This window comes from Gossypium raimondii, chromosome 7 (assembly GCF_025698545.1).
Source record: "Gossypium raimondii isolate GPD5lz chromosome 7, ASM2569854v1, whole genome shotgun sequence".
In the NCBI taxonomy this organism is placed as follows: domain Eukaryota; kingdom Viridiplantae; phylum Streptophyta; class Magnoliopsida; order Malvales; family Malvaceae; genus Gossypium; species Gossypium raimondii.
Window position 1 is genome coordinate 48,040,999 of NC_068571.1, and position 72,089 is coordinate 48,113,087.

Consider the following 72,089-nt stretch of genomic DNA (forward strand, 5'->3'; position numbering starts at 1 on the left):
AGAATTAACTCACTTGGTGCAAAATTATGAAAACCAGCTTGAAGAAACCCTTAGGACATTTTTTGGCTGATGAGAGTGCAGAAAAATAAAGAGAAATCTAGATAATTCCACTTTAGTCCTAACTTTTAAAGCAAATTTTGTAATATTTCAATTTTACCCTTATTTCTTCAATTCTCCTGATTTTTCTCAGCGTATGCCGCTCAAAATATCTCCTTTTGGGTTTATTTTCAATTTATATCCCTCCTTATTTCACAATTGAGCTATTTAATCCCTCTAGTAACTTTTACACCTTTTTCAATTTAGTCCTTTTACTTAATTGACTACCCAAACATTAAAATTTTCTAACGAAATTTTAATAGCATATTACTAACACTTCATAAATATTTATAAAAATATTTTTGACTCGGTTTTACGAGATCGAAGTCTTGATATCTTATTTTACCTAATTTCTTCAATAATTTCTTTTTCTAACTAACCGCTTAATCAAGTAAAATTTTTCTATCGATATTTTCATACGATTTTTCCTATCATATCAATATTCATGCAAAAATATTAAAATAAATTTCTCTTAAAATTGGATTTGTGGTTACTGAAACCACTATTCGATAATTTTGAATTTGGGCCATTACACATTTAGATTATCTACAAAAAAAGTAAGTTGTCTTTCTCACAATATAAACTTTATTACAGTGCCACTTATCATCAATTTTAACTTAGACAATTAATGAGCTAATATTTACTTGTCACAATTTCATATTCATACAAAATATGAAAGACAAAAATACAAAATACATAATAGTGAAATATGAAATTAACTTTATTTAAATATTTATTGTTCAAATAAATAGAAAACAATTATATGTTTACTACATTATGGACACATTTTCCAACATGAAAAGATGATCAGTAAGTAATGGACTAAAGAATATGGTTATGGTGTTTTAAAGAAGTAGAGAATAAGGACATGTCTAGATAATTTGTAAGTCAACTTGTTAGTTGAAAGAATTGGTATGAGTAAAAGTGTACTAATCGTCAACAAGCTAGCAGGGTGGCGAATTATGCTACCATAGTGCACTAAAATAGTTAACATGTATACCTTACTCACCTTTTTGAATTCGTCAGTTTTGGGGTGTGACATACCGTTCCAAAATCAATGAATATACATTCATTATTCCTAATTAGTATAATATATTTGATATGCAAAATTAGGAAAATTACATTTTCATCCATAATTCATTTATAAACACAAGAATCATTAATACTTTAAAACCAGATGTTTGGATCGGTTGATCAAACCTTAAGTTTAATGGGAGAGATACTTGCCTAAGTTTATATCAGCAAATTGCAAACTTTATGTTCTTGGTCTTTCAATGTATAATTGCTAGGTGACAATCAATCCTAGGATCAATGACGCCATCCCAAAGAAAAAAAAAGAAGAGATTTAAGGTTGATATACTTTTTAAAGAGCTTCCTCTTTTAGTTGTACTATTATTTAAGCTATGCTTGAGTTGGTGTCATGGGTCAACCGAGTATAAACTCAATTTAAGAAATTACAAAAATATCTTTCATAATCAAAATAAGTTATAATATTTGAGGGTACTTTAGTTTTTTTTATTTAAAAAAACTAATAAAAAATTGCATGCGATTTGAGCTTGTACCATTTGCATTAATAAAACCTTTATTTTACCAGTTAACAAAACCCTTAATTTGATTTGTTTTACATATTTTAATTTTATTATGCATACTTTATTACCCATATCAATTGTATGTAATGATAAAATTGTAACTAAGATTAATGGCCACACTAGGATAAACAATTGTAGTACATTTAATATTATTAATTTAATGTATTCACGTGTTTAAATTTTGTTTTACTCATTATTTTAATATCGTAATATTTTACATGTCATTATTAATTAGTTTCAAACCATAATTTAATTATTTATTATGTGTTATTTTAAACATATATATGTATTATAAGTATGTAATATTCCCACCTATACACATGTGATAGAATTTTTAGTTAAGGATAAAAAGTATGAGGTAAGTTTATGTTTTGGTTACTTAACTTCAAAAAAATTACAAAACGATAAATGAACTATTCAAAGTTTTCATTTAAGTCACAGAGCTACTAAAATCACTGCTGTATGACATTTTCTATTCTCACCACGTGCACCAATTGAAAGATCTTATTCCCTTTCACATTTATAGTTTAATTTTATCTCGACATTGAGTGTTAGATAAACTTGGATCTAATATATGTTTTTCTACTTATCAACATGTATTTATCCACTGTATCGATTATTAAATCATCGCTTGAAGTTTACTAGTTAGACTTAAAAGAAAACTAAATAGATAAATGATTTAAATAAAAAACTTTTGAAAACTCCAACGATAATTTTATAACTTTTTAAAGTTGAGAGATCAAAATATAAACTTAGCATTAATATTTAACTATGGGCTCACAAATGAATGAAACTCAATGCGGTAACGTTTTAAGTTTCAGGTTTTGATTTTTGCTGAAAAAAAAAGGGGAAATCAAAATCCCGCTCAGTCCCAAAAAATGATTTTTGGTTACCCGCTCGTTACTCCCTCTTCTTCCCATCTCCGTCGCGCGCCCTAAATCCCCCAAATAAAACTTTGTACTTAATTCTTTTTCCCTTTTAATCTCAAAATTTGACCCCAGATTTCCCATTTCCAACAACACCAAGTCAATACACCTACACCAATCGCACTTCTTTTTCCTTTTCATTTCACTGCACTGAATTCACTCACCATAGCTACTCCTTTTCTCTCGATCTGTTAGGGTTTCTTTTAATTTTAGGCTTTCAAGGGAACGTACAGTTTCCTTTTAATTTTACTGGTGATTTCAATGGCGACGGAAACCCTAGATGACAAGAAACCGGAGGAAGAGGAGGTGAAAGATAAAGAAAACGAAGAGGGAAGTAAGGAGGTTTTGGAGAAACAAATGGAAGTTGAGGAGAAGGAGAACGAGGAAGAAGAAGAAGAAGAAGAAGAAGAAGAAGATGAGGAAGAGAAGAGGGAGGAGGAAGAAGAAGAGAGTGAAGATGAAGGGACTAAAAAGGTCAAAGGTAGTAGTCGAAAGGGGAGTTCTAGGAAATCTGGTCGAGATTCGGCTGAGAAGAAAGAGCCAGTGACGCCTAGTAGTGACAGGCCTACAAGGGAAAGGAAAGTCGTAGAAAGGTATTCAGCTCCTTCTGTTGCAAGGTCTTCCTCGTCTAAAACTCTGTCAATTGAAAAGGTATGCTTTCTTTTCTGGGGTTAAGGATCTGGTTTCATTCAAGTCATTTTCTTTGTGTTATGATTGTTTTTTGAACTTTGATTTGCTTTTCAGGGTAGGGGTACTCAGCTTAAAGATATTCCCAATGGTATGCGTCTGTTCTCTTGCTTATTTGTTTTTTCCCCTAAGGTTCTACTGTATGTTTTCTTTGAATTTCATGGGATTGGATTGATTGTGATTCTATTTGTATTCAATTCTGGGTCCTTTGAAGTAATGTAGTCTACGTGATAAATTGAGTACTTTCTATTTGTACTCAATTTAGTAATATTTAGTACTTAATAATATTTGAAGCTCATTCTATTTGTTGGTGTTTTAAATGATATGAGTGTTGGTTATTAGTTATGCATTCACTTTTTAGAAAGCAGAACAATTAGTCTCCATAATACCTGTCAATAAAGATGTGAGTAAAGACATCTGAACCAATGCAAATTTGAGGTTAAACTGTTTGGTATGTTGAGTTTGCCTTTCAATAAAGATGTTGAGTTTGAATAAGTGTGATGATAAATACTTGAAATGGTATTGTCCCTGAGTTAAACTATAAAAGCTTATATGTTTTAGTTAAAATAGATAAATGCGAAGACTCTTGAACCCTAGCCTAATCAAAACTTGCTCTCATGAGTTCATATCAATAGTTCATTCTGGATTGTCATGCTTGGTAGGAATTTTATAGGCACTTGATTGGTTGGGAATTTGTAGATGAGATCTATTTGACTACTTTCTAGATTGCCTCTTGAAGTTTTCATCTGATATTTGACTCTCAAGATTCTCTTGGATGATAGACAGATTCGTGTGAAACTTTTTCTTTGAAATAGTATTGTTCATGGTCATTGAACTTTGTTGTTAATGCATGGCCTGCACTATTTATTTCTGATGCCGTAACTTGTTTCAGTGGCTTTCAAGTTGTCAAAGAGAAAAGCTGATGATAATCTGCAGATGCTTCATATAATTCTCTTTGGAAAGAAAGCAAAGGTGATTGAGGGTTATATTGTCTTGTTGTTTCATGATGTGGATTTTATGTACTTACTGTATTTTTCCATTTACAGCCTCACAGTTTGAAGAGAAACATTGGTCAATTTTCAGGCTATGTTTGGGTTGAGAATGAGGTATTTTCTTTGATCTTCTGGAAGTCCCCCCTCTTTTCCCCTGTTGTCTGCCTGCATGGTTCTCTTGTTGCATTTCCATGAAGTAGGCTTTATTGAAGATACATTGCCCATGCTTTACTGCGTATAAGCTGTTTTTCATCAAGTGGAAATTTCTTAATGACCATTGTATTGTCTTTTCAGCAGGAAAAACAAAAAGCAAAAGTAAGGGAAAAAATTGACAAATGTGTTAAAGAAAAATTGGTTGATTTCTGTGATTTGCTGAATATTCCATTTATGAGGACCAGTGTAAGAAAGGTAAGTAAGAAATGTATAAAATGTACCATTTTTTATGCAATAATATTTCTTGCTTCTTTGGGTTTAAGTCATTTCTATTTTTGAAGGAGGAAGTCACTGCCAAATTATTGGAATTTTTGGAATCCCCTCATGCCACTACAGACATTCTTCTTGCTGACAAGGAACAGGTGTAAATGTTATTTCAAAATATTTTGTATGTTATGAAGTTTTTGACATGATTAACTGTCAGTTTTGGGCCAAATGAGATTCTTTTTCTTCTTGTTTCAGAAGGGTAAAAAGCGTAAGGCTACACTAAGCAAAAACATTGGTTCTGCAGAGGCATTGGATACATCAGCCAAGGTTTGTCTTGTTTGGTTTTGGTTCATTTTTAGATATGTATATGTTATCTATTTTATGCATCTATGATAGTTGGATAATGCTTGTATTGCTGTGCCATTTTGTATTTTTTAATTCATTGATTCCATTTTATTTCTGTTCAAGTTTGTTTTTGTTGTGTATAATTTTTACGTCCTTGTCTGTGCCAAGTTTTAAAATTGTTGTGATCAGAGTGATGTTAATTTTTGGCCTTCATTAGCCTAAGAACAAATGATATATGTTTTGGTGCTGAAGTTTTTTTTATTATTTCTAAGGTTCTTTATACTATGTTGGTTGAATGTGTTATAATTTGACTTATCATTCATTAATGATATCTTTAAAATTGATAAATTTTTTGCCAATAAGAATAGGGTTTTAGAATTGTCAATTTGTTTTTTTTTTTTGTAAGGGTTAGTAATTAGTCTTGGCTGATCTAAGTTTATGTTCTCAAGACATCCTTGCATCTCCATTTAATTGGTTTTGTCAAACCTTACTCAATGGCCGCTGTGTTTGTATTGTCTGTTTTTAGATTTCTTTGATTTGTATTGTTAATATAGATATTACCTCATTGTTATTTGTTCATTCAAGTTTCTCAAAATATTTGGTGTGGTTTTTCTCATTCCTTATTGGTCCTTCTATAGTCTTTTTTAGTTGGTTTAGAAATATATTTGGTTTGATTACAGATTTAAGTGATATTACTGATGAATATTTCTGGATTCAGAATAAATTATGTTTCACTTGCCTAGTAATGAATTATCTTACATGGATTGTTGCTTCTTTGTGTTTATGGTGGTACATGACATCCATTATCTTTGTTTTTGGTTATTATTAATTTCTCTGCACCTTTTTGTTTTCCTGAATCTTGTGATTTGTTCATTATCATCTTTGTCATGGTTCATGACTTCATGGTGAGCTTTTCACTTTGATAAGGTTAGCTATGTTGATTGCACTTGCATGAGTTTTTGTGCTTGTATGTTTATTAGACAAGAATGCTTAATTTTTTTTTTCTTTTATATGGAGGGTTTAAACATTGTATCTGTGTGACTATGTTCATAGGTTTTGATGTGTCTAACATTGGTACGTTAGGAAAGCTGATCATCATTTTGATGATTTTCCTCTATCCTAATTACCTTTTTAATCAATTTGGTTTTAGTAATTTTAGTTTGCTAGATTTTCTCTCTTGAAGGAACCAAAGTTTATACATGTTTTTGTTTAGGTAAAGCTGGGCTTGTCGGTTCACATATTTTCTTTCTAAATCTCAAATAAGGATGTGCTGCAGGAATCTAGCTGGGAATTGCTGCTGGAGAATGATAACTTTTCTCTGATTATATATTTTTGCTTGTCTCTGCCCTATTTTTAATCCCCGGCATTTGTTGGTGGCCAAGAGTGCTTGATGCTTGCTATTTTGTTTTCAATTTCTCTCTACAGAAGCGACAAAAAACACCCCAAGGTGGAGAAAAGCGCAAGCGTTCATCCAAAGCTGAGGAGGAGGAGGAGGAAGATGATGATAAAGTTGAATCCCCTGTTACTAGAGATGATTCTCATGAAGATGATGCTGACACTGCACCAAAAGAAGTGAATGATGATGAGGAGACTAAATCAGAGGAGGAAGAAGAACCCAAGAAGTCAAGAAAAAAGGGCACTTCAAAAAAGGTTGCAACAGAGAGTCTGGAGTCAAAAAGCAAAGATAAATCCGAATCTGGAAAGAATCTCACCCCTGCAAAATCTAGCAAAAACTCTTCTGGATCAACTTCAAAACAAGATGCTAGTGATGGTGGTGGGACTTCTGGCTCTAAATCAAAGGGTTCTGCATCAAAGAAGCCTAAGGTTGAAAAGGAAAACTCTAAGGATGGATCCACCAAAGAGAAGCTTGCAGTCAAGAAGCAAACAAATAAGTCATCAGCAAAGGTTTCTGCTAAATCACAAGGTAGATTTCACTAGCTATACTGTTTCTGTTATGCTGGTGTATGGAGTTTTTTTCTGCGGGGGTATTCTTAAAAGAAAAAGGAATATTTGAAGTGGTTTTTGAGTTTATTGATTTTTTTGTTCGACATCCATTGTGTTTATGTTGTGACAGGTAAAAGCAAAAGTGGCAAGAAACCTAAACCTGAGCCTAGTAGGGAAGAGATTCATGAAGTTGTCGTAGATATTCTAAAAAAAGTGGACTTCAACACTGTAAGTGTTATCTTTATCTGTTTAATTCTTAGATGAAATGATTAAATTCAGGATATTAGTGCTAAAGTTTTCTTGTCTGATGCAGGCAACATTATCTGATATCCTTAGGCAACTAGGTATGTTTTACCTTTAGTCATTAAAAGTATTTAAGTTACAATATTGATACTTAGACTCTTAACTAATTATAAGATTTTGATAATCTCAGGTACACACTTTGACCTGGATTTGATGCACAGAAAAGCCGAGGTGAAGGATATCATTACAGATGTGATAAATAACATGTCTGATGAGGATGAGGAAGGGGATGAAAGTGAGGAGAATGCCGATACAGGTGGGGGTGCTGATAAAGATGGTGATGGAGATGATGATGCCTAGTTCTCACTCGAGGAAATTATATGACCGGTAATTTATCTCTCCCTCTAGGGATTTGATTTGCAATTCTCAATAGAATTATAAAATTGTAGTCATTTTAGATGTTCAATAGGTGGGATTGTAACATATGAGGTAGTTACTCTTTTGTAGTAACTTATTGTAGTATGCTTGTAGCTGAAGTTTCTCATAGTGAACATCATGTTGTTTATTCGGCAGAAGTTTCAAAGATTTGAGTTTTAGAAGAAAGAATGTACTGTAGTCAAAGATGATTATGTTAACATTTTGATCAAACATTATGAAAAGTTCTCTTGTTAATGTTTTTGAACTCAAAAACAATTTAAAATTTGTTTCCATTGATAGGACATTTAAATTTAGTATGATCATTTAAGGTAAGAATGTAAATGAGATGATTAAAAAAGAAGTTGAATTTGACATGGTCATTTTAAAGTTGGAAGAAATTAATATTTGAGTTGAGTAGTTTGTGAGTTTAAGCTTGAAATTACTGCATAACTTTTCATTATTCAAGCTTGGGTCTGATCACAACTTCAATCGAAGATAATTCAAATATAAAATGAGTTCTATTACGTAAGTAATTGAGTTGAGTTTGAATACTTTAGCTTCTACAATCGTACATCAACTTCTCATGGTTTGATCGACTTGATTACAACGGATAAAGACTGGCATAAACCTCTGTTTCTTGCAAGGGTTAATTTGTGTTTTGCCTTCCAATTTCTCCGTTTGTCGGTTTTTATTTTTATTTTTAAAACTTGGTTTGTGCCTTGAACTTGTATTCCTTTGATTAGATTAGTATTATTTTTTCTTTGATACTATTAGTTTGTTTTGTGTTGACATGGTATTATTAGTCAATTTGATGATGTTATGTAGTAGGCTTTTAATATGTCACGTCATAAAAATAAAAATATTTAAAGATATATAAATTAGTAAAAGAAGTATACTTTTTTCACATCAAGAAAGTATTTTTTAAAAAAATTTAAGAATGAACTCAAATAGATGTTTTGGGCAAATTGTTTAGGCTTTTTAGTTCTTTTGTGGAATTTTACAAAGTTCTAATTATTTTATATATTTTGTAAATTTATATTATAATATTTTATATATTTTTCAAAGTATTATATGCTTTTATATATTTTAAATATATATATTTCAAAATAATAATAGCATAAATTGTGAAAAATAGAATTTTTATTAAATTATATTTTTATTTATGTTTGTCTTACAACATATTGAGAAGTTATCATGTGATATCATTAGATTGATTAGTAATGTTATGTTAGTACAAACTAATGGTGTTAATGTAGAGACATTAATACAAATTTAGATACCAATTAAGTTAAAAAATTTAAAATCAACTAGTTAAGAGTGAATAACTTCAAAGGGCAAAATGTATGCAGAGGAAAAAAAAGTTAAACGATGTTGGAAGAAGACTTATTTAAAAGTTAAATTGCTTGTACGTAGTTTTGATTGAAATTTGAAAGAGGTTGAAGAAACATATTAATTTAATGAGTTTGAATAAAAATACAAGTTTATTTTTTAATTGGGTTGATCCGAATTAATTTGATGTAAATAATAATACAAATTTAATGTTTATATTTTATAGGTTAAAGCTAGGCAGTCTCCAAATAAAGAAAAGAAAAGAGGAAAGTTTGGGACTAGGGCCTAAATGTGGTGGTAGGTAAGAGTTAACGATCTTGTTGAGTTTAAGTGTGAAGAAAAGGATTTGTGTAGGGTTTTAAAGTTGGGTAAGCTAAAATCTTAATTGGCATAACGGGTTAAATGGAATTAGAGGGTAAAAGTATTTCTTTACTAACCAACTTGATTCATAGAAATTTTTAAATTATGTTAATATATTTTTTGAGCATAAGAGCAACTAACTCTAGGTTGATTAATTGAAATTTCTTTCTAATTAAAATCCTTATTATCGTATTAACTCATGTTATAAATTTCCTATTAGATTTGACTTTAATTCGGTAGATTTATGTTGTTCATTTTTAGGATTGTATGCAATTCCACCCAATTACGTAAGATTTAATCTTAAAAGGGTTTATTTAATCATCGATTTAAGCATATCAAACATGGATTAATACTTTAGAAATACCAAATAAAAATTAAGCACACATAATTGAGAACAATAAATTAAATATTTATTACGTAAAATAGAAATCAATGACATAATTCATTGTAGGATTCTCTCTCTTTGGTATTTAGAAAATTAGTTCATGCTCGAGAAGAGAAAATTAAAGATACAATATAACTGAAAGAATAAAAGAAACTCATGATAATTTCCTAATAAATCAATTGAGAATATTTAATTTTAATGAAAATTTGTTTCAAAGTCGGCTTTAATGGTATTTTTCGAGTTGTTTCATGAGTATTCTCTGACGATCCTCTCTTATCTTCTTATTTTTGTCGTATGTACGTCTTAGAATGCCCGAAAAATTTATAAATCGTGATTTTTTGTTGTTCAATATGCAATCCCATGAAATCGACACAACCTACCACATGCACTAATATGGCTACACACGGCCTAGACATACTCCCGTGTCCCTACCCCTGTGGCCCTAAATTGATAAACAGTGAGTTACAGGACCAACCACATGGCCTACAACACAACCATGTGGCTCATACGGCCTGGACACACGCCCGTGTGCTTGGCCGTGTGTCATCCACAGCCACAATTTTCGATGACCAAAACTTGTAAAATTTAAGGTTTTCATGATACAAAAATTTAATTATTGCAGATTTTCACGATAAATTCTTAAAATTTCGGGTTGTTACAACTCTATCCCCCTAAAAGACATTTTGACCTCGAAATTTACTTGACTCAAACATATACAGATACTACCATCGGATTGATTCCTCAGGTTCCCATGTGGCTTCCTCAATACCGTGGTTCTGCCATAAAACTTTTACCAGAGGACCTGTTTTCTTCCTCAGTACTTTAACATCACGTTCCGAGATCTAGACTAGTTCCTCCTCAAATGTTAGATTTGGTTGTAACTCTATTTCGTCGATAGGGACAATATGCGATGGATCAGATTGATATCGTCTCAACATTGAGACATGAAACACATCGTGAATTTGTTTTAATTTTTACGATAATTCCTATTGATACACAACAGGTCTGACACGCTTCATAATACCGTAAGGTCTAATAAACCTCGGGCTCAGCTTACCCTTACGTCCAAATCGGATAACCTTTTTCCAAGTTGTTACCTTTATGAACACTTGATCACCTACCAAAAACTTAATATCCTTCCTTTTTAAATCCGCATAAGACTTCTGTTGATCAGAGGCTGCTTTCAGGTGATCACGAATCACTTTCACAGTGCTCTCAGTTTCAGAAACTAGCTTAGGACCCAATATTCGGCGTTCACTTATTTTTGTCCAGCATAATGGAGTACGAAACTTACGACCATACAAAGCCTCGTAGGGTGCCATTTGAATACTAGACTAAAATGTGTTATTGTATGCAAACTTCGTTAACGGTAGATACTCCTCCTAACTACCCCTGAAGCCTATCACACAACCCCGAAGCATATATTTTAGGATCTGAATAAACCACTTCGACTGTCCATTGGTTTGAGGGTGGTACGCAGTACTGAAATTAAGTCAGGTACCTAAGGCATCATGGAGTTTCTTACAGAACTGAGACGTAAATTGCGAATCTCTGTCAGAGATGATCGAGACCGGAATTCCGTATAGTCTCACAATTTCGGCGATATACAGTTTAACTAACTTCTGTAAGGAGTAATCTATTCGGATAGGAATGAAGTGAGTTGATTTGGTCAACTGATCAACGATGGCCCAAACTGGATCCTTCTTAGTGGGGGTTAAAGGCAACCTTGTAACGAAATCCATTGTTACTCGCTCTCATTTCCACTATGAAATTTTAACTAGCTGAAGCAATCCGGAGGGCAACTGGTGTTTGGCCTTAACTTTTTGACACATCAGACAGTGAGACATAAAAATAATTACCTTCGGTTTCAGTCCAGGCCACTAATAGAGCTCTCGGAGATCCTGATACATGTTGTTTCCACTAGGATGCATAGCATAGGGACTACTATGTGCCTCATGAAGGATCGAACGCCTCAACTCTTTATCATTAGGTATACAAATCCGACCATTGAAGCACAACACATTATCACTGTTCAAGCTAAAATCGGTAGTCTCATTCGAATCAAGCATGTTGCAGACGCTGAACTAAGGACTCATCGCTCAACTGTTTAGCTCGAATCGCTCCACCTAAATCGGTTTAACCTATAATTCTGCCAACAATCCTCTATCTTCAACCAAACTCAGACGAGCTAACATTGCTCTCAGATCGGTCATTGCTCTATGGCTAAGGGCATCACCTACCACATTAGTCTTACCCGGGTGGTACTTTATCATGCAATCATAATCTTTAAGTAATTCTACCCATCCGCGCTGCCGAAGATTTATCTCTTTTTGGGTTAACAAATATTTGAGACTCTTGTGATCGGTGTAAATAATACATCTTTCATCATACAAATAATGTCTTCAGATCTTTAGAGCAAACACAACTGCAGCCAGCTCGAGATCGTGAGTAGGGTAGTTACCCTCGTGTGTCTTAAGCTGTCGCGACATGTAAGCGACCACCTTACCGACTTGCATAAGCACACATCCTAACTCGACATGTGAAACATCACTGTATACCATAAATTCCCGACCCAATTTTGGTTGAACTAAAATAGAAGCCTGTGTCAAAATGAACTTGAACTTATCGAAACTAGACTGCTGTGCCTCATACCACACAAACGGAGCACTCTTGCGTAACAGCTTTGTTAAAGGTGAAGCTATCAGGGAAAATCCTTTAACGAACCCTCGGTAATAACCCGCTAAACTTAGAAAACTACGAAGCTCAGCCACATTTTTCGATTGTTTCCACTGAATTATAACTTCTATTTTCTTGGGTTTGACTTGGATCCCTTCCACAATTACCATATGACCCAAAAAGAAACTTTTTGCAACCAAAACTCGCACTTACTAAACTTGGCATACAACTATTTTTCTTGGAGTACTTGAAGTACAATACGAAGGTGATTATTGTGTTCAGTATTAGTTTTAGAGTAGATCAGGATATCATTAATAAAAACCACTACAAATTGATCTAAGTACGCTTGGAGCACCCGATTCATTAAATCCATAAACGCTGTTAGAATATTTGTTAAACCGAAAGGCATTACCAGGAACTCGTAATGTTCGTAACGAGTCATGAAGGTAGTTTTGTACACATCAGTCTCTTTGACCTTGAGCTGATGGTAACCAGAGCGTAGATCGATTTTAGAGAAGACGAATGCTCCTAGAAATTGATCGAACAAGTCATCAATCTTCGGTAACGGGTAGTTATTCTTGGTTGTCAACTTGTTGAACTGTCTATAATCTATGCACATTCTAATCGACCCGTCTTTCTTCTTAATAAATAGCATTGGTGCCCCTTACGGAGACACACTCGGTTGAATAATCCCTTATCAAGGAGTTCTTGAAGTTACGCTTTTAGCTCGATCAGCTCTTTCGGTTCCATACAGTAGGGCGCGATGGACATCGGAGCGATACCTGGTAACAGATCAATTCTAAACTCCACATCTCTATCTAGAAGTACTCCGGGCAATTCCTCGGGAAAGACATTTAAAAACTTCCTTACGTGCAGATATCTCCCACCGAAAGTTTTACGGAAACAGATTCAGATACGTAAGCAAGGTATGCCTTGTACCCCTTTCTAGCTAGCATTTCTACTACCAGAGCGGAGATTACATTAGAGAGGTAATCCTGACGCTCACCAACCATGACCACATCGTCATTATCATTCGATATCAGACTAACTCTCTTGGTTGCACAATCTAGACTGACCCAATATTCAACGAGCCAATCCATTCCCAGAATCAAGTCAAACTCATTAAAGGGTAATTCCATTAAATCAGCTGGAAATACTATACCCTGAAGCTCTAGGGGTATCCGCATGTATACTCTATCAACTCAAATATACTGACCCAAAGGACTAATCACAGAAAACTCTCTAGCAGTATTTTCAGCGGTTAAACCCAAATTTACAGAAACAACACTATCTATGTACGAGTGAGTAGAACTAATATCAATAAGGTCATAATACGAAACAGAATGAATAAAAAAGGTACCTGCAATGACATCAGCATCATCGCTTTCCTCGCGGTATTTCTCTGCATAAATTAGTGTCGGTTGAGGAGCCTCAGTCTGACCTATACCTCTACTCGGTGCTCTCTGTCCTCTCCTAGATCCATTACCACCTCAACTAGTACTATGACATCTGAATGGTTGTTGAACCTCTTTCAGAGGCCGAACAAAATTTGGAGCTGGAGCTTGTGCCATAGCTGGCGCTGGATCTGGTCAACGGGGGCAATCCCTAACTCGATGCTCCACCGACCCACAACGGAAGAACGCTCCTAACTTTCTCCAGCACTTGCCCAGATAACGCTTCCCACAACCATTGCACAGCTGAATCTCAGTCACTACAGCTGGAGTTTTCGCCCTCGGGAGCCTATCAAATCTCACCCGTTTTTTAGGACGCTGACCAAAACCAGAGAGACCCGAATCCCACTTAGTTTTATTCTGATCCTTCTCACGAGCACGCTACTCGTGTTCAGTACGCTTCGCTTCTTCTATTATCTTTGCTTTATCAACTAGGACCACAGAAACCCGCTTCCTCTAAGGAGCTATCAGAACCCGCAGATTATATCTTAGTCCTTTTTCGAACCTCACTCACTTGTCATAGTCAAACGCTACCAAAGTCCATGCATACCTACTCAGTAGTAGAAGCTCGGCTTCATACTTAGCCACAGATTGATTGCCCTGAACTAGGCTCGTAAACTCGCGTCGGTGAGTCTCAACATAACTCGCCCCCCACATGCTTACCGTGGAAGGCATTCTTGAAACAGTTCCAATTCACTTGTTCAGGCTGAGCACATTGTTCAACTGTCAATCACCATTGATAAGCTTCGTCCAGGAGTAGAGACACAACACCCCTCAAGTTTTTGAGTGGGAGTACAGTCAAGGTCTGTCATAATACCCTCGGTAGCCTAGAGCCAATATTTAACACCATTAGACTGGAGTCATTCAGTAACTAACCTTCGGTTTCTTGATCCCGAATGGGTCCCTACGACCCTTTCTAGCGCTCGAATCATGATTTGAAACAGCGCGTCGTCCCCAACCATTGGAGTCTAGGACTCTATCTCAGTAGTGGGAATACCAATAGTCTCACTGGTATCCAGATTGGGCATGCTACCCATAGAGGATGACTCTGCTTGAGCTCCTCCTCGACACCTCTGAATACTACGTCCACGACTACCGCGTGAACTTATTATGACAATCTAGCTATAATGTCAGAGTACACAAATTAGTTTAGACATCCAGCATGACGATTTCACCAGTTCACATCAAAATATTTTACCAACAACAGTTTAGATATCACAATCTTTATAACAGAACAGAAATACTTATAGGGTCAGCGTCAGAGGCTCAACCATCACTAAAGTTTCAGTGTTTCTATATTAATTCAGATACTAAATTATCACTAATTATTTTTCTCATACATTATGAGCCCAAACACAGTCCGAGTGTCGACAAACCTGGCTCTAATACCAGTAAATGTAACACCCTAACCCTGGCCTACACGTTTGGGCCAAGTCTAGAAGGTTACATCAAGAACAGTAAAAACCAAACATGTATAACGCAGTCATAAGGAACCATTCATTACTTAAGATGCATACAACAACCAACTAAGCATGAAGTCTTTCAAAATATCACAATACCACAGACTACCGAAATCCCTGCAAATAGTAATATAAAGAAGGATGAAGGCTTGACCGAGCTCCCGCGGCGTCGACCCGTTTAAGACTGAGAACCACCTGAAATCCAATCAATAAAATAATGAGTTGTGAACTCAGTGCATATAAGAAGTTTGTTCCACTAATGCTTATTTATGAAATAATTAAGAAGTCCAGGTTTCGATTCGATACAAAAGTAATTTCAGTTCAAATTCAGAGCAGATTAGTTACATATATATATAAGTAATTTTAGTTTTGTTTACGATACAGATCAGATTCAGATGCACTATCCCTACCCCATATAGTACACATCGTCTTTAGCTATCTCAACTATCTGTTAAGGATATTCAATGCCCAACCAACTGTGCACACCTTAGAGTGTCCGTCTGAAACTTTTACAGAGGCGCAGCTTAGCTGCTAGATTAAAATGCGACAAAGCGTCAGAATTAGATTTATATGTATTGTAGCTTAGCCACAAATTTAGAACAGATTACTTCCTTCTTCACAATATCCCAACCCATGCAAGTGCAAAGCTCAAGCATCCATATCATGTATTCAGTCATTCTAATTGTTTCACAAATAGATAAGACAGTTCAAGATCAGAATAAGTATCACAGTATACATACACTATGTTATTCACACAACAGTCTCAGAGTATCAGATAGTTCTCATATGATCAAATTCAATCATTCATACATTGATGAGACCAGTATTAGTGTTAAGCAACATTCACGGCCTCAAAAATAGGTTTTGGGCCCCAATAACATGCCACACAGCCTGGTCACACGCTTATGTGCTTTGCTCGTGTGGTTCCGAAGCATAAACAGTGAGTTACACGGCCTGGAAACACGCCCGTGTCCCTACTCGTGTGACTTACACGTCCTAGCTACACACCAGTATCCTTGCACCTGTGACTCACACGGCCTGGTACACACCCGTGTCCCTGGCCGTGTGGTTTTATACCACAAACAGTGAGTTACACAGCCAAAACACACGCCCGTGGCCTTGGCCGTGTGGTCTTACACCACAAATAATAAGTTGCACGACCTAGACATATGCTCGTGTCCGTTGCCTATGTGAACCCTGCACTAATTTGGCCACACACGGCCTAGACACATGCCTGTGTCCTTACCCGTATTGCCCCAAATTAATAAATAGTGAGTTACATGGCCAATCACACGGCTTGGACACACGCCCGTGTGCCTGGCCGTGTGGCGTCGACAGTCACCATTTTCGGTGACCGAAACTTGTAAAATTTAATATTTTCGGTATGCACCTAGAGAGATTTCGAAGTAACAACAACGCAAAAGGTCTTCGAAGCCTAAAATAATCATTCAATAACATAATTAAGCCATTTAATTAGAAAAATTTCCCGACTACGCACTTAATGCCTATGTCGAAAGTTTTACACGAAACCTTCAACAAACTCAAACTCACTGAAACTTCAGCAACAATCACAGAAATTGTCGAGTTGTTGTTCCTTATTACTAATGTTCTTGCCTATTAGGAAACAAATGATCGTTTATCAGAAATTCCCGAAACTCACAAAAAAAGACCCAATTCAACATAAGTCACGAACACGAAAAAAAATCGCGGAACGCTCGCATTGACAATTACTTACCTGATAGCCTTCTGACTAGTGACTAACAATAAGATTTTCATTAATCTCGTATCCCCCATGATTCTGATTAGCAAAATAAAATAAAATAAAACAAAACGAAAGAGAACGAAGAAGAAGATAGAAGCGACGAAGAAGAAAAAAATAAAATTAAAGAAGAAAGAAAACTAACGTTAATTAAATTCCTAACTTCCAAGCATATTTCTAGTATTTGAGAAAAATTTTCCCCTTCTGGACTCGAACACGAGACCTAACAGAATACAAAAAGATGCTTAACTAGTGAATCAACAAGCTCATTCTTGGCACAATTTTACACTGAATTGGAGTTAACCAGATAATACATGATTAATGGTTGATTTTAAAATAACAAAACTTTTAATAATGCAACTTGAACTCCAGACCTTGAGCACAAAAGCAGAGCACAAAACCATAGATATAGAAATCTAATTATTGCAAATTCTCACGATAAATTCTTAAAATTTCTTGGCGTTACAGAAGTATACTAAAATGTCATGTGAACTGTCACGTCAATGGCATTAAAATTTAACAATTCAATCAGTTTTTCCGTAAAAAAACAATTTGACTAAATTTTAAAAATTAAAGATCAAAATGACAAAATGAATAAACGTTAGGGGTTAAATTTATCTTTATACCTTTATTTTTTAGATCCAACTATTACAAATTTGACTAATAGAGTTATCATCCGATGTAAATTTATAATGAAATTAAATATTAATTATTAGATATCCATTATGGCAAACTACTTTATTCTTATTTCGGATTTTACATTTATTCTTTTTACCTCTTATAAATGAAAATATATGTTAATTTTTTATATATGTTAATTGATGGGTTAATAATATCAAAATTTTTGGCGTGTTTTCTCTTTTGAAAAATTATCATTTTTAACTTGATTAATGTGATATACATACATAGATGACATGTTAACATTTAATTAAATTTTAAAATTAATTAGATACGGATATATAAAATTTAATCAAGAATGTGATATATCCGTATTTAATTAATTTTAAAATTTAATTAAATGTTAACATGTCATCTATGTGACGGTATATCACATTAATCAAGTTAAAAATGATAATTTTTTCAAAAGAGAAAACACGCCAAAAATTTTGATATTATTAACCCATCAATTAACATATATAAAAAAATTAGGGTAAACTACATCCATGGTCACTTTTGTTTACCTTAGGATATATTTCAGTCACTTAGGTTTGAAATGTTATATTTTAGTCACTTACGTTATTGTGTTGTAACATTTTAGTCACTGAGCCGTTAATTGTCGTTAATGGTGTAATGGTAAGCTGACGTGGCACGTTAAATCATTATTTCAAACAAAATCTTTAGGTTAAACGTTTTGAGCAATTTAATTTTTTTTATGTTCTTTTAACTTTCTTTTTTTTTTCTTTTTTTTTTCCATTCTCTTCTACTTCTCCCTCTGTTTTTCTACTTTCTTTATTTCTTTTAACATACCAGGAAGTCGAATTGGTAGTGAAAAAAGAAGCATGGTATGGGTTTATGGGTTTTGGTTATAGGCAAATGATGACAGTCGACTTCCTACTTCTTTTTTCATTGCCAATTCGACTTCCTAATATGTTAAAAGAAATGAGAAATGTATGAAAATAGAGGGAGAAACAAAAGAGAATGGAAAAAAAGAGGAAAGTTTAAAGAACATAAAAGAAAAAAAATTAAATTACTTAAAACAATCAATTGTATAATTTAACCTAAAATTTTGTTTGAAATGATGATTTAACGTGCCACGTCAGCTTACCGTTACACCATTAACGACAATTAATGGCTTAGTGACTAAAATGCTACAACATGATAACGTAAATGATTAAAACGTAACATTTCAAACATAAGTGACTAAAACGTAACCTAAGGTAAACAAAAGTGACCATAGGTGTAGTTTACCCAAAAAATTAACATATATTTTCATTTGTAAGAGCAAAACCATTGGCTTCTTTATAAACATGAACAAACACAACATTGTTAATCAATGTAATATACCCAGAAAATTTCACATATAGTCTCCCATTCTTTAACCTTCCTAGGCATTACCCATGTTAATCCCTACCATTGGAAAATCCATGCATAGTATGCGAGCAGTCCTCATCAGCTTGTTTACACTAGACACAAACACTACCAGCATGGTGAACCGGAATCCCTCAGGAAACATTTTGAAGGAATACTATCCTACCCTCAGTGGCATACATATACCCCACAATTTTAATGGCCATCCTTCAATACAAGGCACCTCACCTCTTTCATTAGCACTGTGGTTTGTGGAACATTTTTACATAAATCATCAAACAGCTCCTGCGTCTAAAAAATCTTTGATTCCCGTTAATATCACCCAACACCTTAACACTAGCATCTTTATTCAACGCAAGGGAGAAAAGCCTCTTTGAGGGAAGAGCTACCACACCAAATATCCTTCCAAAATTTAACATATTTTCCCACCACTCTTACCATCCCCTCAAATGAAGAAACATGCAAGATGCCTCATTTAGAGCCTTAGTGTTAGGAATCCACTCGACCTACCCCTTCCTATACTTCTCCTCAATCAGCCTATGCCAAAGTGAATCATGATCAATTCCAAACCTCCACCACCGTTTTCCGAGAAGGGCAACATTCTTAAGAACAAGCTTAGAAATCCCGAGCCTTTGGCTTACACACTGTATTCCAACTAACCTCGGCCATCTTTTTTCTATCGCACAAGAAGTTCCTCCTAATCTGTTCAAGCTTGCCAATAACTCCTTTAGGGGCTTTGAAAACCAAAAAATAATATAAAGACAATGAATTAAGAACTGATTTTATCAAAGCCGCACGACCACCAAATTAAAGATATTTCCTTTGCCACATTATTAAGAATTGATTCCCACATACACATTCTTCTCGGATTGACCCCCAACGGAATCCCCAAGGGAGATCCATCATCGCACAACCAATAATGCTGGCAACCTTCGCTGCTAACAGCTTATCAACCGCAACTGGAAACACCAACTTGAAACATACAAGAAATAACACCCTCTTCTTCAGAAGCTTCAAAAAACACAACAGTATCATCTGCAAATTGCAGATGAGAGATAACCAAGACAGATTCAGCAACCGTAATGCCTCTAAAACCGAAATTCTCCTCCAAACGCCTAAGCATCACATGGAACGATTCGGTAGCAAGTATGAAAAGCAACGGAGATAGCGGATCTCCTTGTCTCAAACCGTTTTGCATTCGAAATTCTTTCGTAGGTCACCTATTAACTAACACCGAAACATAAGCTGTCGAAATACATTCCATTTCTTCCCCAAACCCATCTCCTCCAAAATATTTAAAAGAAAGTTCCACTGAAGCCATTCATACGCCTTCCCAAAATCGATTTTCAACGCGCAACCACCAGGATTCCACTTCGCTTCCTTCATGCTATGCACAACTTCATTTGCCACACAACCCCATCTAAAATATGATAACAATTTGTACGATAACATTAAAAATGTATAAAAATGTCAAAATAAAGTTGAATTAGTAAGAAAATAATATAAATGCTAGTAGCACTGGTTTTAATTTCAATATTTATAATTTTTTATTGTTTTTTAAATGAAAAAACCAAAAATACCTCCTTATAACTCATTTAAAATATGTAAAACTATTTTGATAATTTTTAATTGAATTTATATTGAGTTGACTTGATATATCAACTTAATTATACAAATAATAATATAATTGACCAATGATGCTTTTCATAAAAAAAATTAATGATACATCTGATCATGTCTTAAGGCTGCTCAAATAAATGACTACTGTTGAAACCATTTTTTTTACAAAAGGGGTTGACTTTTTATTTAAAAACGAAAATGAAGTTGCCACCAATCCTTTTTATTTAGGTGTGATCGGATCACCTCATAATTTGATCATTTTAATAAAAATTTAATTTACTAAAACGAAAATTTTTTTGGTCTACAAAATCCAGAAAATGGGTTCTGGAGTCGGTTACGCACGAGGAAGGATTAGCACTCTCAATATGCCCAAAATTGGTACCTAGTTGATTAATTAGTGTCTCAGTGTCGAAAATTGGAAGTTTTGAAGAGATTTAAAATACGATCCTTTGTTAAAATATTGAAAATTTTCGGGAAAAGGGCATATTTCAAATGAATCGAGAACGAGAATTACGTCCCGTAAGTTAAGATACAATGTCTTGAATTCCCAATACGAGAATAAATGCCAAAAAAAATTACTTATTTGAAAGATATTTGATTATCTCGATTTTAGAAAAGACCATATTCCGTAAGTTAGAACACGATCTTTATTAATTCCCGAGATTATTAAAATTTTATGCTTAAAAAAAAGGTTCGTGTATTTAGATTTGTCGAGAAAATCGAAACCCCATGAGTTAGGGTACGACCTTTTCGAATCTCAAAATACGAAGTGTTACTTATTTTCTAATTTTTATATTTTTTACAAATTTGGGTAAAAATGTGTAGTATTTAAATAATACGCGAATGAAATGTCGCATTAATAAATAACAATTATAAAAATAATAAAGACAAGTTACAATAGTCACATAATATATTACTTTTGACCTTAATAAGAATAATCAAAAGATAAATAAAAATAAATAATGCACATAAAAGGACAATACCAACTAAAACAAAACAAACAAACAAAATAAATAAATAAATAAATATATATATATATATATATAATGTAAGAGAAAATGATTTATGAAAATATTGAAAATAAAAGAACCAAATTAAAATACAAACGAAAATTAAAGACATAAGTTGGAATAAAATATGTAAATAAATAAATAATGAAAATCATATAATAATAGTAATAATAATGTACGTCAAGAATAAAATAAACAAAATAAAATAAAAGCATCATTAAATATAAAATACAATAAGAAATAGTAAACTAATAAATTAAATAAATAAAACACAATAAAATTAAAAATTAAATCCTAAGCGTAGATAAAGGGGATTAAAGTGACATTGAAATAAAATTAGGAGTCTAAATCCTAATAAAATAAGCTTTTAAATAAAAAGGGGACTGAAATTATAAATATATAAGTGCAAAAGGACTAAATTGAAATTTAATAAAAAAATCGGAGTAAAAATTGAAAGTAAAAATAAGAGAGAGGGCCCAATTGAAAGGCGCAAATAACTCAGAGGGGGCAAATGAGGAAATATCCCCACCCACTGAAACGCGCTGTTTGCTAGGACCAAATTGAAAGTGAAATAAAATTAGAAGTATAAATTAGAAAATAAAAAAGGACTGGATTAAAACAACTGAAAAGTGCGAAAGGGCTAAATGCGCAAATTGCCCATTAATAGAAAACACGCGGGGTCGGTTCAACGCGCAGGTTGGTGGGTTGTAGAGACCAAAACGACGTCATTTTGGCCTCTAAACCTAAAACTCAAAGCGGCGCCTTTTTGATAAGGGTATTTAAGCCCAATTTTTTTTTATAAACCTCATTTCATCCCCTTTTTACAAAAAAAAAAAAAAAACAAACTCAAAAACAGTCTCCCCTTTTCTCAAAATTTCGAGAAATCGGCCAAGCCTCCAGCACCGAACCACCGTGGCGATCACCGATTGCCGGCGATGTTGCCGCCGTTCGCGGTGGCCGAAAAATCGAAAAGACCTATTTTTTGGGTTTTTCGACTCCAAGACCAAAAAACGCCGATTTTCATCGGAATCGATGGACCTCGGCCTCATGATGGCGCAAAAAAGGTACCTTTTATTCTCTTTCCCTTTTTATTTTCTGCTTTTTCTTCTAAAAACAAATGAGAATGAAAGAAAAAAAAGAAAAAAACAATAAATCCGAATGAAAAAAATGAAGCTACCTTTGAAAATGTATTTGTGTTTGAATTTCTTTGATTTTTTTTTTTTGTATTCAATCTCCTTCTTTTTGTATTCAGAACTAGTGTGCATGTAAAAAAATACAAAGATGAAATTCAGGCTTTTATAGCCGGATTACAAAACTCCTAATTTTTTTTTTGTCGTCTTGCTATTGTCTCGATTGTCGTTTGCGTGTTTATCTTTCTTTGCAGGAGATGGCAGAGGAGCGTCAGACGCATGGGGAAGCGACGGCGGCAGCAAAGTCAGAAGACCTAGGTGCGCGCACCTATGATTAGGGGAATTAGGGTTTTCTGATAATTTTAGGGTATTGGGCTTAGATTTAATTTGGGATATATTTTTTATTTAGTTTTGGGCCCAAGAAAAAATGAGCTATTACAACTACCACTTACTCTTTCAAAACTTTGAACTCAAATGGATTCTATTGAGGTACAACCTTCACCATAAAATCATTTAAAGAAATTGAAATCTTCATCTTATTTTTTATATTCTCTAAATTCTTAACATTCATTTCAAAATTCGTAGCTACTTTTCTACATAAAATTTCAACCTAACATTAATCTTGATTAGCAAAAATCAGCTAACTAATATAATTTCCCATATAGAACTTAACGTAGACTTCAAGTATAAGTTAATTACTATATGCATTAAATTATGAAAATCAATGCACACCACTTTTTCAATTACATTGATGTATGTGAATGCTTGATCATCTTCACATATCCATTCCCCATAAAAGAAAAATCAAATCGTATAATCATTAAGTTTAATAACTATTCAATTTAATCATCGGAGATGAACAAAGAGCCTTATACGAGCCATATCCTTTATTCGTACTTCTTGAACTTAAACGATGACGAGAAGGACTGCACCCAAAGCTACAAACGAAACGAGTACTCATTTCTCCATCATCACCATTATCATCCATCTCTGCCAATACTTTATAAAACAAATCAACATCACAAGGAAGAAGAAGAGGACCTTCACTATTGAACCCATATTCAAGCTCAGCATCTTCAAGCAACATCTTGAACAATGGATGGTTAACCAATTCGGTCTTGATGACGAATCTTTGCCTTTCAGATCCAACGTATACCGAAAAACACCCTTCCGGAGGCACCTTGTTTTTCTTTTTATGATCTTCCATGGATGAGGAAGGAATATGACATGATTTGCTCTTCTTCATCAATGGATTCACCGATGAGTTCTTGCCACTATTGCCAAGAGATTTGCATCTGTCCCAGGCCTTAGCCAACATGTTTTTCTTCAGTTTCAACTTTTCAGCATCCATTCAAGACAAACCCAGATTTTGTTTTTTGATTTTTTGGCTTCTTTTGGGGGGTTGTTTGGCAATATATATATGTAGATATGATTTAGTGGATAATCATCATAAAGCTTGGAAAGTCAGCTCTATTATATATATATACACACACACACACATAACAACGCTGGTAGATTTTGAATATTTAAGAAAGGAGGGCTATGTGAACGACAAAGAAAGGCCACTTCTTTATGCCTTCAACGCCATTGTCTCTTAGTGGAGAAATAAGATAAAATAAATTAATTCAAAACAAGAACTAATAAATAAGAAATAATGAAAAAAAAAAAAGGAAAAAAGGAAAGATGTGTTGGGGGACTTAGTATAGAGAAAAGACAAAAGAGAGTTGTTTGAGGGATGAGTCTTGTTGTTGGTATTGGGTGGTATATATGATGTTGGTTTATAGTTAACACTTGGAGAAGACATTGTATAGTGGGGGTAGGTTAGGTGAATTTTCTTGGAAGTCTTCATTTCACCTTTTGTTTTTGATCTTTTACAATTTGCCCCTCGTTTTCCTTGTTAGGGGAGTGTTTAGAATGGAAATAAAAGAGAAGGATGAATTTGCAACACTATGGTGGCTATAAGATTAGCTGTTTTGAAATTTGGGATTAGATTTAGTTTACTAGTGTACAGTTATTAAGTATATTGTTAGTGAAATGAAAAGTTTAGCAGACTTATTTCGAATATTTGGCATCTTGTCATCCTCTTTTCTTTCTCCCAATCATACAGAAAAGTTTCATAAGTAAGGTTAAAAAGCTAGTATATATTTTTCTTTTGAGAAAATATAACATAGGGACATAACATAATCAAGTCAAGGATGAAATCTAGATGAAGTCTTCTCAACGATATCAATTTTAAAATTCGATTTTGTGTACATAAAAGACCAAAAGTAAAAAGTAAAGATATTGGATGAATATGTTTTTTCCATCACCTAATCATGATGTTGTCCCTATGAAGTGGATTGTTTATATTGACACGTTCTTCTTTGATTCAATAGGAAATTAAACAGTTCCTTAAAAAATTTAAATTTGACTCAATAATTAATATATTGTAAATAAAATATTTTAAAAATAATATTTGATGTATTATCATTGCATAAGTCTCATAACAGATAAAAATATTAAAAGATAATAACTCTATTTTAAAAATAAACATTAAACATAAATTAATATACAAAATTATAATTTTAAATATAAAATAAATTCGGTATTTTTATTTCACACCAATAATAATGTATTGTAATCCAATATTTTAATTTTACAATCAAACTCTATTTTTTTAAATTTTAACTTTAAACATTTTAAATTCTAGTTGTGACTATCAATTAAATACTAATGTAGTTCATACCAGTCTAGATATGTATCGAAATTACAGATAAAACATTTAAAACAATTGAATTCTGTACGTTTTACTATTTCAATATTTATCATACCAATCCATTTACAGATGAAACCTTCACCATGTAACAACATTTCAAGCAATATAAAGTTGACAAAGTGGAAAAGGAAACGCAATTTGATGGAGCAATAATAAATAAATTACACTCAATAACTTTAAAAAGTTATAAACTAATCATCGAATTATTCTTTACTTTTTATTTAAGTCATCAAGTTGTTAAGTTTTTTTCAAAATAAAAATAGTTTAGCTAGTGAGCTCCAAGCAATAATTCAATGATCGTTACGGTGGATTAGTACTCATCGGCAAGTAGAAAAATATACCTATCGGTTTGACGGTCAATGTTGGAGGTTAAAGAAAAAAACTATTTAGATTTTGGTTCGTAAATTCGTGATGTTCAAAGTTGATTCATGAAAAAAACTGAATTATAGATGAGAAGGGAAAATAGAGCTTATGATTGATGTAGGCGGTAAGAACAGAGAAGACCATATAATAACGATTTTAACAACTTAATGATTTAAATATAAATTTTTAAATAATTCAAAGATCATTTTATAATATTTTGAAGTTAAGTAACTATAACGTAAATATGGGTATAGCTTATTAATGGCTGCGCAAAGATTGCATGAAGGGAGCATGACATTCCCCATCAGTTGAACTAATAACAAAGTTAAACGTGTTTGAATCAAACTCCTTTGGGGCGTCACCTTAATCCCAGACCACTCACGAACATGACGTTATAGTTGTCACTTCATGATTTGTCTGCAAATTTTTTCCCATTTCCTTGACTTTTCTTTTTAGTATGAATTAAACCTTAATATCTCCAACTATACTTCAAACAAGGGTTATTTGACGAAAATAACTCAAAAAAATAATTAATTACAAAAATGATCTAAATTAAAAAATAATCATCCAAATAATTTGAAATAAACAGTAAATTAGGGTGAAAGACCTAAATGGCTGGCAGCACCTATATTTTTGTACCAATCATCACCTGATAATTTTCTCAAGTGTTAAAAAAAATATTTTTGGGGCTGGGGGACCTAAATGGCCCGACCATCGTATTTTTTTCCCACCCGTATCATACTGGTATATATTACACAAGTATTAGAAAATATTTTTGGGTTGGGGGACACTGATGGCCACCACCGAATTTACTAATTTAAAGTTTTTTTTGGGTGCTGGCCAACTGATGGCCGACATCTAATTTTTCAGAATTTTTTTTGTGGGTTGGGGGTACTAGATGGTGACTTTAGCTTTCTCGGGGACCGAAATTTTTTTTTCATGTGTTGGGACACTGATGGCTAGCATTCTTGTACCAGATTTGAGGAAAAAAATTTGGTGCTGGGACACCGGTGGCCAGCACCCTTATACCAGATTTAAAAAAAAAATTTGAGTGTTGGGACATTGATGGCCGGTACCCACTTAGTTTATATGTATGGAAGGCCTTGGGGGTGTAATATTGTAGTTGGTTGGAAAAAAAATTGTTGAGCGTACCACAAAATGGGAGTGTCTGGGAGTGTACTATCAAATGCTGATATTGATTTTTGTAGTGTATCATCAAATGAGTGTGACATAGTGGGTTGCATATGGGAGTGTTCTGGAGTATACAACCGAATTTCTAGGTTGAATTATTTACTGTCATTTTTCAATGGAGTTGAATTATATACTGTCACGTGAACCGCAAAGTTTATGCCATTAAAGATCGGGTGACTTCTTCAACCTATATGGTGAATTGTGTAGACCGGTTACGGTTAAAGAATATGGCAGGCGAACAAGGCTTGATTCAAGCAAAATACAACTAACTGTGGATAAACTATTATTCAAAATGTTCGTATTATTTTTGTATCCGTAAATCAATTTTGGTTCGTATTATTTGTTGGTTGAATTTTATATTTTTGTATAAAAATTGTTCTAAAATGTTTGTTTTTATTTTGGGATGTTGTCAAAATGCTTTAATATGTATTTGTTGGTCGGATTTTATATTTTCGTATATAAATTTTATATTTTAATATATAAATTATAAATATTTTCGTAAATTAGTTTTGAAGAATGTTCGTGTTTTCTTATATTATTATTTGCGTAATATTTATTTGTTGGAATCATATATTTTTGACTTAATATTTTGTACTATGTCAACTTGATAATTACGAAAAAAATTCTAAATATTTCGTGTTTGTAAAAAAATTAAAGAATAAATATTTAGAAAAAATCAAAACTGCGTAGATCCCGGCGACGTCCCAAGCGCTGGCGTATAACATTCGGAGTGCCTCCTTCGGTGAGGTCGTGCAGCTTGTTGAGGCATTTGATAGTTGCTTGGGCCGACCTCTAGTGTATTGAAGAAAGATGTATAATCGTATACCCAAGCATCGGGGGTGCTGGGGTATTGCAATACTAGAGGTGCCGAGGAAAAAATATCCTCAATGTTAGGTGTAAGTGATTGTCGATGGAACTCTGGGTGGTATGTGGATGATCCGGAGTGTGTCGAATCTTGAGGCTCGAGGTCTTTGCCAAATATATCTTCGAACGAAGGAGGATTTAGATTGGGGGTATACGAGGTTTCCTTGAATGCTTCATAGTCAGGCTCGGGATCGCTGTTGGAGACAGAATTCGTGTTTCTAAATGGTGGAACTCAGTTACGATGCGGTTGTGTTCCGGTCCTACGCCATCGAGTAGATTCTGGTAGCCCATGTTCCAGAATCAACATGTATTGACCCTGGTAAATGTAAGGCAACATGTTTTCGAAGTACCATTTTGCGTACTCGTGTCAAGGAATGAACTCGGTGTCCGAGAAAAACAAGGTTGGTCGCCTCTCATGTCAGGCGTTCCACAGAAAAATATACGACGCGTGTTGGTTCGCCCAATTTATGTGGTCCCTCCTCTTTTTATCAATCCCGTGTATTTCTCCTAATATATGTGGAGGGTCCTGGATGGGTTGTATGCAATCGAACTGTCTTAATACCCGATCCGCGGCATGCCACTCAACCATATGAAAATTAACTAATGGCACGTTTGTTACAAACAGAGTTTGTAGATCGTGTACCCATGATGGTATGAGTGTTGTAAATTTTAGGTCCGAATATGACATCCATAGAAACTGCACATTATAGAATAAACAATATTTTAGCTAAGTATTTGGTTCATTGACAACTTTTTATTTATTTATTTCACAAGCATCTTTAAAAATTTGCCATGTGTCTCTTTTTTTAAATATGTATTTTTTAAAATATTTTATTATACTTCTATAGGACACTTGTCAACCCCTTGACTTTGCTTATGGAGTCTAAAAACTCCACTTGTAGTGTACCAAATATTTTTCCTTTTTTAAATTATTTTTTTATTATTTCATTGCACCCTAAAAACAAATGGCATCACTTGAAATTTGCTTATGGAGTTATTTTTACTCCAACGACAGTGTATAGGATACTAATTCATAAATGTAGCATTTTTCACATTCTCAATTTATTTGTGGAGTCTAAAAACTCCACAGTTGATGTATCAAATAATTATCCCCAATAATATATAAAAAAATTATTTTTAAAAAAATTGAAATCATCTTTGATACTGTATAAACAAGATTAGTGAGTTTCAAAAATAAAAATAAAAAAACAAGGAGAATGTGTAAGCCATCTTTGCTTGGTACAAATATTTCAAAAATGTGTGCTTGAACTGGAAGTCGATGATGACGAAAGAGTTGAGAAAATGCAAATAATTGGACCATATAGACATTGTTATTGGATGCTTGAATTGTCCTAAACGATGGGTGAAGAAATTTTCAAGTCTTTTCCTTTGAGCAAAAAAGGTGGCACTACCATCCATAACACATAGCCAATTTTTTCCACATGTGTGGACTCACCTTTAACAACATTATCATATGTGGATTTAATAAAATACTATGTTAGATTTATTCAATTATATGCTAATTCATTTGCTTGACTTAATTTATTGTATCCATTTGATTTAAGGTATAATGATATCTATGAACGGTTCTATATGTTTGGAGAATCTTGAACGAATGAAAACATTATTGTTTATTTCAGTATACTTTTATGATGTTATTGATATTGTATTGAAAATGGTTAAAGATTGACTTGTATATTTATATTTTTCGAGCTCCAACTTGAGCTTATGATTCGAGTTTGAAAGAATGATGAAATATAATATTCGAACGATTGATGAATTTATATGAGCTTTTGATAGATGGAAAATACGGATACTTAATCCATAGGTATTAAAATTTACAAATGATAAAATGTATGAAGGAGAACTTATAATAGTATTCACAAATATTTGATTATAATTATAATTATAATTTTTCTAAGCAAATTGTAAATAAAAACTTTTATGATCCAATGAATTAAATAGAGCAGATCAAATTATTGGGTAAGGTGCATGTATGTCTAACCAATTTTTTCTTAATAAAAACTAACTAATCACACGATTTCAAGTAGTAAAATATATAATTGTTGTCTTGAAAGGAAAAAAGAGAGCATGAATGTGTAATAGACAAGGTTAATGTAGTCAAACGACACGTGATTAATAGGTTAATTTAATTTAAAATAATGAAAACCAATTACGCGTGTCAAGTTTGAATATATAACTCATCAAATTTCCTCATCTATCCCTCGAAGATTGAGATTATGCTCAATTTGTTACTTAAATTCGAGTTTTTTTTTTGCGAATATGTTAATATTTATTGAAAAAAATTAAAGTATAAAAAGTTCTTAAAAATAAAAAATTAATTAAGTCCTTTAATTTAGTTTGTACCCATATTGAGTTATTGTCATTAATTAAAAAATCAATTAAATTCCTCCATTAACAGTTTTTATCTTTGATAATGTAATCATTGAAATTAGCTGACAGACCAATTAGATATAAGGGTGAGCAATAGATCGGTTCGGTTGAAAAAGCTAACAATCAACTTTCATTTTTTTTAAAAATCAAAACAGACTCGAAATTCTTCCTAAACCGACACAATTGAACCAATATTTTTTTGTTGAAACCTGATAGGTGCTAAAAGTAATATATTTTAGTTTCATTCTTAATGCGTTTTAAGTGATTATTCGATGTTAATGGTGAATTTTATGCTCTTAATCCTTTAAATTCATATTTTTATACTTTGGAGAGTATTTGGAGTAAAAGGAGTGAAAATCGAAAAATCAGAGCAAGTTACAAGAGCCACATGGGCTGACCCCTTCCACATGACCTTTAAACCTAAACCTGCAGGAAAACGCGATTTTTAGATATTTTGAGCATTCTAAGACGTATATATGGAAAAAATATGAAGATAAGAGGGAGCCATCATAGAATATTCAAGAAAACAACTCAAAAAACACTATTGAAGCGGATTTTGAAGCAGATTTCCGTCAAGATTGAAGACTCCCAGTTTATTTCTCAGGAGATTATAATGAGTTTCTTTATTTCTTTCGGATATACTATCTTTAGGATGTTTTTATTTGCAAGCATGAACTAATTTTCTAAATACCTAGGGAGATGAACCTTATGATGAACTCTTTCGTTTAATTTTTATTTAACACAATAAAGACTTAGATCTTGTTCTAGATTATGTGTGCTTAATTATTGGTTTGATATTTCTAGATTATTGATCCAAGTTTGATGCTTAAATCAGATGAGGAACAGACTTTGTTTAAGAGTAGATATTGCGTAATTGAGTGGAGTTGCATGCAATCCTAAAAATAGAACGATATAAATCTACCGAATTAGAGTCCAATCTAATAGGGAAATTTATAAATCGAGTTAATGCGATAATAGGGGTTTTAATTAGAAAGAAATTTCAATTAATCAACCTAAAGTCAATTGCTCTTACTTTTGAAAGAGATATTAGCATAATCTAGGGATTTCTACGGATCAAGATACTAAGTGAATAAATTGCGTAATTTAGATTGATAATGACAGATAAAATCTAGGTGAATTCTTTCCTGGGTATTGTTTTGCTTCTTGGTTGTTAATCGGTTTTTTTTGTTGTGTTCGTTAGTTAATTAATTTAGTTAATTTTAGTTTTCTGTAACACCCTAAACCTAGCCTAGACGTCCAACCCAAATTTAAAGAGAGTTACATCATCGATCATCACGTACCGCATAAACAACACAATAAGACTAAACCATGCTTCACATAATATTCATCACAAAAGCTAATTAGGTATATAATCTTCCAAAGTCGTACTATTATAGTTACCGAAACTCCTAATATACTACTTAAGGAAAGATAACTGTTTGACCGAGCTCCTGCGACACCGACCCGTTCAAGACTGGGAACCACCTGAAATCCATTCAAGAACAAAATGAGTTGTGAACCCAGTGCGTAAAAGAAGTTTATTCAATTAATGCTCACTTATAGATTAGTTCCAAATTCAGAGATTCAGTTCGATACAGAAGTAATTTCAGTTCAGATTCAGAGTAGATCAGTCACATATATATATGCAATTTCAGTTCACATATGATACAGATCAGATTCAGATACAATATTCCTATATCTATCCGTTACACACTGTCCTCAGCCATTCCAACACTCCATTAAGGGCATTCAATGCCCAACCAACCTTGCACACCTTAGAGTATTCGTTGACACTTTTATAGAGATGCAGCTTAGCTGCTAAATTAGTATGCGACAAGCACCAGAATTAGATTAATACTCATTGTGGCGTAGCCACGATTTCAAAACAGACTTCTTCCTCCTTCACTATATCCTAACCCATGCCAATGCAGAACAAAAATACCCGTAACATGTATTCAGTCATTCTAATTCATTTCACAATTAAATAAGGCAGTTCAACATCAGAATAAGCATTATAGTATACATATAACTATGTTGCTAACAAATCAGTCTCCGAGCATCAGATAGTTCTCATGTAATCAAATTCAATCATTTGTACGTTGAGGAGGTCAGTATTAGTGTTAAGTAACATTCACGGCCTCGAAAACAGGTTTCGGGCCCCAATAATCTGCCACACGGCTAGGTCACATGCCTATGTGCCTTGCCCGTGTGGTTTCGAAGCATAAACAGTGAGTTACATGGCTTGAACACACGCCCGTGTCCCTGGCCGTCTGACTCACATGGCCTGGGTACACACCGTGTCCCTAACCGTGTTGTTTTATACCACAAATAGTGAGTTACACGGCCTAGACACACGCCAGTGTGACCCTAAATAAATAAACAATACACGGCCTGGACACACGCCCGTATACATCAAAACTACTCCATTACATTTTGTATACATCAAAACTACTCCATTACATACAATGACTGTTTCATTGTTTCATAGCTTTATACTAAAAAAAGAATTACTTAATTTCATAATCTATAAAGTAGCAAATATAATAGATTTCATTTTTCTGGCTAAATTTTCTAAGTCAAAGTCGGAATGTATTTTTTAGCAATTGTTGTTTGCTCGGTAGGGGTAAATAGTGGGTCGGTTGAAGAATTTAATTTAGATTTAATATTGGGTTTGGTTTTGATGAACAACAACTAAATAAACAAAAATATCATGGACTAAGAGAGAGAAAGGAATGTTAATGTTTAGAGAGAGAGACGGTGGCGACAACCGACGAGCTGAGTTGAGGTGTGAGAGTGAGACGGTTGCGAGAGATGGTGTGATTGAGAGAGAAAATATAAAAATACCCGATACTTATTTTTTAAATATAAAAGTAAACATTAAGTAGAGTTAATGGTTGTTTGCTTTTTTATTTTTTCTGTTCTTTGATATAGTTTGTTGGTTATAAAAAAACTTAATATAATTTATTTTTACGATATTGGTTAATTGAGTCTGAAAAGAAAATTTTATAGTATATTTATTTTTTTCTAAAAAATTGATTTTAGAGTTGATTTCACAAGCTTTTGTAATATCAATTCTGCATATTCTTCGAAACATGAAATTTAACTTGAAGATATTACTAATTTAGTTTTGAGAGACATTGAGGAATCATATAATGATTTAACTTTTTTTTCTGTTTTAATCTATTATTTGATTTTTTGAATGATAATTTTCTTTATTTCTCATACATATTACTTCTTCAACAATAACATTTTGAGATTTTATTTTTCTAGAATTCTTATATAAAATTTCTATTTTTAAATATAATTTAAGTTTTTTTTATAATTTTTATATAGAGCCAGGGCAAATAGACAAAAAGTATAAATGTTAAATGTTAAAATTATTATTATATCAAATAAAAAATTATCATTTAATAGTCGAGTGACAAACAAAATAATTTTAAAAATTTAATGACCAAATTATAATTTTTATTTAAATAACCAAAACTAAAACTTGCCAATAATATAATTTACCCTTATATTTAATTGGTGTAAAATTGATGAATTCGGTTTAAACGATTTTAACATTCAGAACAGAAACCGAACTATAACACCAAATTAACTGATTACCTGGCCTTAAATTGAAGCAGCCCAAACCAACCCCAAAAAACCAAATTAGTTCGATTGGTTCAATTTTTATTGATTTTTGCACAACCTAATAAAATGGCAGCATGTGCCATCTCCAGATTTGATCTCTATTTTTTTTCAATAAAAATCATAAAAATTAAACATTGTTAAAAGATTATAATAATCATATACTTTTTTTAAAACTTTTTTTTATATAAACGTAAAAAATTATTAAAAACTATAGAAATTATAAAAACTTATAAAAAATTATATTAAAATTAGAAAAAGTATTAACAACTTATAAATATATTTAAAGTATTTGCATAAACCTTCTTTCTATAACCCCCTCTCTCTCGATTCTACACAAGCTTAAAGCAAAACCCCGGGAAACCTAAAATCTTTGGAAATTTACAGTGTTCATCCATGGAAGAAGTTGTCGACATTGTGGTCGATTTTGAGAACTATTTTCCTTCAATGATGGAGAGATATGGTGCCAAATGGCTGTTGAGGGAGCTTCGCAATGAGCTCAAGCTGTTGATAGATGGGGAAAGAGAGGTGATAATGTTCGAGAGCTTGAAAACGAAGAGCGTGATGTTGGGGCGGAGTGATATGGAGGATGATGAGATAGTTTGCATGTTGAGTGAAAGTGATTTGGATGGTGATTGTGCTTTGAATCAGGTTAAATTTTATAATCATTTATACATCATTTTTATAAATTTTTTTTACAATATTATACGTTTATATAAATTTAATATTTAATATTTTATAATTTTTATGATTTTTAATTATTATTTATTAGAAAATTAAATGATTAAATTTGGGAATGCCAGGTGTTACCATTGATTAGTTCATTAATTAATTGTCAACGTGATCAAAGACAGAAATCGTTAATGAAAGGACTTAATTGATTTTCTTTTCTTTTTCTTAAAGATTTTTATACCTTTTAAGTCTTAGAAAGAAATAAAAAAATCGTCATGCCTAATTACAACCTTAAAATAAAGGGTTAAATACTTTTGAGGTCTGAATTTGAAAACTATTGTCACATTATTGAATTTTATTTTGTTCAAATTAAACCTGGACTTAACAATTGTTTTTACATTAAGGATTGAAGTTTATGGTTACGTATGTTAGATGACTTTTGAACAAATAATTTTTTAGTTTTATCTAGAAAATAATTAAATTCAAAAGCAAAATAAAATTTTATCATTTGTACTAACAAAATATTTTAAATTTTTATGAGCAAAATCAACAAAACTAAAATAAAATGACAAAAATTCAATAGTAAGGCATATAATATAGCAATGAGTGAGAGTTAACCTTAATAATACGATAAAAAACACTTCATGATTCTTGTAAATTATTTTAACAAAAAGTTTATGATATTAAGTCGTATTTAAATAAATGAATATCGGGACTTGTAAATTATTTATATAATTATTTTCTAGGTCTTGATTTAAAAAAATTGTTGATAATATATTTAAAGAAATGGTTAATATTTGGTAGATTTTTTATTTCATCTTAAAAATTATCACATATTTTTATAATATTTTATAGGATATTTCTGAATATCATGAATTGCACACGTTAAGATGATGTTTATTTTCTCTATATAATATAAATTTTATATAATTTATGAGAGGACCAACAACATGAGAGCTTACATCATTATTGTAATATATTTTAAAATTTTATGAATGTAGGCACGTTGGGTTGAAAAAAAATATTTAAAAATAAAGTGACATTGCATCATGTACAACGGGAGTAGGGTAGATGACATGTTTTAAAGTCACTATTTCTGCCTTACGGTGAATCCTTTGCTTCATAGTTAAGTGATCAAAAACATTCAATTTCTCTATTTATGTGTTTTCTTGTTTCCTTTTTCTATGACTATTTCATGATGTTTTTCAATTCCTCCTTGAACTAAATTTTATATCTAGGATTGTAGTGGAATTGGGGTTTTTTTTTTCAAAAAAAAATTCTATCTCTTTTTATACTTCATAGAGATTTGATTATTTCTTCATTCTTGTTTTATTAACAATAGTCCGATCAACTATTTTTTGAAAAACATAAAAATATTTAAAAAAACTATCCATTTTAGGCCTAGAATAAGATATATATATATGAGACACATAAACTGCCTCAATGGCTAGCAGCTTGTGTAAAAATTAAATTTCTCCTCTCTCCTTAATCTAATGGTCCAAAACAATCCAAAAGTACACTACTTTTTTTCTTTTTACTCTTAATATATCTTCTTCAGAATTGTTACCTTTTATAATTTTTTATATTCACCCTTTCAATGTAATGGCCTGAATTTTCAGTGGTGTCGAATGGTGATTCGAGATCACTAAATCTGAAAAATGAGTAGAAAATATTATTAATTTAGTAAAAATAAGTAAATGTGAATTTAGGAAATTTTTGAAATAGTGAATAGTGTACTAGGAATAAATATTAAAATAATTAAAATAAAAAACGAGGTATCTAGACCTCGAAGATTTTAAACCGAGCCATAAGTATTTTTAGAAATATTTTTAGAGTGCCATTGAGTTGGTATTAAAGTTTCGTTAGAAAATTTTAACGTTTGGATAGTTAATTAACTAAAAAGGACTAAATTGAAAATAGTGTAAAACTTTGTTAAATTGTGATTAAATAGCTTAAGTGATTAAAAAGGAGGGATTTAAAAGGCAATTAGGTCTAAATTATATGGGCTGGACGGTTGGGCAAGAAAAATCTGGAAAAGTGATGTAATAAGGGTAAAATTGGAAATTTTGTAAAAGTTAACAAATAAAAAAAAATCTCAATTAAAAGAGTTTCTAGGTAATTCTTCATAATTATCAGCCAAAAAACGCCATTGAAGAGTCCTTCCAAGCTGGTTTTTCATATATTTGAATCATGTAAGTTTAATTCTTGATTATTTCTTCTAATTTTTGTGGTTTTGATGCTTTTACAATTAGGTCCAACTAATTGTTTCATTAGTTATTGATTTTATGGCTGATTTTGAAAGTTATAATTGATGAGTACTGAATTTTTATGATGAATACACATGGAATTAAAGCTTTAATTTTGTTATATGATGATTCTATTAAGTAATTTTGATAGAAATTGATTTTAGGGACCTAATTGTAAAAAAGTTGGGAATTAGGGTTTGGTGTTGCGGTTTTGAATATTAAAGGCTATTTATTAGTCTAAAATAGTTGGAAAAGGGTGTTAATTGAGAAAAATTAGATCAATTGAGGGGTTAATTGAGTAGGGACCAAATTGTAAAAATTGTAAAGTTTGGGGTAAAAGTGTAATTTCGAAAATTTAAGGGCATAAATTGTGAAATGAATTAGAATAGAATTATATGCTGATGAATGAATAAATTTGTATTTAGATCGAGAACCCGAAGCAAGCCGAGGAAAAGAAAAAGTAGTTGATTAGTCCCTGAACTTTTACAAATTCTGCAAATCGACCCAGGTAAGTTCATATGGCTGAAATTTAATGATTAAATGTTAATTTCATGAATTATATAATGTATGATGAAATATATTTAGTGTTTAAATGAAAGTAAAATAAAAATGCGAAAATCGAATAAATGATCAAATTAAGCTTAACGGATTTGAGTACTTCGATCAAGAGATAAAGTGATAAGTGGTAGCTTTAGCTACACTTATCTGATCAAGTGAAAAAGTGATAAGTGCTACACTTATCTGATCAAGAGACAAAGTGATAAGTGGTAGCTTTAGCTACACTTATCTGATCAAGTGAAAAAGTGATAAGTGCTATACTTATCTGATCAAGTGAAAAAGTGATAAGTGCTATACTTATCTGATCAAGTGACTAAGTGATAAGTGGTAGCTTAGCTGCACTTATCTGATCAGGGACAAATGATAAGTGATCATAAGTAAGACCATAGTTATACTATGGCAAAGTGAAATGTGTTACTCAATTTTCCGTAACCGTTCCTTAATTTTGATCAAGGATGGTAAGTGACAAATGGACCCAAAGGAATTATGGTAAAAGAATAAGTAGTAGTGTGTTTATACCAAGGAACTCACCAAAGATTGTGGTTGACAGGTAAACTTAGTAATGGTCTATATTGTATAAGTGTACAAATGTTTGGTAAGATTTATGTTTTATGCCTATGAACTTACTAAGCTTTTCTATAAGCTTACATGTGTGTGTTTATTGTTTTTTGTAGATTAATGTATTTATACATTCGGAGGATCGGATCTACATCGAGAATCACACTATCCAGATATACTCCGGTAGATTTTGTTAAATAACTTTTTGGATTTATATGGCATGTATAGAGAATTGAAGTAAAAAGTAATAGAATGAATGACTAAGTATGCAAAGTAAAATTGAATGTGATGGTTGTGTTAGACATTGAAAAATACATGTTTTTAGTTTGAAATACTGAAGTTGGTTGTGATTTGAAATTTGCAGGGAATGTTAGGAATTATAAAAGGGTTATATTGAATTTTTTTAAATTTCCAATAGAACAGTTTTTGAACAGCAGCATTGATGTAACTTTGAAAAATCACCAAAAATAGTGGAAATATAATTAGAAGTTGAGTGAGATATGAAATTAAAGCTGAAAGAGTCTACTTTTACATGAAAGCAATAGAGTAAGCAAAAGAGTTATATATTTTTAGATATTTGAAATTTAGTGAGACAGTGTCAGAATGATTTTGAAGTCCCCTGTTCTGAATTTAGAAATTCATTAAAAATTTTACAAAAGGAATTATGAGTTATAATTTATATGTTTAAATTCCTTAATGAGTCTATTTTAAGTAGAAATAAGTGGAAGCACCATATGAAGTCTTTACAATGAGATTATTGAATTTTAGTGACAAAAGGTCAGGATAGTCGATTAGTGAAACAGGGGAGACTTCAACTAATAAACTGTACTAATTGGCTATACCAAAAATTCTTAAAAATTTATTATGAATAGATATATGAGTCTAGTTTCAAGGAAAATTTACGGATCTAAATTTCGAGTTTCGTATCTTGAGTTATAATTATTTTAGTGACTGTTGCGCAGGTGGACAGCTTTATTGTGAATGGTGAAATTAATTTTTAAAGTAAATTTTTATGCCCCGAACTTTTAAGTTAGGTCAAGTAACGCCTCGTGCTCGACTCCGGCTACGGTCTCGGGTAAGGAATGTTACATTCAACCTATGGTCACTTTTTGATATAATTACATTTTTAACCCTTATACCTTTACTTCATTAAGCTCAGTTTAATAAATTATAAAATATATCATTTCTAATGACTTTATCCGATGTCCAACTATCTCCTCTAATTTTTATCGATTAAATGCAATTTCCTACTAGTGAAAATTTTTCTAAATATTTTCCCGAAATAATACTATTTATGACATTAGGGTTTTAGGGGTGTTACAATATTATTTTCATATATATATATATATATATATATATATATATATATTAGAACTAGACCGATGATCGAACTAGTCAGGTCGCCAATTCTCAGTTTGATCATTTTGTCCACTTCGATAAAATAAATTGTTAAAAATTCATAAAATTAAAAAAAAAACATTTTAAGAATAAAGAAAATTGGTTCAACTATTTTTTTAACTTGGTTCAATTAGTCTGTATCGGTTCGCGGGTCAATCAGTTCAACCCTTATCTCTAAACCAGTACATTGATTGCTTCTTGGTCTAATCGGTCCAATTCTAAATACACTAGTTTTGATTAATGAAATAACTTTTTCAATCCCATCAAGTTGAGCAAGCATGCGATGACTTGAAAATGGAATTAATTGTTAGTGCCTCGACCTTAGGAGGGCAAATTTCAAGTATTATTGGTATTACTATGCATTATAAAGGAAAAAGGGGAAAAAAGAGAAAAATAATGCAGAATAATAAAATAAAATAAAATAATTAAAAAGAATATTTTTTAAGTTTATATGATGTGACAGTTTATTATTAGCTGTAATTTTTTAACGAATATAACATTTTGGTGTAAAATGGGTAATAGAAAAATAGTTTAGGTACCAATTGTGACAAATAAAAGTTTAGGTATTAGCTTGGGAAAAATGATATAGTTTAGGTACTAATTTGTGAATCAAGTTTTTTTTAAATAAACTTAACGATTTGACTAATGGTTGGACTAACGGAGATACCAATTTGGGAAAAAAGTTTAGGTACTAAGAAGGAAAAATGTATAATTTAGGTACCAATTTATGGATTAAACCAATTTTAATGGCGTATTTAATATTAGAGTCTAGAGATAAAATATTCTTAACGGATAACATTTTAAGAGTAAATGACATTTTAATCTTATTTGATTAATGTATTATAACGAGGGTAATTATTTGATGCAAAAGCAAGATAATTTTAACTTCAAAAGTGAGATTAAAATTTTATCACATGTCTTAATCATTTTTTAAATTTTAAACACATTAAAAGACATATGACAAGATCTCAACTCTGCTTATTTATAAGATTAGAAATTTTCACCACCAATATATCAAATAATTATTCTTATAATTAAAATTTAACTTTTAATAAGTTTACTACTAAATTCATCAACTAAAATCAAACTCAACCAATCTATTTATAATAGCATAAATGTTAAAGAAAATTCAAAAAGAAAATGAAAATTATGATGCACAATTCAGTAAAAGTACCAATGGAGACCTCTATATTAAAAGTTGGATTGCATTTTGTCATTTCTACTAAAAAATAAGCTATTAGTCCTTAGATTTAAGAGCAAACCGATCTTTTTGTTAAAAATTTTATTTATTTTGTAATTAAAATTGGTCCTTGTATGTTAACATGAGATACACGACACATCATATGTCACTGTTTGGTTATTTGTTTAGTCATGTTAATTTTAAGAGTACAAATAAATAAAATTTTAACATAGAAAATTAATTTACTTTTTAATTTAATATACAAACTAAATTATTTATTTTTAAATAAATAAATATCTCGTACTTTTAACTGCAAACATTTTGGAGAATGTCATAAATAAATTATTACATCAATAAAAAGACACAAACGCACATGTTTCGAAAAGTGGCAGTTTTTTATTCTATAAAATGAAAAGATGACAAATTTGCAAAAGCAAATGAGTGGGATATGCCTTCTAAATTCCCTCATAGTACACTTCACCCAAAAACATCCATATATATATATATATATATATATATATATATATATAAAATAAAAATTATCGATTGAGTTTTAATTCGATTGTCAATTTAAGAAGACATGGGTTCGAATACGCTGCACCGCATTGTTCTCCTATTTATGGATTGTGAAAAGGTTATGAGTAGTTCTATGTATTGTATTAAAAAAATAGATATGATCAAAACCTGTAATGATATTGTTAAAAAAATAAAAATAATCCTGCTACAATAATAACAATGTAAATAATAAAAGATGTAAATATTATTAGGATCTCATATTTTATTTATTAAATTAGGTGGAATTTTAAAATTTATCCCAAAAATTAAATGGCATTAGTAGTATTTCAACTATTTTTATCACTTAATTATGAAAAGTTATAATATAATCATCCTATTATGGTTTTATTCTTTTTGGTCACTCAACTATGAAAAGTTACAAAATGATCATTCAATTATTATTTTTCTTTTTGGTTACCCAACCATCTTGGATTTTTAGTTGTTTTTATTCTAATGTTAACAAATTGGTGACTAAAAAGACAACTTTTCATACTTGAGTGCTAATTTTATAGCTTTTCATAGTTGGGTGATATATATATATATAGTTAGGTGACTACTAATATAGTTTACTAAAATAATATAAAAAATCATATTAAAATATTAAATCATTAATAACATCAGTGGTAATGCAAGTATGCAAGTAATGATGAAATGGTGATTAATTTTAATGATTTTATGAATTTTAGTATAATCACATATAGTCCTCATCCATTTTATGATTTGAAGTTAATTTTGTTTGGATCGAGATAGTTTTCAAATAAAGCTTTCTCAAAAATAAAAAATATTTAAAATATTTAAAATATAAAATATAAAAATATTTTTAACATTTTGTAAAATTTTTAAAAATAGTTAATTATTGACATAACAATTCACGTGTATGCCACATCAAAAAGTTAAGAAACGTTAACTTTTTCATCCATTTTGGAGTGATTTGACAAATAACGCAAATTTAAGGGATAAAAAGGTAAAAATTAAATGGAAAGTTAAAATGATATTTTTAAAAAAAAATGGAATAAGTTATTATTCCTAACTATAATGCAATTGTCAAATATAGGAGAATAATAAAGAATTTGGTTACTAGGCAATGAGGGACAAATTAATTTCTTCCTTAAACTTATTGAATTTGGACTGTATGGGTGATACATGTATGGATGGGGTGAAATTTGTTAAAGTCAATTTAATCAAGTTGTCAATATTCAAGTTGGGAAGATCAGTCGAATTGTGACAAAATTTTTTTTATGGGATCCGGTCATTTTGGGGTTGAGACGTTTGCATAGAGTTTGAAGAGCTATCTCTTAACTTCGAAACACACTTTGAATTGCTCGATTTAGAGTCTGAGAGCTCAAGTTATAACCATATTTTTAAGATTGCGCGGGCAACATTTTTGGACAGGATTATTACGGGAATTTACTTATTCCGGGCTTTAATTTGAGTTTAAATCTTATTGAGTTTGATTTTTAAACTTAATTTTTATTATATACAAGCCCAATATTGTATTTATTAGATTTTATTATTTTATTATTTATTTATTCTGAATTTAAGGATATTGATATTTGTAAGTATTTAAAGTTATTTAGGAGTTTTATGTTTCTTAGTCAACAAGAAAGTTTAGTTCTGCTAAAACTATTCTTGTTTAGATTAATTAGAGTTCTATTATAGTTGAAAGGTTTATTTTGATGTAATTAGCTAACTTATATCAAAGTCTTCATTGTTCATTAAAGACATAAAATTGATAAATTGATTCTTTCGTTTATAAAATTTTCAACTCTAGGAGTTTTTTCTTTTGTGCAAAATTATTTTCTTGCGATTTTTAGGAGTAGTTTTTGTTGGGATTTATATCTCAAATGGTTCAATTTATTTGATCAATCATTCACCTTTTAATTTTAATTTTCTTTATTTATCTATGTTTTGAATTTTATTTTTTTCTTAAATTTATTCTTTTAGTTGTTTTTGTTTTCTAATTTGTTTGTTTTTTTCTTTCAAGTTAAATTCAATTTTTTTTCGAGTCGAACAATTTAAATATAATTTTGGTCCGTTGCCGCCTATTAGTAGGAGTACATGGATTATAGTTTTCACATGAAGAATCATCATTCATCACTAATTTGTCCTCAGCTTTTCTCCCTATTTGTAAGAAATTTCCTTTTAAGAACTAGCCACATCAACTATCTAATCCCTTGCGAATATTTGCTTCCTTTCTTGACATATATAATCAAATTGAATTTAGAAAATAAAACCCATTCTGTAACATTTAAATCTGACACCGACAATAGGAATATAGTTATAACCCTTCAATTTAGTCCAATTTAGATTGAAAAAGGCAAAAAAGAGAGGTAAAGACAAATAGTCTTCTTCACAATATACATATTTTGTTTTGAATGCGGTAAAAAACAATTCCTAGAGAAAGAATAGAAACAAGCAAAAAACTTTTCATACTTTTTATTATACCTAACTTAATTGTTAGGCAGAATTTGCTCTTTTTACAAATTTGATGTTGATAAATTCATGGATTAGAAATTTATTTTGGACACTTGAACATTCTCAAACTGTTTCTTTTTAAGAGCTAAAAGATTTGTGCAAAAATAACCTATCATAGTACCTTTTTTTTCTTCATTATTAATCAATGATTAAATTTAATTTATTTTTTCTATCATGCCTAAATTTGAGATTTAACGTTTACACTTTAATTTTTAATATAATTTAGTCTATATAATTTATAATTTTATTCATTAATTAGAATGGTATACGATTATATATGTATATATATATATATTTATAAAGAAGGAGTTAACAGTGTCAAACTACATTGGTACTTGTCTCTGCACATCAATGTTGCTCACATCATCATGGATTACTTGCAACGCCTCATTCGGTGGTTGCATGAGCCGGTGGTGCCCAATAGAAAGGTTGCACACATAGTTGGTTAGCGTATCAGTAACACAATTTCCCTCCCTGTAAACATTTACTATTTGCATCTTCCAATCTCTCCTCAACAATCTACGAACATACCGAACAATAGCCAAGCTTGAAACATCCATTGTCGGTTACTGCAACATAGCAACAACGTCCATACTATCCAATTCTAGTATGACCTTTCTTGTTCCTAGTTCCCACACTAACAAGAGGCTATGGTAAGCACCCCATATCTCTGCTTCTAGGTGTATTTGAATGAAAAATTTTGAAATTTTGTAGATTTTTTAAAATGTTAGTGTCGAAACTGTTTTTTTAAAAACAAAAATTTAGTTGTCGACTTTAAAAATAAAGTTGGAGTCGCCACCGATCCTTTATTAAGGTGCGATCGGCTCACCTTAAAAATTATTTTGGTCTACGAATTTGAGAAAACGAGTTCGGGAGTCAGTTACGCACGAGGAAGGGTTAGCACCCTCGCAACGCCCAAAATCGGTACCAAATTGATCATTTAATGCCTTAGTGTCGAATGTTAAAAAGATTTTAAAATCAACTCAAATGATGAAATTTGAAAAAGGATAATCAATTGTTCAAGTTATGTAAAGAAATCGAGTCCCAATACGTTAGGGTACAATTCCTCATAATTCCCGAACTTTGAATATCACTTCTATTTTATGTGAAAATCTTCATTTTGAGAAAGTAACATGCCACACCCAATACGTTAGGACACGACAAGTTAAGTTCCCAAAAATGATTTTTATACTCATGCATTTTGAATAAAGAATATCCTCGGTTATCTAGAATTAGTAAAGAAAATCGGAACCCAATACGTTAGGGCTCAATTTCCTCGAAAATTCTCAAAAAAAAAACTTTTATTCAATATTGCTTTTATTCAAAAAAAAACTTTTAAATCAAGGGAAAAAATGATTTTGATATATTGACAAAACCAAAATATATTTCCCAAAACGGGTATGTTTAAAAAATAATGTACAATATGATACAAATATCTTAATTTAAAACGATATCGAAAATTGTAAAAAAATAAAATAAAATATAAAGATATGCATATGTGTGTATATTTACAGAAATAAAAACGTATAAGCATATATGTATTGGTAAAACATGAAAATATGTGTACTTAAATTAAAAATACTTATATATATGTATGATATGTACATAAAATAGCAAATTATAAAAAAATAAAATATTTAATGATTTTAAAGGAAAAACGTATACAGAAATATATTATAGAAAATGTATGTGAACTTTAAATTATAAAATGTATATGCATTATAAGATATGAGAATGGTGAAAATAAAATAATAACAAATAAAATATAATATGTACATGTGAAAATCAATAAAATAAAAATGTAAATTTATGTATATATATATATTACAAAATAAAAATTGGGTAAGTATGTATAAAATATAAGGCATGTGAAAAAAAACTAAAAAAATGTGCAAGAGAAATATATGTATGCATGTAAAAAAACTCAATATATATATATATATATATAAATATATATATATTAAATATGCATGTGTGTAAAATGCGTGAATGTGAATGTATAGAAAATATATAATGATAACTATAATGCATAATATAATAATAATGTTTTTTTTAAAGAAAAAAATAAAATAATAGCTTTTTTTTAAAAAATGGACTAAATTGAGCTTAAAGACAAAAAAGTGGGGCAGATTTGAAATAAATTTGGAAGGTAGGACCAACTTAAATGCGCGCATAACAGTGGGGGACCAAAAGGGAAATTATTCCTGCCTCCCAAAACGCCGCGCAGCGGCATGGTCCAAATTGAAACAGAAATAAAACTTGCGGGAAAATTTAAAAGAAATCAGAAGATTAATTTAAACACACCGCAAGACTAGGGGGACCGAATGCGCAAATAGACCATTTAAAGGAAAACGCGCGGATCCTGGGACCGGGTCGGGTCGACGCGCGGATCTCCCCCCTAAAACGGCGTCGTTTCAATTTTGTTATAAAATTAAAATATTTCCTTAAAAAAAACTCTCTGCTTTCTTTTTTAAAAAAACAAACCCTAACCAGGGTTTTCTTTGTTTTCTCTGCCGCCACTCTCAGTCAAGGCCGTCCCTTGGCCTCCGACGATGCCCCGGCCTCCGATTGCGACGGAGAGGGGACACCGTGACAGCCCCAGGTAAGATCCTTTCTTTCTCCCTCTTTCTTTTTTATTATTTGTTGTATATTTTGAGAAAATAAATCGAAACAACAAAGCCAAAAAGAAAAAAAAGATGTTTCAACCTTAAATCCCTCTTTATATTCTCAAGATCTCTGCTTGTTGATATTGAGTCCCCCCTTTACAGATTTTTCCATCGGTTTTTATAACCGAAAATAAAAAATAAAGATACAAAATAATAAAAAAAATATTTTCTATTATTCCTATTATTTCGTTGTTGCTTGTTTCCGTTTGTTGCTGCAGGTGTGGCGTGGAGCGAATGGCACGGAGAAGAGGGGTTGCACGCGTAGAGGCGCAACTCGCGCGAATGGCGGCTACTATTGCGGAGGGGGCAGTGCGCAGGGCTGCTATGGCGGCTGAAGCAAAGGTCTAGGGTTTCTGCTTAGTTGGTTAAGCTTTGGACTTGTATTGGGCTGTGACATTAGGTTTTAGATTTTTGGGCCACTGTATTGGGCCTGCTAGTGTTGGACTGTTTATTTTTTCTGCTTTGGTTTATTATGTGGGCCCGGGCATAGTTGGGCTTGTACAGTTAGCATTTTAAATTTCACCAAATCAAAATGCTAGCAATTATAATTGATTTGTTTGGATAAATAATTGTTTTAAGAAAAAAATTAGGTGGTTAGAATTTTATGAATTAAAAAATAATTATAAAAAGAATAATTATATTAAAAATAAATAATATAATATATATAATTATTTTTGTAAAATTATAAATATATTTAATAAATAAAAATTTAAAAATATATTATAATTAAATAAGAATAATATTTAAAGTTTAAATGTTTATTATGGTATTAAATGAAAAAAGAATATAAGGAATCTTGAAAAACAAGATGAAATCTTGAAAAAACACCTAGGTGGAACTTGAAAAGGAAAATTGAGTAATTAAAAAGTCTAAAAGCCCTTATTGAATAATTGCCTTTAAGAAAAAAAAACTTCTCATTGTTACATAACTATTATTGTTTCTTTTAATTTTAAAATGTTACACTGGTTAAACTGATAGAAAAATTGTAAATAGAAATAATTGGATTTAAAATTTAAAATTTAAAAATAAAAATTAAAATTTTAAAATAAATAAAAAAGTAAATTTTATAGGTTTAACTCCAAATTTTTATTTTATAACACAAATAAATAATGAAGGTGTGAAAACTACCCAAAGATATTAGGCTAAATTAACCATATATGCTAATTTTTAATTAGGCTTATAAGTCGTTTTTTTAATTTAAGGAAATATGTCATTTTGGAGAGAAACGGAAACGCTTTTCGTCTCTCTTTCCTAATGTTAAGGTTTTTAATATTTTTAGGTTTAGGGTTTTTTTTTTAAAAAAAGCTTAGTTTTTTACTAAAATCGGGGAATTTCAAATGTAGTTTTGAGGAGTCGAGGATGTGATAACGCATCTCATAACACATACATTTCATATGTCGTAACGGGATAGGACCATTACATCAAAAACCCATTTTGGGGAAATCTGGTTTTGGGGTGATTGTGCTTGATAAGATTAGGGGTTGAAGTCTAAGTCGAGGTCCCAGTCGGCAGTCGTGATACAGTTATGGATTCGAGTATAACTGGGGTCCAGTTGATGATATTATGCAGTCACGAGTTCAAGCTTTTTGGATACATCACAAATGATGCCTTATATATACCATACATAAGATTAAAGTCATAATCATAAGGAAAAATGATGGATTTTCGGTGTAAGCAATGTAATTTTTTTTCTCTATTTCTATGCAGCTGGTATCTTTAACTTTTCATTTTTTCCGAAGGTTGACACCGAGGTGGACACAAAAGGACTCTCAAGGGGAGAGCGGATGTTTCGATGGAAGTAAAGGTCAAACTCAGGTCGACGCAGTAGTGGTTGTAGTTATTAATGAGTTGTTTAATAACGACAACTATTGTCAGCCCAAAAAGAGTATCACCTTTACTCCACTTAAACAACTGCTCCCCGCCTAAGAGTCCCCTTGCGTCCACAACGGTGTCGGCCTCTGGATAAGAAGAAAGGTTAAAAGTATCGACTGCTTAAAAATGAAAAAAAATTACGCTAATTATAGTGGAAAGGCCCGCAAATTTTCCCTATAATTATGCACTCAAACTTCTATATGTTATTTATAAGGCAACATTTTCGGGTATTTGAAAAGTTTGAGCTCATGGCTGCGTAACAACCATCAACTGGCTCTCGCATTATACCTCGATCCATGACTGCATAACAACTGTTGATTGAGACCTCCATGTATTTTTCCACTCGTAACCGTACAAAGAAAGATCACCTCGGAATTCGACTTCCCCAGGATAGACTTTGGTAGTAATGATTCCATCTCGGCATGATATATGAAATGTGAGCAGCTTGGAGCGATATCGCATCATTAACAACCCAATAATACCTCGAACATAAAAAAAAATTAACACCGAGAAGTGTTTTATAGAGGATGGATGAAGAGGCTGTGGGAGAAGATGTTTGAGGGACAATGAAACATGAAGTGGAAGACTTGTTTTATAGGCATGGGGAAGGGATGTATTGCAAAGTAGAAATTTCCCGCAGTCGAAAACACGCTACAGACTAGTGTCTTCCCAGAATATATTCAAAACGTGCTTAAAAATTACTGAAAAATTGGACGGGCATATACTTTTGAAGAAAAAGAAGTTAGGCATGCTTTCTCTAACCTTTTTTTCTGCTGAAAGTTAAAAGAAGTTGCCATAGAGAATAATTCTATATAATTGATACACATTTTTAGGCGTCGAATACTATTGGGAGCACTATTTTGATGAAATAATATAACTTTAGAAACGTGTTTTCAAATAATATTTTTCATTTTATCATCATTTTTTGACAAATGCGTGTATTCATAAATAAATTTTGAAGAACGTATTCCCTCTCTCGCTAGCTTATTTTCCTATTAAAGGGACGTAATTTACATAACTTAGACACGCATCAAATTAATATAAAAAATTGAATTGTTGAGTTGCTGGAGTCGTTTGTACTTTTTTTTGACAACCATCTACTTATTTTTTGGGTACAGTTAATCTAATTTGTGACCAATATTGAAATGAGTCAAAGAGTGAATTTTTTTATCTACTACGATGGTTAAATGTGTAATACAGTCCGTGGAATTGACGTTTGATCGTACCATTCAATTGCATGAGCTACAAACTAGAATCAGGAGGAAAGCTTGAGGATCAACCCTGGGAAGAATTTTAAGGTTGAAATATAGATATCTTGCTTCAGTTGACCCCTATAGGTATGACCTATTTGATGTGAATGACGAGCTCCAACTCGAGACGGTCATATCATTGCATGTCTCAGCGGAAATATTGTAATGGAGTTATACGTCAAGTTTGCCGAGGCTGATAGATCTGGCCAATCTTCAGCCACTTTTACGGTGACTGTTGCAACCAGAATAGAAGTAGAAAGTCCTACTACACGGTTGTGCGGTGGGTTCATTAGCTTGTTACAAAGCTTGTTCATTTGACATGAATCTAAAATTCGATGGCTAGTACTAGTCGGGGTATGAACATAACCTTAATCTTGATATTTGGGCTCGGCATTCAATCAATGTGTTCGATCTCAACTTCAGTGCAAGTTTAATGTCATGAACTAGAAGCACTTATACCGGGGGTTCATCGATGTACACCAAACACCAAACTAATACCGATTTTGGTGGGCGCATAGGTTACAGAAGAACCAATGACTTATTCCTTTAGACGGGGACTAACGAGGGTATTCCGAACCCCTTGCTTGAAGGGGAAAATGAAGGCGCAGATGAGGAAGAAGATGTATGTGAGTAAGAAGATGCAATTGAGGAAAAAGATGTAGGTGAGGAACAATGGGTTAGTGAAATGAACAATAATAAGTGGAGTTAACTAATTGGGATATTACATAGACATAGGCGACGCTTCTTCGGGTAGAGTCTATTCGTGAGATCGTGTTTGGCCTTACACTGTTGCTGGGGCGATCACCGTTGCCTCTTCTAACTAAATTGTCTTCTCCTCGCCTCCACTAATAAAAAAAATAGCTTGCCGATGATTCTGAACCATGACAAGTACTCCAAACAGGCCGCCGTGTCTGCGAAGAAAAGAAGTTCGCGGATGTGTAAAAATTTCATCCTACGATCCCAAGCCTCGATTTAGTCCTTGTGAATCTCTCGCCAATCCTCGTCGTTCTTCCCTTGCATGTCCACATTGGGCAACTCCTTCAAGTTTCATGGTGTCGACGGAATTTATTGTCGATATCGAAACTGTCGTATCACCTGGTTTGATTCGTGCATTTCCACCATCGCCTACATTATCAATGACACCTTCGCATCCTACATCTCCCAATTTTCCAACACTTCCGATGGGATGCAAGATATGGCATCCATTCATATTGAAAGGCACAATTGTAAATTTCGTACATTTATTTTACAAATTATTGCGTAATTAATATAGGTTGGAAAGAATAAGTAAATAACCTCAACTTTCGAGCGCTGATTTAACTACATCCTAATATCTTTCAGCTCCGTAGGTAGTCCCACGTAACTTGGCCCATGGTTCCACTTGTAAAAGCGATATGTTAGTTCAAACATATAATAAATAAAACATTTACCATACAAACTATTTATTAATAACTGATTTTTACCTTATCACCAAGAGAAACATGTATGAGTCATTCACTCGGGGACGTAAAAATGGTAGCCTCCACCAGACCCACAACTGCAGCAGAAATAGGCAACCACTGATTGACATCTTATCCAATTTTGTGGCCCGAAACAACTTCCGGTATAATGTGTCCAAATACGGCCGATCCCCAATTTAGGTGTCTGTATTCTTTGAAATCTACTAGGTATACTAAATTTTGAGATTTATCGGGCATTAAAATGTTCTCGATTAACTGAAGGATAAATGCTCAGACATATTGTCTTTGACTACCTCGGTCGCGTGTGGAGGAAGCTTATCAAAATTTTTCGCCAACCAATTAATCGATATTCGACCACCATCAAACTTATTCGTCACCTTCCCCAATAATGCCGTGCAAAGATCCTCTTTATCAGGAACGATCACTGCTCCCGTAACGACCGACCCATCTGCCGATAGACCAAGTTGTAACGCCACGTTCTCCAATGTGATTGCACACTTGCTGCATGGAATATGAAAAGTGTGTCTCGGATCTCCATCTTTCCACTTTCCACCAACGTGCTAATGAGTCTAGGATCAAGTTTGCAGCCCCGAGCATACAAAATGTATGCAAGAATCCCGCCTCTTGCAAGTAACCACAAATTTCAGTGATCGAAGGCTTTGCCAAATCATGTATAAACGCCTTCAAAACACGATTATCCGCCTATGTATAATGAAAATAAAATATTTTAATTAAAAAAATTTTAAATTTAACTTAGTCGAAAATAATAGAAATTAAATTTTCGTCTTATCATTACTACTTGAACGACGAAAATGTAATTGTCGTCGAAACGAATTAGAGATGTTTCCATTCGTGAAAATTTAATCCAAACGAATAAAATATAGAATAATTAAAAAAACTAATATTTTTAAGCGAGAATATCAAAAAATTTAGAACAAGAACTTAAGAAAATTGAGATTAGAAAGACTGTTGCCTCATTTTAAATTTTTTTACCGTTACATGACCAACATTCAAAAAATCATTAAATTTAATCATTGAGGAAAAACGCATCCAGCTGATCGCATTTTTCGTTTCTCTTTTCAGAAACGGTCTATTTCCTTAACAAGGAGGACATAATTGGCTTGCCTAGATATTAAATACATAATAAATGGGTGCAATAGGTGCGAATTTCGGGGGAAAAAGTGGGAAAATCAAAGCATTTTGTTTATATATTTTTTGTGGAAAGGAAAAGAAACAACATAAATGGCTGTTCAAATTGAAGTTTTCTCTTCATAATTTTTTTTATAAAAATCGAAGTTGATTCATTTCCTAAAACAAGAAGAAAAAAGAAGTAATATTCTCCAATTGTTTTTTTTTTCCGTTTCTAAATCTTGCATGCAAAGTTGTCTTGATAAAAATTCTCTAAAATTTGAATTTCTTATTCTGTTCTCTTTTTATAATTTTTTTTTAACTGCAGTTGCTTTAGATTTTCCAGCCAATCCATGGACGTTCTCGTGAAGAAAGAGATCATTGAAACGATAAATGCACGAAAACGGAAGCTAAACGACGTAGCACGTAAACACCTTGAATCGGTCATCCAACTCAGCAGTAGTAGCAGTGATTCTGACTCGAATGATGACTCAGACGGTCCGGACGAGAACATCAATGCAAACACCACCATTGCAGCTGTGGACCGACCTGAAGGCAGGATTAGGAAGAAGAGAAAGGTGAATGACGTCGATTTTCAACTTCCGATGGGGTTTTTGTCTACTCTACCGCCAGATGATCCGATTCCAGCTCAGTTGGACTCTGTTACGGCGGTTGCTGGTGGTGCTGAGACAGCCGGAGCAGGTGGCAAGTAGTATTTCGAGTGTGCTTTGCAAGCAGTTTTGGAAGGCTGGAGAATATGACGGAGTCTCATCTACTGATTGTGATTTACCTTCAGGTATTATTAGTTTATAACATCCTCTTAGTAGTAATATACTTATATATTTTGAAGTCGAGTAATGGATTGTAGGGGATAACGACGTTTCACTTCATCATGCAAAGCCTGCATTATTAATTGTTTGAGCTATGTTTTTCTTTATTTACTCTTTTTTTTTTTGCGATGCGTCTCCCCTATTTTTCTTTCGACTTGTAGGTGGCATGGATCATGTAAGGGTTCATCCAAAGTTTCTACATTCAAATGCAACGAGTCATAAATGGGCTCTTGGAGGTAGAGTTGTCTAACCGATGTCTGTATGTATGTATGTGTTAGGAGTAACTGTTTCAGTTACTAAGTAGTTATTAGTTAACAAACTGTTATTACTGTTATTACTTTCAGTTTTGAGTAGTTGTACGTCTGCATGCTATATATTCTTGTAGATGAGTTTGTAGAAAGCAAGTAAAAAAGAAGATTTCTTTCATTATGTTAAGCCGATTTTAACATGGTATTCCTGATCAGTTTTTTTTTCTTTGCATTTCCATGAATACTGAAGCAGTTCTAGGATCTGACACTCCGCATCATTCCTCCAACACTGGAGGGGCAACTCAGTCACCTGATCTTGGAAATGGTGGGTTGACTGTTCAGTATTTTCAGAAACATGATACTGTAAAACTTGCAGAGCACAACTTCTTGCTGTGGAAGCATCAGTTATTGCTGATTCTTGAAGGTTACGGGCTGGAAGGTTTTGTACTGGGAACGGTTTCGGTTCCTCTTGCGGTCGTTACTGGAGCTGATGGTCGTCTGGTTGACAATCCAGGTTTTCTCGTTCATAAAAAGCAAGATAAGTTTCTTGCTTCTTGGCTTTTATCGACGGTTACGGATGAAGTTTTAGTTCATCTTAGTGCAGCTAAGACGAGTGTTTCTATCTGGACCACTATTGAGAGACGTTTTGGTACAACGTCCGATATTAAGATTTTGAGTTTGCGTCATGCATTATACTCGATTAAGAAAGCTGGTTTGACAGTTAAAGAGTATTTGTCGAAGGTGAAGACTTTGTGTGATAGCTTAACAGCTGTTGGTAGTTTGGTCACAGAAAGGGAACAAATTAGTGTTATTCTATCTGGACTTCCCATTGAGTATGAGTCCATACGGGTTTTTGCATCTGCCACATCCATCTCCTTAGATCTATTGACTGACATGCTTTTCGATTGTGAAACTAGACATTTGGCTTTACTTTCAGAAGTTCCTGTGCAGGCAAACTTAACCAAATATCAAGATGAAGCAGCAGATTCGAAACCTTTGCGTTCTCAAGACTCCAGGCAAAGTAATCGTAGTTCAGGCCGTGGCTGGTCGCGTGGTAGAACTAGAGGTGGTGGTCGTAGCTGGTCTCGGTCTAGACCTCAATGTCAACTGTGTGGCAAAATTGGCCATATTGTTCAAAATTGTTATCATCGATTTGATGAGAATTTCTTTGGTCAAAACCCCTCGATTAATTTTCATCAAGCTCATGGTTTGACTCCTGCAACCGCATGCTCTCCTGTTCACTGTTCTGGCTCGTGTTCTTGTTCTTCATCCACAACTTCTGGTCAGACTTGGTATCCAGACTCGGTTGCGACGAATCATGTTACACCTGATGATTCTAATCTGGTGTTTGTCTCTCCATATATAGGTACAGGACAAGTCGTTATGGGCAACGGTAAGTCTGCTTCTATAGCTAATGTAGGTTCTTCTACAGTTATGGCTGGTTCTAGACTTCTACACCTTCAACATGTTTTACATGTTCCTACTGTGTGTAAAAATTTGTTGTCTGTGGGGCAGTTCGCTAAAGATAATGGAGTTTACTTTGAATTTCATCCTTATCTATGTTTTGTGAAGGACCTTCAGACAGGGAAGATTCTTCTCGAGGGCCACATGCATGATGGCCTCTACCGATTTCAGTTTTCCAAGTCTACTTCTGGTATTGACAGATCGGAGTTGAAGTCCAGCTCGTGCTTCATCAACAGTGCTCAGTTTTCAACTGCCACTCTTTGGCACAACAGACTTGGACATCCCTGCTCTACTGCCTTGACTCGTGTGTTGAAGTCTTGTAAAATTCCTTTTGTACAAAGTCATTTGGATCAAATTTGTACAGCCTGCCAGATGGGCAAGGCTCATAAGCTTCCATTTTCTTTGTCGCAAACTGTCTACAAATTTCCTTTTGATCTTGTGGTCTCAGATGTATGGGGGTCAGCTCACATGCCTTCAAATGGGTTTTCATACTATGTATCTTTTGTTGATATGCATAGTAAATACACATGGGTCTATTTCCTTAAAAACAAATCTGAGGTTCTTCAATGTTTTATCAACTTTTATCAGATGGTTAAAATTCAGTTTGGTCGATCTATCAAGATGCTACAAACGGATTGGGGAGGTGAGTATCGTGTTTTGGCTAAGGAACTCTCTCGTCTTGGTGTTCAACATAGGGTCACGTGTCCCTACACTTCTGAACAGAACGGAGTTGCTGAACGGAAGCATAGACAAGTTGTGGATATGGGGTTGTCCCTCCTAGCTCAGTCTGGTGCGTCGTTGAAATACTGGTATTATACCTTTGCGTATGCGGTCTTCATAACAAACAGGCTCCCTACTCCAGTATTACAACAGCTAAGTCCATATGAAGTTCTTTTGAGTGAGGAGATTTATATGGTGCAGCCTCTAAGGTTCGAACAACAAGGGACCAACGGTGAGCAGTTAGTTTGCAAGCTCCGGAAGGCCTTATATGGTCTTAAACAGACACCTCGGGCCTGGTTTCACAAGTTGAGAGAATTCTTGGTGTCCATGAAATTTGAAGTTTCCAAAGCGGATAATTCTTTATTCATTCTTTGATCGAAGTCCCAGCTAGTCTATGTGCTAGTCTACGTTGATGATATTATCATCACTGGAAATGATGCTCAGGCTATAGGGAATTTTGTCCAACAACTTCATGCAAAGTTCTCATTAAAGGACCTAGGCAAGCTGACATACTTTCTTGGTGTTGAAGTTCGTTACACTTCACAAGGACTTTTTCTGTCCCAAAAGAAGTATATTTTGGACCTTCTCAAACGGGCGTCTATGGACAGGTCGAATAGCCTGCCAACACCGATGGTTACTACGTGTCATCTCCCGTCTACTTCTGGCAGCCTAGTGGAGGATGACCACCATTATCGGAGTATTGTTGGGGCCCTGCAGTACATAGTCATCACACGACCAGATATTGCATACTCGGTTAACAAGGTTTGTCAGTACATGCACAGACCTTTGGATGTTCATTTTAAGGCTGTAAAAAGAATTCTAAGGTATCTACAAGGGACGTTGAATTATGGACTAAAGTTCATTCGATCGTCAAATTTTCTTCTTGAAGGGTTCTCGGATGCAAGTTGGGGTTCTGATGTGGATGATCGCAGGTCCACTTCAGGATACTGTGTGTTTCTCGGGGGAAATCCTATCTCCTGGAGCTCCAGAAAGCAGCAAGTTATCTCTCGGTCGATGGCAGAAGCAGAATACAGGAGTGTCGCACATCTCACTGCTGAGTTGGTTTGGATCCGGTCATTATTGATTGAGTTGAATGTGTCAATCCCTAAGAAGTCTTTTATTTGGTGCGATAGTTCAGCTGCGGTTGCGGTAGCAGGAAACCCTGTTCTTCACTCAAAGTTTAAGCATGTTGAGATGGACCTATTTTTTGTCCGAGAAAAGGTTGCAGCTGGTGTTCTACAAGTAGGGCATGTTTCTGCTTCAGATCAGATTGCAGATGTGTTGACAAAGCCTCTATCAGTAGGAGCTTTCACTAAATTTCGAGAACAGCTATGCGTGTGTAATTCAAGTCAAGAAGCAGTTACTGATGACAAGAGTTAATTAGTACGGGGAATGTTAGGAGTAACTGTTTCAGTTACTAAGTAGTTATTAGTTAACAAATTGTTATTACTGTTATTACTTTCAGTTTTGAGTAGTTGTACGTCTGCATGCTATATATTCTTGTAGATGAGTTTGTAGAAAGCAAGTAAAAAAGAAGATTTCTTCCATTATGTTAAGCAGATTTTAACAGTATGTCAGTTATTCCGGTTAGATGAGAAGAGCCATTTCTTTTGTAGAAGTGTTCTTATTGGTAGGGGTATGTTTATTAATTTTACCTTTGCAGCTTTTGCGGAGCTTCTTGACAACTCTTTGGATGAGGTACCTGATGCCTCTACTCTTTCAATTATGTAGTGTTTGCTCTTCTCTTTTTTTTCGTTCTTTTTTTTTTGTGTGTGTGTCTTCATTTTCTGATTTTAGGTCTGCAATGGAGCAACATATGTTAATATGGACATGCTTAAATGTAAGAAAGATGGGAATCAAATGTTGCTAATTGAAGGTACTGTATTTTCACTTCTCACGTTTACTTACTGATGCTTATTATGTTGGCTTCAAAGTCCTCATGTGACCTATTGATTCTTTCTGCATTTTAATAAGTTAAACTATGAGGTAGAGGGTAAAGAACAGTAGGACTAGCTAGGCAAGTAATGACAGTCCTGCATTTTTTGTTTGCTTGTTTCTGTATGGTCTTCAAAGAATCAAGATGTATAACATGATACATTTCAGAAATTTATTCTTGTCATTGCAGATAATGGTGGCGGGATGGATCCTGATAAAATGCGTCAGTGCATGTCTCTCGGATACTCGGCAAAAAGCAAAGTAGCAAACGCCATTGGACAATGTATTTAGTGATTTCTACAGTCTAGAAAAAAAAAGATATTTTGGAGTTGCTATTTGGCTTCCGCAGGGCATTTTACACTTGCATTTGTTTTCTACAGATGGTAATGGATTCAAGACTAGTACCATGAGGCTTGGCGCAGATGTTATTGTATTTTCCCGGTGTCGTGGAAAAGATGGAAAACAGTTAGTCTTTCTTTATTTCTTCTTGCTAGAAGAATCATTATTATTGCAAAGATTCAATTGTTTCTTTTTAGTTTGCAAATGTTAAAACTGGGTTTACTCTGGGTTTACTAGTTTAACCCAGTTTTTACGGATTCACTAAAGGCCTGTTCTACTATACATACCGCACCTAGTATGCCTTTGATTCTCTGTTGAACCATCTCGATTGACTGATCCGGTTTGATTTTCTTTTCTTAACACTGATATGCTCTATATTTATTTTATATTGTGAATAGATATTAATATTATCTACAAAGTGTCATCTTCAAGAAAATAGTTATTAGATTGGTTATCAAATTTTGAACATTTTACTTGGTCAGACTAGGTTTTGGTAGTAATATTCACCTTTAAAAACTCCCTATCCCTTTGGTGCTAACACATTGTTGTAGCAGTGCCAGTAATTAGGGTTGTATCTTTAGCTTGTGGGCAATGTAAAACGTTTCCAAGTTTGGTGCTTTGTTTAACAAGTCCATTTATAGTAGGTTGCTATCTGCTAACTATTAGAAACGCTGATGTTAGAGAAAAATTGTTCAAGTATTTACTTGTGTTTGCTCACTATATGCATATTTTCTACCTTTACCCTATTTTTTCCTTTTTTTTTTTGATATGCTAGATCTACCTTTTCTTTCTGTTTTTGTCACTGTAACTGGTAATTAAATTCCTTGGTTTGTTTTTAGTCCCACACAGAGCATTGGACTGCTATCCTACACATTTTTGACTAGCACAGGAAAGGAAGACATTGTGGTACCCATGGTAATGCCAACTAAAACTTAGTATAGTATTTTGATGAATATACATCTAGTCACCACCATTGCTTTCATAATGGGGTCTGCAAACACAAGCATAATCACTATTAATTTTATAGCCAAGTATATATTTACTAAGTTCTTTTAGAGACTTCCCTTGATTTAGAACAAGTTTGTCATGTGTTACAAAATGATTGGCTAAGAGATTTTTTAATGGCTGGGGCAATTTAGGTAATGGAGTATAGTTCAGGTGCCACTTCGGGCAACAGAGTATAGTTTAGGTTCTTGTGACCAGCAGAAAGTTTAGGTACTAACTTGGGTAAAAGTGTATAGTTTAGGTACCACTTTTGAGTAACAAAGTATAGTTTAAGTAGCACTTGTGACAAAAAAAAAAAGGTTTAGGTGCAACCTTGGGAAAATGGGTATAGTTTAGGTCCATTTTTGTGATCTAAGCCATATTTATTTGTTACTTAAATAGTTAGTACGCTACTGCAGAAACTATACTCTGGTTGTGCTCTTTAATCATTGTATGAATTGAAATGAACAGCTGGATTATGAATGGCGACAAGAAGAATGGAGCAAGATCATACGATCTACTGATGGTGACTGGTATAGGAATTTGGACACTATAGTGGAGTGGTCTCCCTTTTCCAGTAAGCTGACCTCCTTCGTCAGATAAGACTTATTCTAGTGTTGCTTTTCTGGTTAAAAATCTGCTCCAATGAGAAAAAGAAAAAAAGAGCAGAATTTGAGGTCAATAGAAGGATGATTGTGGAATAGGTGTTCAGAAAAGTAGTATTTCTTTTGCAAATTTTCGGTTTGTACTGTTAAGCTGGGATCTCCATTATGCTTCGCACAGTTGTATTGTATAGTAAAATGTTTCCTTTTTCTTTTTTTAGTTCAATCTGATGAAAGACCAAGGTACACAAATTATTATATATAATCTCTGGGAGGATGACCAAGGACTATTGGAACTTGATTTTCTTGGCGACCCACATGTATGTCTCAAATGTCCTGGATTCTTTCCACTATTTAAAGTTTAAAATGTCAAATAGAATATAATGTATTTGTAATGTTCAAACTTTTTGGTGCCTTATTGTTGGCAGGATATCCAACTCAGAGGTGTTAACTGTGATGAGACAAATATACAAATGGCAAAACAGTTTCCCAACTCTAGGCACTTCCTGACATATAAACATTCGTTGAGGGTAATTATCATTATTTTACTTCTTTTTCAATGGAAGAAATTATGATTTTTACCCTTGATTAAAAGGAAGGAGAACTGAAGGAAAATAAAACAACAATGACAGAAGTGGGTGACAAAGTCCAAAAAGATTGTCACTTCACTACGATCAGAAGTTTAGGTCTTGTTTTGTTGTGGAAAATTGTTTCCTCTTCCATGGTCACTTATGGAAAAGATATTCCAATATTAAACCTACTATAAGTTCTTTCTTTGGTTCAAGAACGGAGGAAGATTTCTAAAAAATTGGATGCTTTACTTGCTATGTACATGATTTGATACATTGCCTGCAGTAGCGTACAAACACATATACTTCAGCTTCTTTCTTTTAATTTGATTTTTAGTTTATTTTTCTTTGTTCGCTCTGCAGAGTTACGCGTCAATACTTTATTTGAGACTTCCTCCCAACTTCAGAATCATTTTACGCGGGAAAGATGTTGAGCATCACGACATAGTTAATGATATGATGTTAACTGACAGGGTTACGTATCGACCAAATCCCAGTGCTGAGGGGGCCCCTAAGGATTTGCATGTAATAAATCCTAAATAGATTACTTTTCTGTTCTATTTACTCCACACTATGCTTGTCTGACACTGGTTTCTTGCATTTTTGTCATCAGCTGTCTGCTATGGTGATCATTGGTTTTGTGAAAGATGCCAAACATCACATTGATGTTCAGGGTTTCAATGTTTATCACAAAAACCGGCTCGTCAAGGTTTTGCTTTATATTTGCTTTGAATACAGTGTGTCACGATGATTGCTTATACATAGCCATTTTTTATAGTCAGCAAGGTTTGGTTTATACTTGCTGCCTAACTTTTGTTCTGCATGAAATGTTAGTTATTCGGAAGCTTTTGCTATTTGTTTCTCTGGCATTTTTAAGCATCTTTTTGCAGTTTACCTAACATACTAGTCTAATTTACCTGCAATAAATTTTCTTTTTACAATGTTCTTTTGTCTGATGCCTTCTTTAACCCACTTCCCCAGCCTTTTTGGAGGGTTTGGAATTCTTCCGGGAGTGATGGTCGTGGAGTTTTAGGTATTGTTTCAGCATTGGAGTCTACTAGTTAGTTTACTGGGTTATGTTCTAATTGACTGCATTCTTAGGTGTTTTGGAGGCTAATTTTGTTGAGCCAGCTCATGATAAGCAGGGTTTTGAGCGTACAACAGTTCTTGCCAGACTCGAAGCACGACTAGTACAAATGCAAAAAGCTTACTGGTTTGTTGTTCTATTCTAGTTATTCCAATGGTAACAATGTGGCTTCCAATTGCTGCTTCTGGATTATTGACTGCTTCATTTTAGGTCCATCAATTGTCATAGAATTGGCTATGCTCCACGGCGTAATAAGAAAAATATAAACCAGTCTCTAGCCAAAGGTATGCGTTTTTGTCATCAGTGAATTGTGAGCCACTCCTTGATTGACATCGGTTTCTTTTTGATCCTTTTAGATACTTCTCCTGGTCGTGATCCAAAAATATCTACTAGATTGAATAAGAATGGTACTTCTAGCACTTCTAGCAGCAATCGACTCTCTTCAGACTCAGACAAGTCAAATTCACCCTCAAGTTGGAGAAAAAGAGGAAAAGAAAGTCTGGGATTTCGTGAAACAGTGGATCGTGGATATGGAAATGGACATTTGTTTAACAAGGGTGATTATAATAAAAAGCTGCTGATAGATAAAGGTAGAAAGGACATGCCAAAATCTGGAAAAGGATCAAGCCCATCTAGACTATCTTTCCATCTGGCAGAAGATGCAACTATTGATGTGTATGAGGTCTTACCTGAGAGACAAGCTAATGTAAGCAGTCAAAAGTTTGTTATAGTATAGAAGTTGAAGGTTAGTTCTGTGCCTTTTTTGCGTATGTGTGCGTGTTTTTAATAACCATTTTTGTTCAATTGGAAGGATCGTGGTCTAAATGATGGCGAGCCTTCGCTTTCTGAGGCCAACTTACATATACTGGAGCAATTGACGCAGGAAAATTGTGAATTGAAGAAAAGGTGCTTTCCGAGACCGTATTTGTTAGGCTTCATCGGTTCTGCTATGACCTGTCTTTTGTATAAACAATCTTATTCTTTTTTGTAGATTAGAGAAATATGAGGGAGCGCATCAAAGTGAATTGCTCAATGATTTGCAGAAGGAAAGAAGCCAATGCAAATCACTCGAAATCGAGGTATGATCCCTTCTTTGAGTGGCTTAAATAAATGCAAGGAATAGTAGGGATAAATATGACAATACATTAGTTTTGTGATGGGTTATGTAAGGGTTTAGATTCTAATTAGTCCACAAACTTCAACAAGTTCTAATTAAGTCCTTACAATATTAGTACGTATCAATCAGGTTCTTTTGTCAGTCTACTTATCAGCTTGAGTGTTAAATGTTTGCTTGGATCTAATGTAGAGGCCAATTTAAATACTTGGAGCATATTTTAAACACACATGCTCCCTAAAAAGAAAGATAGAAGTTGAAGTCTGCCATGTTTGAGTTAATGTCAGATCCAAGCTAGCCATGAGGTGTGTTTCAAATGTCTAAATTGTCGGATCTGAGCTGAGATTTAATGCCTAAATTGACAGCTAAGTTAACGGAAGAACTTGATTGACGTGATATACCATGATAGCTCAAAAGTTTTGAAGTTTGAGACCAATTTACAACTTAACCTATAAATTGGGAACACCTTGTAGTATTAACCCATTTTATAAATTTCTTGTATAATTTCTCTGTGGCTTAATTTTTCTGGGATTTACACTTATTTCGGGTTTCTTTCTTTTGTATCGTTTTATTAGCTGACAGCAGCGCAGGAAAAAATCGACAATCTGAGCATTGAACATGAAAGTCTGATTCACATTTTCTCGGAAGAGAGGGATCGAAGAAACAAGGAGGAAGAAAACTTGAGAAAGAAGCTAAAGGTTATAATTCTGATCAGACTCTTCCATTATTGCATTTTCTCATTCATTCCACACATATTCCTCTCATTCATTGTTCTTTTTAGAATTTAATCGAGAAAGAAGCTAAAAGTTTCATTCTAAGCTAAATTCCATGGTTGTTGGTACCCGGTACCATCTCGGTTCCAAACTAATACAAAGTAGTTCAAGTTTCACTTTGATCAAAATTTCAGTAGATCTGGGTCAATGCTGACATGTACCAGCCCGTATCCATTAGTAAAAGTTATTGAAACTTATTATATAAAATATTAAAAATATATGTACTAGTGTCAGAGTACAGCATTGACAATCTTGCTAAAAACACTTTCATATTCGAACTTTTTCTTACATTTACCGAATCTTTATTTTCTGTCACCTGATTACGTTTTCGTTTCTCCTCTTTGGAACAACCCATCAATGTTTGGCATTGTAGGAAGCATCTAATACCATACAAGAATTGCTTGACAAGATTAAGTTGCTGGAGAAGATGAAATCTCCCGTACTTCGATAGCCGATCAACATTATTTTCTGGTAACCACGGACTTCCCCTTTCCCGTATTTTTGGGTGCGTTTTAGGTTTGGATCAATGGCAATTCATTTTTGTAACATTGGCTTAGGGGACAGCTTAATAGATTCACTTTCACTATCCCTTTACATGTTTTGGGTTTGGTTAGTCTTAGTGACTTATTTGCCATTTAGGTAGGTAGTTGCCATGTTATTCGAGTGTTGAGTATGAATATATATATATTTTGAAATTTTAAATTTATGTCCGAATGTTTTGTCATAACAAATTATATGCATACTGTATATTTTTCTTATTTTGTGTAAGTAGAACATGATAACATCATGAAACATGAATAGAACATGTGATGGGTTCTTGAAATATAAAACACATATAATCTGAAGATGAAAATGATCAATATAACAATAAAAAAATTTAAGTGGTCTAACAATATATTACATAAATAATAATATCTCTATGATTCTAATACTTTATTTTATTAACATTTTCATTTTAAATAATCTTATTAATTATCGAATTTATTATTAATTGCTTTGTCTCATGCATATCATGTTTAAAGCTAGATTTTTTCTATGTATATATATATTTTGCCACTATGATTCAAATTCATGAGTTGCTTCTGGGTTGAAGATGCTCCTCCAGATGTTTGTGAAATAGTTGCTGCGGACCGACGGTGGCTGGACCCTCCGTGATTTCCGGCGATTGTGGGTCTATTTTGGGATTGAGACTCTTCATATGTTTGGGATTAGGGTCCCCTCAGTCTCCGTTCCTACTCAAGTTGCTTTCTGGTGGGATTTTTTCGTGGTTTGATTTCTTTGTTGTGTTTTGCTGTTTCCTGTTCTTTAGCTCCGATTGGGGCTTCTCTGTTGTTTGGGTTGTATTGTTTTTTCCCCTGTCCAATGTCTATAATAAAGCAAAGCGAATCATTTTCAAAAAAAAAAAAAGAAAAACATTTGCAATTGACTCAAATCTCTACAAACTCACACGCCATAAACAGTGCTGTCTTAGTGGTTTGAACCGCGAGTTCTTCTTTTTTACTGTAAAAAGAATTAGAGAAAGAATGTATGTCTCGGACAATAAACCATGCTTGCACAATATTTGATCTCAGAAAAGTTATCGGTGCCTACTTTCACCAGTGTTATTATATTCTTCTTCCCTCTAACTTCCTGTCGAAAGTGTCAAAAGCAAAGAGAGGTTCCCTCAAAATCATGTTAATGGCAAATACATAAATACATCGCATAAATTATTACACTTCGAGAACAAGAACAACTGTTAAAAAAAAAAAATGGAAAAAGATGTATACTGATGAACGTGAGCGTGAACGTTTACACATCTAACTTACACGTTACGAACTGGATTATCCCTGTAATTCTAACCTATAAGTGTCTTTTTATACTATTACAGTAGATTCATACAACCTTGATATAAACAAATGGCCACCACTCAAGAAGTGAGTTTTGGGGTGGATATACAATGCTGATAGACCAAGAGGTGGGATTGTAAAGCTGGAATAGGTTGTAGTGGGCCTGTGTCCATTTTTGGGCTTTCCACCTAGAACTTGGACATTTTCATGCATTAAAACATACTTTGATTATTGGTCCACCCAATACGGTTTAGTCTGTATCCTATACTCTCACAGCCCAGCCATATTATAAACCCAGAAGTTGACAAAAACAATGGGGTAGACAGCTCGGTGGCTAATCTATAGCCTATTGGCTAATCTTTCTTACAATTTTACCATTTTCTTATCTCCTTCTTCTTCTTCTTCTTGAGACTTGCCTAGAAGACCACTGAGATACAAATACAGATAGCACAAATGGCGGCCTCAATAAGTGGAATTGGAATTGGGTTAGGTCTTTCTTGTTCTTCCAACCTTTCTAAATCACTTCATTCTTCACAATCCTCTGGTTTTCGTGTTAAGATGACTGTTTCTGTTGAAGATAAAAAGAAGAATTATACCCTTCAAAAATCTGAAGAAGCTTTCAATGCTGCCAAGGTAATTCTCTCAGTTCTGTCCTTTTATTACTATTTAAAAAAAATCATCTCATTTGATTGATTTCTCGATCTGGGTTTTTTATGGCATGGATGAAAATGAATAAAAGATTCCACCTTGATTTCTTTGTACTCTGTTTGGGCTAAAGGAATTGGTAGGAAGTTTAGTATGTTAGATTGCTGATCAAATATTTTTAAAGATTTGACGCAATTGGCCTTAATATCATATATTAGTACTTATAGCTTAGACCTGGGCACAGTAGGCCCCTGACCTTTGAGGGCCGGGTTCGAGTCCCACTATCTGCAATTACAATCTGTGGATCTCTCTCCCACTCTGTGCGTATGCTTGGATTAATCCAGCTTTTGTCCCGTTCTTCTTCATCTGTGCATTGTATTGGCTGGATTCTACGTTGTAGTTTGTCATTGTATTGTCTTTGTACTAGTGAAACTTTCAAAAAGAAAAAAAAATAACATATAATTGAGACTTTGAGCAGGCTTTGAAGGAACTATTATGCTTTTGACATTGTAGTTCTATTAAGAATTAGGGATGGTTACTCCTTGCTTATCACTAAAATAATATGTAAAATGTATATCTAATTGGATGGTTACTCCTTTGATGAAGCTTACCATGTTAACTTTATATAATTCTATTCAGGAGTATCATTGGTTTTAATTATGGATACCTTATAGATTTGTAGCTATAGTGGCAGTTTTTAGTTTCTAGTGTTATGTCACCATCTTTTCATTTCCCCTTTTATATCTTATTTTGAGTAAATGTTTCTTTTGAGTATATTTTTCCTTTGACTCCTCTAAGAGCATTTTTCTTTTGGGGGCAGAATTTGATGCCTGGAGGTGTAAATTCTCCTGTCCGTGCCTTTAAATCAGTTGGTGGACAACCGATTGTGATTGATTCTGTTAAAGGTTCTCACATGTGGGACATAGATGGTAATGAGTATATCGACTATGTTGGCTCCTGGGGTCCAGCTATAATTGGTCATGCAGATGATGAGGTTAGGTTTTTCTTCTTTTAACCTAAATCTACCTTGCTTGTTTTCATTTTAGTGTTTTAACATCCTGAGCAACGAGCATCTTACATAGTTCCTTCTCTTTCAATGATAAATGCTGTAAGGTCAATGTTCGTGCACTTCTTCATGATAAAGTTGTTTGGCGATGTTCTTTTATGTGAGATGCAATGATGCACTATCTCTACCTAGAGTTGTTAGGTGTGTAATGGAGATGACTAATAATTCTCCATCGGTTTGCTTATATCTGCAGGTCCTTGCAGCTTTGGCTGAAACTATGAAGAAAGGAACAAGCTTTGGCGCTCCTTGTCTTCTTGAGAATGTTCTAGCAGAGATGGTAATCTCTGCTGTTCCTAGCATTGAAATGGTTCGATTTGTAAACTCTGGTACAGAAGCATGCATGGGTGTGCTCCGTCTTGCCCGTGCTTTTACTGGTCGAGAGAAGATCATTAAATTTGAGGGTTGTTATCATGGCCATGCCGATCCATTTCTTGTCAAGGCAGGTAGTGGAGTCGCTACTTTAGGGCTTCCTGACTCTCCTGGTGTTCCCAGAGCAGCTACATTCGAAACTCTAACTGCCCCTTACAATGATATATTGGCTGTTGAGAATCTATTTAACAGTAACAAAGGGGAACTTGCAGCGGTTATTCTTGAACCTGTTGTTGGGAACTCTGGCTTCATTCCGCCTAAACCTGACTTCCTTGAGGCTCTACAACGCTTAACCAAGGAAAATGGCACTCTCCTCATATTTGATGAAGTGATGACCGGATTTCGCTTGTCCTATGGTGGCGCACAGGAATATTTTGGGATTACTCCTGATTTAACAACCCTAGGGAAGATAATTGGTGGTGGTCTTCCTGTTGGTGCATATGGAGGAAGGAGGGAGATCATGGAGATGGTGGCACCAGCAGGGCCAATGTACCAGGCTGGGACCTTGAGTGGGAACCCATTGGCGATGACAGCCGGGATACAGACCCTTAAGCGGTTGAAAGAGCCAGGAACATATGAATACTTGGATAAGATCACCGGACAACTTGTTCAAGGCATTTTAGATGCTGGAAAAAAGACAGGACACGCACTCTGTGGAGGGTATATCAATGGGATGTTTGGATTTTTCTTCACAGAAGGACCTGTTTATAACTTTGACGATGCAAAGAAGAGTGATACAGCAAAATTTGCCAGGTTTTATAGGGGAATGCTGGAGGAAGGTGTATACTTGGCACCTTCACAGTTCGAAGCTGGATTTACAAGCTTGGCACATACTCAGGAAGACATCCAAAAGACCATTGCAGCCGCCGAGAAAGTTCTTAGCAAGATTTAAGGTACTTTGTCCAATCCTGTTCTCACTTTCCTATTGCATGATTAGCCATTTAGCTAGGGAATTAATGGTTCTTTTGTTGTCAGCTTTTCAGATCAAGATTTGTGGTCATTGCCTCTTACTTAGAATCTGTATTTCTCATGAAACTTTGTATCGATGCTAATGTATGAGATAATTATCGGCTTTTAAAGCTTGTTTACAACCTCAGCTTTCATTTATTGAACTACAATGCGTGAAAAGTTGAAAAAGCTTTCATTGCCCACATGAAAAGGCCTTTTATTAGTAATAGATTGCATTTATACAGAAGCATTTCTCCTTACAATTTGGTGTACATTTCATCTTTACGTAGTGTCTACACAGCTTTGCGTATAATTCAAGCTAGCATTTGATTACTAGCATCAGGGGTGAATCTAGAATTTTTTTTTAAGTGGTCAAAATTGAATTACAAATTTTTGAGATGTCAAATATAGATTTAATCATGTGTTAATTTATGATTTTATCATTTTTGAAGGGACTAAATAGAATGTATTTCACTTTTTGGGGGCCAGAGCATAATTTTCCCTTATGTTAATTTATAATTTGATCATTTATAGAGAGTTAGAATTGCAATTTCTAAATTTTAGGGTCAATGCCCTTGCCTACCCTTGTATAAATGATTTTGAATACTTATTTGTATTTCTCTTTGTTGTTCTTGAATGCTTCCATAATTGCTTCCTTGGCTACAACGTAAGATAAGAAACCGACATGCAAATTAACCTCTTATGCCTACATACATGCCCAAAACTTAACAAAAAGTCCTAACAAAAGTAAAATATTAGGTTAGAACCCTGAAGCTCTGTTGCTTAACTTCTCGAAACACTCTCATTCCCTCGAACCTATGCATAACTCACAGATTGAGCTTTTTATCCAATTTGCATGCTATACATCAACTTCAACTAACATAACATTAAACACAATTACAACATCTTACATGGCAAATTTACATGACTAGGTTACACTACTTCAAACACTTTGCTTATATAGTCTCAACATGTCACTGTAATATCTTAGGAGCTCTTTGACAACCCCTACCTTCAACCAATATTTCTTCACCAACATTTGAAGGAAGTCCTAAATCTTTTAAAAGTAATCTCATAGACTCCATGTCTACAGAGCGAGGAATAGCATTTGATGCTGCAGATGGAGATAAACCCCTGGTAGTACCTCTTTGCGTGACGCTTCTCATTGTTTTTCAAACTCAGAAAAGGAACTATAACAAAAAAATACTACCAAAAAAAAAAAAAAAGAAGAAGAAGAAACAAATCAACCAAAGAAAAAAAAAATCTAACCTGTGTAATAATCTCGGAAATATTTCAAGAACTCATTAAAGGAGCTTTCTTTAAAGAAATCCTCTATTCGAATGAACAATAAAAGAGAAGCAAAATTTGCAGAAAGAGCATATACTTGCAAAATCAAGATGCACGTTTAAATATGTGACAACACCCTATTACCTTCCCCGGTTATCTTGATCTTTGAACATTAAAAGCTTCGTATTATCACCTCTTTCTTCAATCATGGCATGATAACCCCAAATGGGTGGACTCTTTACAAAAATCTCATTACTAGACTTATTAATGGGTCGGGCTATTCACTTAGTCTTGAAGGTCCGCTTGAAATTTAGAAGGATTTAAATAAAAATATTAGGCCTAAGAAATAGTTTTGGGTAAAAACATAGGCTCATTTAAAAAACGGATCGGGTTTGGGCTTAAACATTTAATCCCTGAGCTCGGCTCAGTCAATTTTTAAGTTTATAATATTTTATATTATAATATTTTTATATATTATGTAATTTATAACACATTAAAAATTCTATACTAAATATATAATACTATTCTAATGTAAACATTAAAATAATATTAAGATGACTGTATAAAAAATTTCAATAAACAAAAAAAATAAAATTATTAAATATAAAAATAATATAATATAAAAAAGTTTAAAAAATAATATGGCTGAGCTTAAAAAAGGCTTGAGTTACCCATTTGCAAATATAGGTGAATTTTTTAGATTCATATTTCGACCAGGCCAGATTTGAGCTAGCATAAAATATATTAATACCATACTTAGATCTGATCCGAATCCAATCATAAAAACTTCTACTCGCTACAACAGCAGTTATTGTTAGGGTTTCAGAGGTCACATTACAAACCTACTTGGTTGGGAACTATTGTTGATATCCAATCAAGAAAAGGAATAAAATGGGATAACCATGAGATTCGCATATTTTTTTTTTCAGATTCCTTCAGCACATAGCAACCCATACTCAGCTCATTAAAACGGCATCAACAATGGTAATTATAAAAACATATATTAAACGTTACAGTAATAAAAGTAAAAAAAGAAAAAGAAAAACATTATTGATTGATATAGTCAAGAGAGAAAAAGATTACACCACACACTCATTATTTTGCATGGTTTTTGACCACATTTTCCATAAAAACAAAAACTATATGTAATTTAATCATACATTGACAAACGAGAAGTCGTCCAATCATTGTCCATTTGTATAACTCTTTTTTCCCTTTCATCCAATTATTAAACTTTCTGTGAAGCATCTAAAGTGTTTTTCTTTATATTTTGAGCTTCAACATCTCCTCCTCCTCCCCCTCCATTATTGTACGCTTTGTCTTTCGTTTGAGGAGCCGTTGTGTTTACGTCCGAAGACACGACCGACTCGAGCTGGTCTGATAATTGAAGCTTTGGATCTTCCACCACCATTTTCTTTGGGTGGTTCTTGTAGATTGCATAAAGTATCATTTGAAGGATCCCAAAGATAAACCCTAGTATGTTTGGTCCCTGATTTTTCAAAAAAAAAGAAGAATGAAGTCTAATTATTATTGACATGGTAATTAAAAAAGGTAAAGACTAAACTATTCACTTTTATAGTAGAGGGACCAATTTGCTCATAATGTTATAGTAGAAGGAGTTCCAAGCAATTTAACCAATTCAAAAAGGTTATTGCATGAATGAAGTAATGTACCGCAATGTTGATATCCTTCTTCAAAAGGCCATAGAAGAACCACATCACTGCTTGTATGGTAAGGAACACTGATAAAGTAAACGGCATGAACTCAACACTCTTTGTTTTTATGACCTTTCTCTGCAAGAAAAAACAAAGAATTTACTGTTTAACTATAATCCTATTGGGATCGAAAGTGATATTCAATTTCAAAGTTGAGACAGCGATACTCACCACGATAGCAAGTGGTGCCGCGTACGTACTCGCAGAGAACCCCAGGCAAATGTATCCGAGAATACAGAGACGGGTCTTTGGGTTATGAAGGAAGTAAGTGGAGAAAAAGATAAGGCCGGACCCGAAAACATTGAATAGGAGCATAAGCTTCACAGCCTCGACCTGAAAATTTTCCACGTGAATTAGATTCGCAAAATAATCTTGATGATGAACTTCATGGAACATGTATAAATAGGGTTTTGTTTTTCAGAAATTAGATAAAAGTATCATGGAAGCTCTTTACTAGAAGTTAAATTGTATTTTGTTTATTTGCTCGGATAAAAACTGACATAGTTAACTAAATAACCAGATAGTGGCACATGGCGTAATACATGTAGTATCTCATGTTTAGAGATGACAACAGGTCAGATATCTGTAAATGTTGAATTATCCAAATCCGCATTGGTTACAAAATATATAAAATTTTAAATATTTTGTAACCAGCTAAGCGGAGTTGGATACCCGCAAATATCTGCATCCACTTCAAATCCACAGCGGATAGTAATTTTAATATCTGAATCCGTAAATTTCGAATTGGATATCCGTAGATATCTATTTTTAATAGTAAAAATGGATGAAATTTGTAATAAAAAAACTAGTTTACTCTTTAATCAAACTTACAAAAACTAATTAACTCATCTTTTAAGTAAAGGGGACAAAATGCCATCTACTCCTAATATAATGCTCCATAATACTTTTACCTAGAAATTACCTTTTCCTTCTTTCGACCGTAGTAAAAGTAAGTGACAATGTAAAAGCTTTGAATGAAACAGCAGAAAATGTTGATGATAATTAGATGCATTTCATTCCTCTTAAGAAGTGCATAGTAAATCCAAAGCAAGGCACTGAACAGCGATATCACATAGGGTAATGATTGGAATCCTTCTGATGTTTTCTTCTTATAGATTTGATAAAATGCTGGCCTGCAAAAAATTACATCACCTTCTCCATTGACAAGGCAAACTTTATATAGAGAAAGTTCATGAAATTATACCAAAAAATATAGGGACTTACATGGGAGAAAAGGCGACCATAAATGAAACAATGACGCCTAATTAAAAACAATATAATGTAATGTTAGTGAATATTAAAATACGCAAACAAGAAGGGCATATGAACATATATTTCAGTACCGAGATCGCCGAAAACGGAAACCCAGGAAAGGTGAAGAGCCATCTTTATTTGTATAATTAGATGAATATATGTAATACCCTCTCTCTTTTTTCTCTTTGCCTCTCTCTTTCTGAAAGATTGTGAACTGAGGCTCCAATGATCT

The 72,089-nt window shown here is 33.3% G+C and overlaps 6 protein-coding genes and 1 long non-coding RNA gene across 9 annotated transcripts in view; 5 read left to right on the forward strand and 2 right to left on the reverse strand.

Moving 5' to 3' along the window:
- Positions 1-2,524: 2,524 nt before the first annotated feature.
- On the forward strand, positions 2,525-7,914 carry LOC105785910 (DEK domain-containing chromatin-associated protein 1). 2 transcript variants are annotated; one of them, XM_012612116.2, is made up of 11 exons: positions 2,525-3,262; positions 3,356-3,389; positions 4,191-4,270; positions 4,345-4,404; positions 4,588-4,698; positions 4,785-4,865; positions 4,966-5,037; positions 6,481-6,979; positions 7,130-7,227; positions 7,313-7,343; positions 7,433-7,914. In XM_012612116.2, exons 1-11 carry the CDS (start codon positions 2,873-2,875, stop codon positions 7,600-7,602), a joined length of 1,626 nt encoding a protein of 541 aa, XP_012467570.2. In that variant the 5' UTR covers positions 2,525-2,872; the 3' UTR covers positions 7,603-7,914. The 2 variants fall into 2 exon arrangements, with proteins under 2 accessions (XP_012467570.2, XP_012467562.2); XM_012612108.2 differs by having other exon boundaries at positions 2,526-3,262; positions 4,585-4,698.
- Positions 7,915-23,554: 15,640 nt separating this feature from the next.
- Positions 23,555-24,630, reverse strand: LOC105770385 (auxin-responsive protein SAUR50). The gene has a single exon (XM_012591565.2). The coding sequence runs from the start codon at positions 24,216-24,218 to the stop codon at positions 23,694-23,696; it is 525 nt and encodes a 174-aa protein (XP_012447019.1). The 5' UTR covers positions 24,219-24,630; the 3' UTR covers positions 23,555-23,693.
- Positions 24,631-34,435: 9,805 nt separating this feature from the next.
- Positions 34,436-37,484, forward strand: LOC128042371 (calcium-binding protein PBP1-like). Its single transcript, XM_052633269.1, has 2 exons — positions 34,436-34,715; positions 37,408-37,484. Exons 1-2 carry the CDS (start codon positions 34,461-34,463, stop codon positions 37,444-37,446), a joined length of 294 nt encoding a protein of 97 aa, XP_052489229.1. The 5' UTR covers positions 34,436-34,460; the 3' UTR covers positions 37,447-37,484.
- Positions 37,485-46,166: 8,682 nt separating this feature from the next.
- On the forward strand, positions 46,167-46,941 carry LOC105785899 (uncharacterized). Its single transcript, XR_001131246.2, has 2 exons — positions 46,167-46,308; positions 46,591-46,941. It is a non-coding gene; the product is annotated as an uncharacterized LOC105785899 (long non-coding RNA).
- A 5,494-nt stretch (positions 46,942-52,435) lies between these two features.
- LOC105785874 (protein MICRORCHIDIA 7-like) lies at positions 52,436-64,204 on the forward strand. Its single transcript, XM_052633361.1, is given in 22 exon segments — positions 52,436-52,773; positions 52,775-52,878; positions 53,074-53,148; positions 57,008-57,042; positions 57,142-57,220; positions 57,470-57,562; positions 57,660-57,744; positions 58,458-58,533; positions 59,074-59,196; positions 59,426-59,524; positions 59,633-59,734; positions 60,137-60,298; positions 60,387-60,482; positions 60,755-60,806; positions 60,875-60,986; positions 61,071-61,144; positions 61,217-61,614; positions 61,672-61,766; positions 61,852-61,939; positions 62,550-62,672; positions 63,121-63,218; positions 63,841-64,204. Coding segments are annotated over 21 exon segments (2,487 nt in total). The 3' UTR covers positions 63,199-63,218; positions 63,841-64,204.
- Positions 64,205-64,909: 705 nt separating this feature from the next.
- On the forward strand, positions 64,910-67,744 carry LOC105785883 (glutamate-1-semialdehyde 2,1-aminomutase 2, chloroplastic). 2 transcript variants are annotated; one of them, XM_012612082.2, is made up of 4 exons: positions 64,910-65,206; positions 66,039-66,212; positions 66,478-67,546; positions 67,629-67,744. In XM_012612082.2, exons 1-3 carry the CDS (start codon positions 65,027-65,029, stop codon positions 67,543-67,545), a joined length of 1,422 nt encoding a protein of 473 aa, XP_012467536.1. In that variant the 5' UTR covers positions 64,910-65,026; the 3' UTR covers position 67,546; positions 67,629-67,744. The 2 variants fall into 2 exon arrangements, with proteins under 2 accessions (XP_012467536.1, XP_012467530.1); XM_012612076.2 differs by having other exon boundaries at positions 66,478-67,744.
- A 2,169-nt stretch (positions 67,745-69,913) lies between these two features.
- LOC105785846 (bidirectional sugar transporter SWEET10) overlaps positions 69,914-72,089 on the reverse strand; it is a 2,191-nt gene continuing 15 nt past the window's right edge. Inside the window, exons 1-6 of the mRNA XM_012612024.2 lie at positions 71,947-72,089; positions 71,828-71,864; positions 71,526-71,736; positions 70,775-70,936; positions 70,562-70,681; positions 69,914-70,377 (exon numbers count right to left, since the gene is read on the reverse strand). The exon at positions 71,947-72,089 is cut by the window's right edge and continues 15 nt beyond it. Coding sequence (XP_012467478.1) covers positions 70,117-70,377; positions 70,562-70,681; positions 70,775-70,936; positions 71,526-71,736; positions 71,828-71,864; positions 71,947-71,989 — 834 coding nt within the window. The 5' untranslated portion in view covers positions 71,990-72,089 and the 3' untranslated portion in view covers positions 69,914-70,116. The remainder of the gene's footprint in view (positions 70,378-70,561; positions 70,682-70,774; positions 70,937-71,525; positions 71,737-71,827; positions 71,865-71,946) is intronic.

Excerpts from the sequence above, each read along its gene's own strand:
- LOC105785910 (XM_012612108.2), top strand. The coding sequence starts at position 2,873 with ATGGCGACGGAAACCCTAGATGACAAGAAACCGGAGGAAGAGGAGGTG. Across the intron at positions 4,699-4,784 it reads TGAGGACCAGTGTAAGAAAG|GAGGAAGTCACTGCCAAATT; the intron begins GTAAGTAAGAAA and ends CTATTTTTGAAG. Across the intron at positions 6,980-7,129 it reads GGTTTCTGCTAAATCACAAG|GTAAAAGCAAAAGTGGCAAG; the intron begins GTAGATTTCACT and ends ATGTTGTGACAG.
- LOC105770385 (XM_012591565.2), bottom strand. The coding sequence starts at position 24,218 with ATGGATGCTGAAAAGTTGAAACTGAAGAAAAACATGTTGGCTAAGGCC.
- LOC128042371 (XM_052633269.1), top strand. The coding sequence starts at position 34,461 with ATGGAAGAAGTTGTCGACATTGTGGTCGATTTTGAGAACTATTTTCCT. Across the intron at positions 34,716-37,407 it reads GTGATTGTGCTTTGAATCAG|ATCGAGAACCCGAAGCAAGC; the intron begins GTTAAATTTTAT and ends ATTTGTATTTAG.
- LOC105785883 (XM_012612076.2), top strand. The coding sequence starts at position 65,027 with ATGGCGGCCTCAATAAGTGGAATTGGAATTGGGTTAGGTCTTTCTTGT. Across the intron at positions 65,207-66,038 it reads AAGCTTTCAATGCTGCCAAG|AATTTGATGCCTGGAGGTGT; the intron begins GTAATTCTCTCA and ends TTTTGGGGGCAG. Across the intron at positions 66,213-66,477 it reads TTGGTCATGCAGATGATGAG|GTCCTTGCAGCTTTGGCTGA; the intron begins GTTAGGTTTTTC and ends TTATATCTGCAG.